Source organism: Salarias fasciatus, chromosome 11 (genome assembly GCF_902148845.1).
Source record: "Salarias fasciatus chromosome 11, fSalaFa1.1, whole genome shotgun sequence".
NCBI lineage: Eukaryota > Metazoa > Chordata > Actinopteri > Blenniiformes > Blenniidae > Salarias > Salarias fasciatus.
This window is the reverse complement of record NC_043755.1, coordinates 31,128,476-31,198,572: the sequence shown is the minus strand read 5'-3', so window position 1 is coordinate 31,198,572 and position 70,097 is coordinate 31,128,476. Positions and strand designations below refer to the sequence as shown.

The window sequence follows — 70,097 nt, the reverse complement described above, 5'->3', positions numbered from 1 at the left end:
CCTGATCCTGGCAGGATGTTCTCACCGAGTTCAGAGAGTGAACCAGGACAACGGCAGACTCCGTTCGTTGAATCACTAATGCAGTTTCATCCTGGTGGCAGGTAGCTGATACATACAAGAAAATCAAACAAGACACACACTCGCGTCTCGTACCCTCCCTGTCTTCAGCAGCTTCGCCCTCAAACATCAAACTTCTCGTACAGTGACATTGCTGCAAAGATGTGTTGCCAGCTGCCCGTTGCCAGCCCCTGCTGATACACTCTGTCATGAATGATAAAAAGACCTCCCAGAGCAGAGGGACAGCCAGAGTCAAGTTCACGTTTTTGTATCATCTGCTCTCCAGAAGGATCTTCAGAGAGACGGAGGATTATGGATCCAGGCCCGGCCCACGCTGCTGGGCCCAGCTTCTCCACCGGGGAGGGGGTCTGCAGAGAGCTCACACACACACACACACACAGACACACACAGACAAAGACACACACACACACCGCTTCAAGAGCCCTCAGACACGTTCACTGTGCAGGTTCAACCAGCAGGGGGCGTTTCTCCAGCTCCATGGCTGCCAGATGACCTGTCCTCTGCTGCAGGCTGGCAGATTAAAGAACAATTCCCACAATCCTCCAGTGCTGAATGTAAACCTGCTGTTTCAGGGATCGACTGCTGTGATTCACGCCTTTACGGACAATCAGTCTGTCTGCAAAACTTCTGCTCAGTTTTCCTTCAACTTTTACTCCCTTTGAGCCGGCGGTACAGGGAAATCCGACAAATATCCAGAAACCTCACCACATTGTGTTTTTGTGAAAACAGACTTGTGGTTGTGATGTTGTTGCAAACTATTGAAGTTATTTTGATTACAAAAACATCTTTTCTATTTGAGCACTTGGGAGTCGGGGGTGGAGGTCTGTCTGACGGCTCTGGAGCTTGGTAACTAGTCATTGTGTCACTACTGTCACTGTAACTATTGGTTTTTTAATCTGTTACTAGCGGCTCTTTAAGTAGCGACTGCTTAAGTAGTGGCTCTGTCACTAGTGGCCTCATAATTATTCGCTCTGTATTTACTGGCTCTAACCAGTGGCTCCTGAATTAGTGACTCCTTAACTAGAAGCTCTGTCACAAGCGGCTCTAACCAGCGGCTTTGTAACTATCTCCTTAACTAGTGACTGTCACTCGTGATTTCTTGACTAGTGGCTCTAACCAGTGGCTCTGACTATTGACTATGTAACTAGTATCTCTGTAACCATTGGCTTTGTAAATGTTGGCCTTGTCAGTCACAGCTATGTAACTACTGGTTCTTTGCTAACCAGTGGGCCACTAGTTAAAGAGTCAATAGTTGTGACTCTGGATCTGGTGGCTCTTTAACTAGTAGTGGCTTCTTGTCAGCACCAATTATTTAAATCACCAATTAGTTTCACTGTTTATTTCTGGTGCTGACTAGTTGAGGGCTGGACGTCTAATCCTTCGGCCAACTAACCGCACACACTCCTAATCTCAGCTAAAAATACAGCTCTTGTTCCATCAGCAAAAAGATGATAAACCATCGATGTACTTACAATAAATCTCGATGTTCAATTTCTAATCTGCCCAGAAATAACAGCGGTGAGTGAGTGAAGAGCGAGGAGAGCCCATTACCCACAAAGCATTTCATTACCATGATCATCGACCTGCTCCTCACACTCCTCCAGTTTCTGGCTGGGCTAAATGACAGTTTGTGACGAATGCGGTTAAAACTGAAAGTGAAGTTCATCCATTATTTCAGTGTAAACAATACTTCAGCCATGATCTCCGAGGCTCCGCCGCATTGTTGTGTGAATGATTTACGACACACTACGCTGACTGAACCCCTTCGCCATCGGAGGCTTGTGTGTTCGTAACAATATCCCACACAATGGCGCACACACACACACACACACACACGCAGGCCTGCAACAGCCTTGCCGCGACCCTGTTTTAAATTACCTCTTTGTGATGCAATTACCCCCCTTGCTGCGAAAGATGATGTTGGCTTTTTGTTTCACCGCCATTTGTTTTCTCGGTGTGTCCTCTGCAGAGCATCTTGACAAAGACTCCATGACCTCGTCTTCCCTCCATTTAGAAAATGCTCCCCAACGGTTCAAAAAAAAAAAAAAAAAAAAAAAAAAAAGGGGGAACCAAAAGCGCTTCTCTGGGGATCCGTGGGATTCACAATTGTCAAACAATTCCCAGCGGTGACGTGGGGAGTCAGAATAGGAAATGGGATGTTTAATGATGTGCTGAAAGGTGCGTGTTCGTGCATGCGGATTGAGTGGGTGTGTATACGGGAAATATGAGTCCCCCCCCCCCACCAGTGTGGCGAGAATAAAGAGCGAAGCCGAAGACGTTCCGCCTCCTGTGTTGTCTGCTCTTTCTTCTGCCTGGTGTTTTGCATGGTCACCGTAAAATTACTTGTTGAGAGGAGAAGCCGCTGAAGAAGTGCTCTCCTCAGCACTTCTTCAAGTTATGAAAACAAAATGTGAAACTTTGCTTCACTTCACAAAGCCTCTCCGAGCGCGCGCACTCTGCCTACCACTTCACAGACGCCCCAACGCTTTCATGACTGCAACTAGGTCTGCTGCCGCTTCTGCTGGGAAAATTCACCAAAAAAACTTTGAAAATATTTATTTGAATCATAACGTACAATATGCCAAATGAATGCCATTCATCAGATTATATGTGAAGTCGTGTCCTGATTCTAGCATGAAATCAAAACAGAAGTGCTGCCAGTGTTGCTAACAAAGTCCACAATTATCTGCTTTTTGTTTCATTGGGTCCAGCGAGGGCTGTTTGGCCCATAAAAATCAGTGCGGGCAGATGGCAGATCAGTAAATTACATATAAAAAGTCCGTTAATGTCAAAGCCCGCAGACCGAAAACAGATAAAAAGAGCAAATGAATCAGGTACTGATAGCTATTATCACCATCCATTTATCTATTATGAAACCCCTCCACCCGACCCACACCTCCGACCCGCGCTGTCCTCGCTTCACCTGCTTGATGAGTACGATGCATCTTACTTGTTAATAACGCAATCAAGGTGTGAAATCAGCACAGCGCTGCAGCGTCGGCGGTGGATATCTGAAGTGGGGTTGAATAAGGTCCTCCTGGACGAGTTGGGAGATATTTTGCGTGCAGTTGATGAGAACCAGTTGGGAGGGAGCAACATATAATCCAGGATTCTGGAAGAGAGATCAGATCTCCTTTCTGTGTGGAGTTTGCATGCTTTTGGAGGGTTCTTCGAGTTTCACTTAGGCCTCATTTATACATTTCAAGTGAAATCACATTGTTTTTGCGTTTATATTTCATAGAGTTCAATGTTCTGAAAGTGATGTCTGTTTACATGACAGTGGCAGAAACACTGAAAACAATGTAGTCAGCTTGCTGAACCAGGAGGTGGCGCTGTTTGTTTTTGTGATAAAGCCAAACAGGTATGCAGAGAATAATATGCTGGAACAGGTGACTGTCTACGATAAAAATACCAAGTCCAGGAGAATCTGGGAGTCACGTTACTCTGGAGGCTGCCGTGATTGTTTCCAATCTACGACAGCATGCGCGACAGAACTATTAATCACGGCTGCAGTGCAGAGGATGAAGCTTCAGTGTGTCCAGAAAGTGTCGTTTTCGCCCGTTCACACCACAACACAGGAGTAGTTTTCAAAAAGCCGCGTTTTCAGTGGCTCTGAGCATTTCTGTCGTGTAAATGGACAATGAAAAATGTTTGGCATTTTCATTTAAATTCACTTCTCTGTAAACCGGACTCTTCCACTCTGACTCGACTGATGTGGTCAAAAATCAGTTGAAAAGGTTACAGGTTTGATTCCCAGTCTCCCCCTGTCCATATGCCAAAGTGTCCTTGATGGATTGAGCGCCTTGCATTGCAGCTGCCTCCACTGGTGCGTATGTGTGTGTGAATGTGTGTGTCAAGTGCTATATAAGTGAAATCCATTTACCATTCCAACAATCCAAATCTGGGATTGTGACATTAATCGTGTGTGATTATCTGCCTCTCTGATGCTCCGGCGACCCGTCCGTGATGTTATCCTGCCTTTCGTCCACTGCCAGCTGGGATTAGCTCCAGTCTACTGTGACTGATCAAAGCTGTCAAATCCCTTCAACCAAAACGGGCCATTCACAAGTCGCCGGTCCGCTGCTGCCTCTACGGGTTCGGTTGTTGCTATTTACCGGGAGATTTAATCTTCGCCACACTTCGTGACACGCTTTGTTGTTGTGACACCAAAGTTACAGAGTAGCCAATCAAGTTAAGTGGTTTTTCCCGCAGCGGCAGTGTCCTGCCAGCTGTTAATGCCGATTTTTGTCAATGGCGTCTGGTGGCCTTGAACTAAAAGTTCCAACAATACAGTTTCCTTTCAGAAAGAGCTGTCAGTAGACGAGATAAAACTCTGGCAATATCCTAATTACAGTGCACGTTTGAACTGCTATTGATTTTTTTAAGTGGGCATTCTTTCAGGTGGCTAAAATAACGCTTTGTTGCAGACCCCGTCCACGGCTACTGTGTCTGCGGCGTCCTGCTTCCTCACACCGAGGACGCGGTGACCTCCATCTACGGCCTATACCGTCGATAAGTGCCTCGAACGGATCGGCCATAAATAACCCAAACTGTCTTTTTATTGTCTGAAGAAAATGCTTTCTGGCAACTTTTTAGCTTTGATACAAGTTCTGTAAAAATGTGCTCAGTTGGATCCGTCAAATATTATATGATGTTGCGTCTCGTCTTTCTGAAGAAAGAGCACAATGTTACAGCGTTCAAGTCACTGCTGACCTTCGAACTGAGCATGTGGTGTATTCCTATTTTGAGATTTTTAAAGATGTAGCTTTTTCTAACTGCATTCATATTTGATTTGTAAATCATTTATACTAAACCCCCTTGATTGAATAGTTTGATAAAATAGAAAAACTGAATGATTGGTTAGCATTTGACATATTTCAGGCCCATGGCCTCTGTACCAATGTCCCAGGACGAGAGTCCTTTAACTTGATTATATTACATTTGTTATACTTTTAAAGTCAGTTTTAAATGTTCACTCGCTTCATTCCTGGTCAGTTTTGGTTGCCGGATTAGGGTTTGTTTTTTTGTCATTCATGCCGCCACACTGCCATTTCCAAGCCATCATTGGCAGCAGTCGGGCCTTTGTGTCAGTCACTCGGAATCAGAGAGCCCAGGGCTTATTTCTAATCTCACAATTCTGCACAGAGATTCAATAATCAAACAGGGTGAAATCCATCATAGATGCCACAGAGACTAATTTCTCCACCAACAGCAGCCTCAAGAGACTGAGGCAGTGCTGCCATGTGTTGTTCTGGAAACACACAGAAATAAATAAATACTCACAAAATGGCTTTACAAAGACAAAGTCATCTAACAGGACCTGGTTGGAAGGTTTGGTTCACTGTAAGGCAGAAGTTCAGGTACAGAAACCGAGCAAAAATCAAACGTTTAGTTTAAACTGAAGCACAAAATGATAAACGCCTTTTAAACAACGTGACTCTACTTTAACACAGGTCAGAAAATATGCCTTTATTTTATGGAATTCAGTCATGAGTAGTCATAATCCAGTATAAACTGGAAAAAAATTGATTCAGGTGTGGTTTTGAACAGCGCTGGGTGCCTGCAGAGTGTCGATGTTGTGCGAGAGCCAGAAAGACGGAGTGAACATGAAGAGCGGAGATCTGCATGAGGGCAAGTAACCTGTGAGAATCATCAGGATTCTACATGTCTGTGGATAGCTGCAAACATATAAATATATTTGTGGAACAAAGAATAGATTTTTGGTTGCTCAGATCAAGTTTTTCTTTGCTGAACTAATTTTAGTATAATTTAATATTAAAGACATTCAGTGAGGGCGGCTGCCAGGCGAGGCGCGCAGCCGGTCCTTCCACTGGGAGCGGTTCAAAGTCTCGCTCAAGGACACTCTGCTGACATGTTGACGGGGGAGATGGGGAATCGAACCTGCAATCGAGCCGCAGCCACCCCAGAACCTGAATGACCTGATAAATGAATAACTCCCGACCTTGGAAGCAGATGAACTCCAGATTGACTTTAAGGATTATTCAAACTTCCAGTTGCTACTGAACCTTGAGTTTTTGTTTTATTGAAGTATAATAATGGGGTTAAAAGAGTGAGTTCTTCAATATGCCATGAGGTCTGTGGATTGCTGAGAGGAGCCGAGTCATTATTTGTGGGAAGATGTGCTTTTCCTGAGTTATGCAGTCTTTTAAAGTTCTGTCGAGAGAGATTCCAGTCAACTCCGATGTACTGAGGTTGTGCTCAGGAGTTTAAAACCATAGCAGAGGAAACCCAAAAGGGTAATTTAGACTGAATCTTGACGAAACTGCTGACCTGATGACTTCTGAATTGAAAAATTGGAGATCAAGGAGCCACTGTATTATTTAACAGCCGGCGTCTGATAAATGACAGACTGGATGGAAAAATGAGCGATCCTTCCATGTGTTTACTAAACATGCGCATGTCTCCGCACGTATTGGAATACCCAGGTCAAGGCCGTTTGCGTCGGTGCATGTGACGGGTGGGGGGTCAGCTGGGTGGGGGCAGAATCGGTACACAGAACCACGGCGGAGCTGTCACAAGCAGAGCTGAAATTGGATTAGTGTCACCCGTGATAAGGCAAAAGGGTGAAAGAGGGGAAGAGGAGAAAATTGGAAGAAAGGAAACGGCTATTTCGCCACCGCTACCTCCCTCTCTACCTCCCTCTCTACCTCCACCTCCACAATAATTTCATTTCAGATTCCAGGCACTGAATGCATAACCGCACTGCCGTGCCGTTATGGAGCCGGCTGAAGTTAATAGAATATTTATATGCAGACTGTGGAACCCTGAATTTCCTTTCTTTTCCTAACAGCATGCAAACTCCCTACTACTCCACACATCCATACCCCCCAACACACACACACACACACACACACACACCCCTTTCTGCTCCTATCTCCTCCTTTCAGATTTGGCTTTGTTAGCATTTGACACTATTTTAAGCCCTGAAAGAGCTCTGCATTTCATTTGAAAGGGCCCGTTGAGACGTGAGCAGCTTATGGTCAGCCGTTATTAGCTTCACCGCGCCGCGCCGCGCAGAAACCAGCGATAACGGCAGACATCGCCGCGTCTGACGCCTCAAAACGGAGATGGAAGATTCAATTAGGCTAATGCAGGGAAGGGAGGATCCAGGCATGTGATGAGCCGTGGCAATAATCTGGACTGATGTCGCCAGAAAACTGAATTTAAAAGCTGGAGAAAAAGAAGAAAAAAAAAAGAAATGACGGGAGGCTGGGAGTTAAATGAGATCCAAAGCAGAGGAGGATAAAGAGAGCAGGTGGAGTAAAGGATACCGGGGGAAAGATAGAGATGCTGACAGGTGAAACTGAAAAGAAGCGAGGAGAGAGGAGCACGGAGGGAGGAGAGGAGCGAGGGGGAAGATCTCACAGAGGAGCTATAAATACAGCAATCCAGAGGCCCTCGGCTGCTGCATAAAACCACAATAAGAAGCCCCGGCATTGTTAGCATTCAGCTAGCGTAGCATTATAGCCCGGCTCCTGCTGTGTCTACAGGAAAACCAATAAGAGGAAGGTACCCTGGGATTTTTTTTTTTTTTTTGTTAGAGAAATATGGCATATTCTCCTGCAGTTGGTGGGAGGGATAGCGAGCTCGGTGCTGAGAGTGTATTGAAAGATCGGATAGCTAGGATTACAGATAGACTCCCATTAGGCACACAACCAGCGAGTAAAAGCAGTTACAGCTCCTCCACAGAGAGAGAGAGATCCATTTTGTGTCATATCCCTTAGCTTTAGTGCAGTTAGAGTCCCTGCTGCAGTTATCAGGTGTGCAATTTCATTTTGAAGAGGCTGCTGGTTGTAAACAAACATGTTTATGGTGCAATAACTGCGCGGTATGACTCACTTCCGGGTCACCGAAGAGGATGCAGTGACTCACACGCCGGACGCTTCTTTCCGGAACAATCCGAGCAGGTGGAGCTTCAAGGTGTTGTTCAGTGACGACACTTCAGAGTGCTTGTTGTTCAGTCAATGGCTGTTTTCACACAGACTGCAATACCTGTGTGAGGATGTGGCAGAAGTCACAGATGCCTCATCGCAGGTTTCTTTCTTCACCTAAACCGAGCAAATGCTGGCTCTCCATATCTGGAATAACAGCGGAGACGATCTGCAACAATACAAACTGAGCCCAATACGACTCATTATAAAGTAACACCACCACTGTCTGTGGAAACGCTGGAATGCAATCCTACAACTCACATGAAAATGTATTGTTTTAATGTTTGTTTCAGAAAAGTTTCACTTTTACACAGAAAAAACTTCGAAAACAGTGTAAAGTGGCTTTCTACTTTTAATATTTCTTAGATAAAATCAAGCAGCACCAAGTGTGTTTGATTGGAAGGAGGGGGACGAGCGTGGCCATCTGAATTCAAGGCAGCGAGTTTCAAAATGTGAATATAGAAGTTTTCATTAACTGCAACAGACAGTGGAAGCGTGATGGATGGCGTCTGTGATGGCGTCTTGCAGGTGGGGCGTCGGGATGATGAGCAACAGGTCTTTTCTCTCCGTGAAACATGAAAAATGGATTTGAATCCTGGATCAGATGCAGCTGCCAGGCGCGCCGCTCCCGGAGACGCCGCGGCCGCTTCGATGTGTTAATATGAGCGCGGAAATGAAAACGGAGGCGTTTCTTGACACACGCGGCGCTGCCATCATTCAGGAAGCGTGGTCGCAAGGTGCTGACATGTCACAGGATGCTGCAGTGTCTCCGAACTCGGATGAAATCTCACGCAGATCGCTGAAAATAAGATGTTGACGCGTGCGACACACAAACATGTCAAGACTTTCATTTCCTGGTGTTTTTAATGCTCCGGCAGTATGGAGATGATGCAGAATGAGCCCGACTGTGCACGGCTTCCTCCAGTGACCCTGATTCTCCCCAGAGATCGGATCATCCCTCCGTTAGGCTGGCTGAGCCCGATAACTCCGCCGACAGATAACAAGCAAGGACAGAAAGGAAACATATATGTGTTGGAGGGGAAAAAAAAAAAAGATACCACCTGTATGTGTGGCGGGGGAAAAGGAAAGAAAGGGGCTGTGCGACCATTTGTTACAGTGTGTAGTCGGTGTGCGCGCTTGTGTTGTTCATATCAAACAATGGGAGGGAGCCTTTCCTTGGCTCCCTGTTAGCGTTTGAAAAATGACATGAATGGACACCTTTTGAGGCAGCAGCACCTCTCTCTTTGTGGCGAAGGAAGGCAGGCAGGGTGTAATACCGGCGGAGCAGGAGAAAATGAGTCATGTCATCTTTAATGAAAGCGCCCACAGCATCTGTGTGGAGTTGCGGTTGGCACCATCAGCACATTGTTATCTCCCTCTGTTCCCCGGCTAAGAGGCGGCAGCAGACCTCCCAGGCCACGGCGTGGCCAAGTCGCACTAACGGCCATTACAGCACCTGGCAAAGGGAAAGAAAGAGGGGGGACGCACGGAGGAGGGAGGAAATAGAGGGGAAGAAGAAGCAGAAAGAAGCCCCAGAAGAGCTGGAACAGAGAGTGTCTCATTATCGCCCGGGGTGGGGGGGTGGGGGGGCAGTATTACAGGTTAGCTGTCGGCTCCTCTGTGGAGGCTGAGCGGGAAGCAGCGGCTGCACCAAGAAGCCCGATTCTGTTTTCTTAATTAAACCTCCACATGATGGCCGTTATCCCTCTAACCTTCCGGGTCGGGATTTCAATGCATTAAAAAAAAAAAAAAAAAGAAAAAGTTGAGTCATTTTTCATTGTTCATGACTACATCAGGTCTTTTGTGGAGGAAAATAATGTTTTGAGTCAGGTGTGTATATTTTGAAACGGGCAGATATAAAAGGCCACAAATGTCATGAAATGACAGAATGCCTGATCTTCCCTGTCTGGCCTCAGCAAAAGGCCACAGCCACATTTTTTTCTTTTAACTTTTAATCTAATTTCCCCCTGTGGAAACAGCGTAGAGACCAGCACAGAATCAAATGGTGTTGTAACAGTGCCCCCTAGTGGACATATAGTCAGTAACACTGAGGGTGACAAGTGTATCTCATCCATCTGAGACTTCTGCTGCCACTGCTGACAGTAATTTAATGAAGCTCTATGCGAAAGTGCCTGGTTAGATTATGATCAAGGATTATTTTTTAATTCCTGCAGGTCAAATCAGTCACGAGCCAAAACAATGACGTTTGTCACAATTCAACCTTCAGTGATTGTGTGGTTGATAATAACCTCAAAGGAAGGACCAAATGTTTTTTTAATGGATTCAGTCAACTTCATTTCACAGAGCAACAATGCGAAAAACCTTCACAATGACATTTTCTGGAGAAGATTCCATTCAAACTGCACCTGACTGCAATTATGCAAATTCAAATGATTAGTCAAGAAACCTGGCAGCGTCAACGAGTGTGTGTGTGTGTGTGTTTGTTTCTGATAATAGGCCTCACACTGTGCACTCGGGTTTACATATGACAGAAGCTCTGCTCACATGGCGGCGATCTGGAGTGAAAACGCAAAACTGAAAACAAACGCAAAAACGATGCGTTTTCTCTTGAAACGCCATGAAAACGGAACCTAAAGTCGTTCTTGGAGGGAATCCCGGCCACAGCAGGGACAGACTTCTTCTCCTCACATGAGTTTCACAAGCGAGACCTTGAACATTTGCGGCTAAAAGTCGGAAAAACATTTTCCTTGCAACCTGCCACAAACACGCCCCGGTGCTTCTATTTTCGCTCGGGTCGCCTGTTGACCTGACAGGCGAGTGTCAGGGGAGAGGGACATGTCAGCTGCAGGTGGAGACTCTCAGCGGGGAGCCGCGCCGCGGCGCCGGCCGACACAGTCGGAGCCGGGACGACGCAGGTAAGGAGGCTTCTCTCTACACCTTTCTACGCCTCCGTTAACCTTTAGACAAACACTGATAAGCGCTTCGTTGAGGGGAACCGAGGGCTTCGGCACATTATGAGCTGCCGGATTTCCTCGCATTCTGATTTCTGTGCCGGTTTGAATTTTCACTTTGCAAAAAAAAAAAAAAAAAAACCCTCCCATCAAAGAAACTGAAGACCTGCAGCTGCTCATTTCCCCTGAAAAGAGCGGCTCTTTCTAAAGATGTAGCTGCTGTCTGAGGAGGTTACTTGAATTTATGAGGTTGTCTGTGATAGAGGTAAAAAGATATTTATCTATTTTCCTCACCGCACATGGACGGAATACAAATCGTATATCTAACCAGCGATTAGCTCTCTTTAATCTTATGAGCAGACATTGCCAGGAACCTGTACTCTCCTGGAAGATTGTGTTGGGGAAGATTTATGGCATGCGATATTTCAAGCTCCTGATGGGATAGGAGTCAGAGTTTTGGATGTGCGCTGGCTCCACCTGTTCTCCTTTCAGCTGAGCAGTTTACTGGAGGTTCCCCAACCCTCTGAAGATGTACGGGCTGTATCTGGAAGCCGTCAACGATTACATCAACGAGTCCTACGGAGAGGATGTGTGGAGGCTGATCGAGAACCGGGCCGAGATCCCCCACCTCAAGTTCGTCAGGCATCAGATGTACAAGTACGACCGATTTCAGAAGATATTTACGCAGTGCTGGGATCAGTGTCCTGGTTTTTGACTTTCCAGAAGGAGAAAGCTCGAGTCCACATAATCTAAAGGATTTAATGGAATATCTTCTTTTTTTTTTTTTTATTTGCACTCTGAGCTCCTATCAACCTGTGCATTAACAGTTGACCTTCCTTTGTCCTTGGCAGCGATAACCTGATCCTGCGGCTGGCGAAGGCGGCGGGCGAGGTCCTGGGGAAGACCCACGACGAGCTCATGTACGCCTTCGGGGTCTATATGGTCAAAAGAATTGGAAACTATGGATACGAACGGATCCTGAAGGTGAACCGCTTCAGTCTTTAACCTCCTGAAAGCGTCAACATGTTCTCACGTCGATGGTTATTAAATGTGCAAAGCGTCCTCTGGCACGCGGAAAGTGGCGCGCTCCGCACCGGGGAATAGAACTGATTTGGATGTTTTCATAGATAAACTGTAAATTTCATTGCCTCCAGAATGTTTGTTGGAATACCCAAAGGAGAACGAAAGTTTCAAACATCTCCTGAGTCAAAATAACGACTATAAAAAAAATATTTTTTCCTGCATACACAATATTACAGCGATGTTGAGGTGGAAGGGGAATCCTGGAGGTGCAAACACGGCTTTCAAAACTACATTATACAAGACTGTGCTCCTCTTCACTAAAAGTTGCTTTCAGATTGCTCATTTCGAGCAACGATTCCCAGCCAGGCTGCTCCGAAGATTCAGATATGAGTCAGCATTTAATTCATTTATGTCACGAAGCGACTCCTTTCAGGCATTTACATTAGAAGTGAAACATTTATTTAAAGATTTAAAAAGAAAAGATTTAAAAGTGTCTGCAAAATACTCAAAGGTAAGCTCACAAAGTCAGCAGCAGCAGAAAAACCTGGCAGAGTGTCAGGAGATAAAGAAAGATGAATTTGTCAAAAAGAAAAAGCACCAAGAGAGTTACTTATGGCTTCATTGAAGCAATGAACAAAATCAGAGCTGGAAAACTGAAAAAAAACCTGAAAAATCTAATATTATAAGTACCTGCCAAAAAAGCTTATCCTCAGAGAAAAGGAAGACATCGCTAACATGATGCAGAAAACTGTATTTCTCAGTGTTTGATGACGTTCCTCCAGCGGTTGCATTTGTACAGGGTGTGGTGGAGGTCAGGGGTCACCGAGGGTCACCATGGTAAAAACCCTACAACTTATCCTGTTGGTGTTTTTAGAGGTTGAAGACTGTTTACACAACAGCATTTCAAACACACGCATTGTTTTAGCGCTTGTTTCAGAAAAGTTACCTGTTTACACTGAATATGACGTCCGTTTAAACAGACACACTGGAAACTGCCGTTTTCATGCAGTGGGGGCCGTTTTTGCAATGAAACCACACAAGCAGAGACCAACAGGTTATAAACAACAATTTAAACTGACATTTGTACGGACAGATAATGAAGTTGAGCATTCACCTCTTAATTTGCTCAGGGTTTCCAACAATCAACAGATTTCATTTATTGTGCCACCTTTAGCTTCTTACTGTACTCTCTGGATTCTATTGTTATGCTGTTCTTAATAATTTCCCTTTATTTCTTTGTATTGAAATCTTAATATATAATTCCGACATCATGGTCGACGGCCACGTTTGCAGGTTTTGGGCCGAAATGTGCGCGACTTCATCAACGAGCTGGACAACCTGCACGAGTACTTCCGTTTCTCCTTCCCCAAAGTGCAGCCGCCGAGCTTCTGCGTGGAGGAGGAGTGCGAGACGAGCCTCACGCTGCACTACCGCAGCACCCGAAAGGGCTTCACTCAGTTCGTCAAAGGTAACGAGGCGCCCGGCGGGGGGGCCCCCGACACCTGGGGGGCCTGGCGCCTGGCGGGGGGGCCACGCCTGGCGCTCGACACCCCACTGTCAGCACAGCTCACTGTAGTGAGGGGCTTAAAGCGGTGTGCCAGCAGTCACATTAAAAAAAAAACAAAAAAAAACCCCAGCAAAATTCAAGAAAACATGTAATTTTTATATTAGGATACTTTCGAACAATTAATATATTTCATTAGTGCAAACCCATTTGGGTTCAGGGGTCACATGCAGTCCGGTTTTATCTCCAGAGGGTCGCACTGCTGAAATAGTGATAAACAGGCTTTGAATAAAGTTTCTTTGCTGTGGTCTACAGTACACGTGATGAAAATGTTCAGAAAAACAAATTACTGAAAAATGACTATACTGTCAACATCAAGCCAATATTGCTGAAACCTGCTGGTGCAAAATTCAGTGACATGTCAAAAAAAAAAAAAAAAAGAAAAAAAAAACGCTGCCACATGCATTTTTTTTTTTAAATAACTCATGAGGGTCATGCTAGTTTAACAGCAACAATGCAACACCACTGATTTCTCAGTGTTGTCCATTACACTTAAATTTGTTTTAAATGAAATAATTATTTCTTTGAAATTTTTTAAAATTTGCTTGGTGGGTTTCTGAGCCAGACTGAAGGCCGGCTTTTGGCCCGCGAGCCTTATGTTTGACACCCCTGCATTAGTGCAGTGGTTCATTTTTCTCTTCTGTATTTCCTAATAAAATCTGGAAGAGCCCGAAGGAGACTGGAGAACGCAACGTCTGCACAGTACGATAGACTGAGAAGTCATCTGTGTGTAAACAGCAACCAGAGCAGCTTCATCGTATCAGTCGCACTCAAAATAAAATAAAGTCACTGTAGCTTTATAAGTCGCTCATGAAGCTAGCTGGGCTTACACAAGCCTGTTCTGACCAAATCTCTTACAAATTGACCTTCATGACCTGTGTGTGTGTGTGTGTGTGTGTTATTGGATGCTTCAGGCCAGCTCTCTCAAGTGGGACGGCAATTTTACAACACGGATATCGAAGTGGAAATCCTGTCCAAGGAGGAAACGGAGAAGATGACGTATGTGGTGCGTACTCAGCCCCTGATCGAGAGTCACTCGGCCTCCGGAGCGGCTGACCTTGACCTTCGCTTTGGATCAATCAGCATAGAAATGATTCCATCACCTTGGCAGAGATGACAGGGAGCGATCTTGTTTACACTCAGAGCGCAAGTGTTTATTGGCCGGAGATAAGTGTTTATTGGGATGGGGCTCTGGGTGAAGTCAAATTTTCAGGAGAACAAATATGAAATATGCAGCCGTGTGTACCTGCACTCGTACGGTGGAGCAGCCGCCGCTGCCGCCGCCATCACCCCCGCTGCTCCAGAAACAAGTCGATGTATTTCATTTCAGAGCCTGTGAACTCGCTGCGTCGCTGAATCTGAAATTCGATGCATGCCTTCGGCTGTATTGAACTAGGAGCACCTAAAATGTGCTTAATAAAGAGTAAATCATCACACACACCAAAACGGATGTCAATTTTCTGGAGGAGTTAACTTTTTTCAGAAGCCTTTTGGTTTCATGATTTAGTTTTTTTTTAAGCCATAGTCAACCAATATTATTGCTATCAAACTATAGAAATTTTCAGATATTGTGTGGAATCACTGCTACACTGAAATCTTTTAAAGCCATATCGATTGCGTTTTTTTTTTTTTTTTTTCTCCAGAGAATAAATTAAATTTGTTGAGTGGTCAGAATACAAACGAACCTGTTTACACGGCATTTTCAGATGAAAACACAAAATTCTCGTTGCATTTCGTGGGTCTTTTTACACCACAGTGGTGCTCAGAGTCACACTAAACTTTTCAAAAAAATGCTCCCAAAATGGAACTTTGCAAAAACGTTCTGATTCCATCTCCGTGGAAACGGAGGCAAAACACAACTTTTGGAAAATGGAGATTGTGACGGTGTCCTCCTTTAATTTTACTATTGAAGCTGTATTGGCACTGAAATTGTGAAATTTCAAACTACATGTAGAAGACGTTCCCAAACCCGGGATTTCAGATTTTTCCTCCTCTCTCTTTCATGTTCCAGGTTTATAAGATGAACTTTGACAACGCGGCCTTCAAGCACCGCATGCCTCAGCAGAAGACGGCGCCGAGCTACGAGAAGCTGCCCATGAAGCGCGGCATCTTCTTCGACATGTTCCCCTTCAGCGTCATCTTCCGCCGCGACATGACCATGTACCGCATCGGCGACGGCCTGAAGGAGGTCTTCTCCGACCTCCAGGGGAAGAAGGTCAACGAGGAGTTCACGCTGGTCCGGCCCATGCTGGAGTTCAGCTGGGATAACGTGAGTCTGGAGGCGGCCGCGCCGGGTCGTCACACTCGGTACTGAAACCCGCCTCTGCCGGCGCCTTCGCAGATCTACACCCATCTGAACAACGTGTTTGAGCTGCTGTCCAAAGCTGTGGTGGAGAGCAAGCAGAAGGTCAACATCCCCAAGCTGAGCAAGGAGGAGCCGGACGAAAAGGAGGAGAACGAGAAGGCAAAGAGGGAAGAAGAACGAGGTACTGCGCTCCCCGTGGCGGGGATTCAGATCCATAACCGGTAAAACTGGTTCATTTCAAATGGATGGGATCATAAAGTGTCCATCACAGCGACCAGAGGCGTCCGGATGGGCCAAAATCAAGTATTTATCACTTCATCAAGCCGTGACATTACTTTCTAACAAACATCTAAAAGTCTCCCGAAACACAAAAAGCTTTATGTAAAGAAAAGGAAAACACAGCTTCCTCCTAAACTGCATTTTGGTTCATGGTCGTTGTAATCAGTGCATCTTTAGAAAAGGAAGGACACCATCCCAGCTATAGTTTCCAGAAATTTCACAGAATACAAGAGTTTCATAAGTAAAATAACTTGAAGTATGTTGCCCGAGATGTAATTACTTCAGGAGGACACGACAATCAAGCCTCTCGTCGTAATCTCTGGCCGTCCAGCGCTGCTCTGCTCCGATTGAGATTCACGGCGCCCGCTTCACATCCTCGTGCCCTTCTTAACTCGCATCCTCAGCTCGTCCCCGCCTCGTTCGGCCACCTAATCTCCTCCTCCAGTGTTAATGCGGGTCCTCTCCCAGCAGAGCAAAAGGCGGCGGAGGAGATGAAGGGCACGGACCAGGAGTACAGCAGCGCCCTCACCCAGTACAACAGCTCCGCCAACGCCGGCGGGGAGGACATCGAGCTGCTGGCCTTCCAGACGGTCACCGGTCAGAACCTCTCACTCCCAATCGCATTTGTTCAAGAATGTAACCGTTTTCTTTTTTAAAAGAACAGAAAATACCTTGTGGCTTTATTGGACACGTTATAAAACTGGCTAAAAAGGTCAAACAGCCATTGTGTTTCCGGCTATCTTTTAAAAATCATTTCATGAAATATAATTGAAGCTTGTTAAGCGGATGAGACTTCCTGTCACCTCTCCTCTGCCGTCTTCAGGAAAGTGCAGTGAGACCATCTTCGAGGACATGCGGGAGCCTCCCAAGAAGCCTCTGCACCTGAAGGGCCAGATGAAGTACGTCCCGCAGTGGGACTCGCTCATCTTCCTCGGGACGCCCATGTAAGACCGCAGGGAAAGTAGAACTTAAGAAAAACACTCCAATCTTCTAAACAAAAGTAGAGAAACAAAAAAGCGCACAAATGTGTTCAGTCTGCAGCAGCAAGACAAATGACAGGCTGTGAAAATGGTTACAATAACGTCATTGAGTATATAGATTTGCTTCAAAATGACATTTAAAGTAGTGAATATCCGGATAAAAAAGTGTGTTTGTGTTTGCTCTCTCAGTATCGAGACGGTGGAGGACATGATAAAAATGGGCGTGTACGTGAACGACCTGAACCTGCACGACTCCAGCAGAGAGCTGATCCTGGCCGGGACTCAGCAGTCGGCCGAGCTGCAGCTGGCCCTCGATCAGGTGAGCAGAACCCCCTCCATCCCCCGTCTGCCGAGGCGAGGCGGGCTGGAGCTCAGCGTCGCGCCAGCGTTCGCACGGGAGCGAGCGCGAAGGTGCTTTATATGACCTGAAACACGCCGCTCGGCTCCACTTGTTCTCAGTTCTCTTCATGAAGCAGCCTGACCAGGTGAGCCCAGGTGAAGGCTTCTGCCGGCCCTATTGATTTCACCCATTAAATCCACTCCAGTCATGCAGGAGAGGTGTGGATTAGGAGGATTAGAGAAGGCAAAGAGGGATTTTTCAGCTTTAGCGGAGGCGAGACTGTAACTGTAGACTCATGTGTCCCGTTCTCTGATCCTGCAGGAGCAACAAAAATACGCTCAGCTGCAGGAAATTATTAAGAAGCTGGATGAGGAGAAGAAGAGGGGAGACTCTCTGCTGTACGCCATGATCCCTAAAGCTGTGGCTGACCGCCTCAGGAAGGGAATCACCGCTCTGGAGACGTGCCAGGTACACAGGACGGCGTGTTGTAAACAAAAACGCAAAATACGAAAACCTCATGTAAAAACGGCGAAGCTATTCCACTGCGGTCGACCGTTGTCGTTAGGCTTGTGAAGTTCTGCCGTCTGAACAGGACACTGGAACCAGAGCACCTCTTGCATGACAAGCAGTGCTGAAGGCCAGAGGTCGCGATGCAGTGAGCGCTCGCCGCCGTTTCAGCACGTGTGTCTGTGCCCGCCAGGTCTTCCCGGACGTGACCATCCTGTTCAGCGACGTGGTCAAATTTAATGAGATCTGCATCCACATCACACCCATGCAGGTGGTGGACATGCTCAACGAGATCTACATCGTCTTCGACACACTCAGTGAAAAGCACAACGTCTACAAGGTCGGTGGGAGACGGCGCCGTTCGGGCGCTTCACGCCGCATGATGAGTTTGTGAAGGTCATTTCAGTGCAGTTAAAAACGTGTTCAGTGATGGTTCTGATCAGCACCGTTCTGTTAGATCAGGGGTGTTAAAGCCTTAAGATGAACTTGAGCTGAACTGAAATGAGTTTGACACCTCTGTATCAGAAGAATGGTGTCAAACATGCGGTCTGAGGACCAAAAGAGGCTCAAAAGGAAGCTAGTAAAGACATGAAATATAATTTATATTGCGATTCTATCAATGCTGCCTATTTTTGTGATTTTCAGTCAGCTTTAACACCAGTCTGTGTGAAAAAGAGACACAATCATGTCTACAGTCTATATCAGGCGCTACATGTCAAAAAAAAAAGTTCACATCACATCTGAGTCAGTTATTTGAACTTTGAACTTTCTTTCCAAAAGCCTGCTGCCGATAAGAGGAAAATAATAGACGTCTTTTCACATGAAACCTTTCTCCCAGAATGTGTGAGAAACGCAGACATTCTGAAGTAAATATCTGCACACGACACAAATGTGATCCTTTAAATTAACATCCTCCATCAGGAAGTAAACTTCAACCCTCTTTTCAAAGCGTTTGTGTGTCCAGCTCTGCTTTTCCCTTCCAAGTAAAAAAAAAAAAAAAAAAAACTAAAAAATATTTCCATGCTTCTCATTTAAGAAGTGATACTGCGAGTTTTATCTTCACACATTTGTGAGTTGTCGACCACACACGGGTTGAAATGTTTGTGCAGGTTGAGACGATCCGCGACGCCTACATGGTGGTGGCAGGCGTGCCCAACAAAACCACCTTCCACGCGCACCACATCTGCGACATGGCGCTGGACATGCTGAGCTCCATCGACCACCTGAAGGACCCCTCCACCGGGGACAACATCCAGATCAGAGTCGGTGAGAAGGGGCGGCGGCGGCGGCGAGATGAAACGCCCGCTCTGTTTGGACGCGTTGAGCGTTTCTCCCACTGCTGCTCGGAGGGAGGTTCGGGTTCTGCGTGCGCCGCACAGCTGGATTAAAACCCGGCGGTTTGAACCGTCGACTTCAGAGAGCCGAGGTTAAAGGCTTTGATCAAGTCAAACACTCTTCTACCTTTCGTGAAAATCCCTCATGTGATGGATGCAGGCGGCAGACAGGAGACGCCACCAGGGGTCGCTGTTCTACTCTGAAGTAAACAGTTGATGCCACTGTTATGCTTTTATTATCCTCCGGGTTTGAGAATAAAATAAAACTATTATTAGACATGCTGGAACTGAGGCTGTGAAAATTACAACCAATTCTTTTTTTTTTTTTTTTAATTGAAGCAAATTAAAAAAAAACACATGACTGATCGCACATTACTGGGAAGAGAACATCTGCTTGATGTGATTTTTACACTGTCATAAAACATAAATGTCACAGGGTGGCATTAGAGGCTATCAGCCGCACGAAGCCATGAAGGATGAGTTCTCTAAACATCCCTTCATTCAGTCGGTAAACGACCAACTCTGTTAAGAGCACGAGAGTCAAACTGTAGCAGAAGGCCGTCTGCAGATCGACCACCACAAATTCCTTCGTTATAGTTTTACTTTCTGAAGATGTTCCCATTTTACCACATTACAAAACAACCAGAAAGACAATCTGCCCTTTTCTCCGTTTTCATGTCGGTGGAAGTCTGTCACTTGTTTATCTGAATCATCTCTCCAGTCTTCAGCGTTCATATTTTAATAAACACTCGATCCAGCGATCACTGATCGCTCCAGGCATCGTGTTTAGCCGACTTTCAGGCTCGTCTAACAGACCACTGCCAGGTCAGACGACTTGAAGCTGCTGCTTCTCTCAGCAGCTTTTGTTTCCCCAGCAGCCAAAACTCAAAGTCGATGTGCATTTATTATGAAAGAGTTCTGCCGAAATATCGTTTTGAGGACAGAAGCACCAACATTTTCAAATGACTGGACATTCTGGCCTCTAAGGTGGGACTTCTCAAAAAAAAAAAAGGCTCCAATGCCGGCCTTGTGGAAACGGGAGAGAACGCAACTTTTGGAAAATGCACCATCTCCTTGGAAACCCCAAACTTGTTTTTCCACTTGTGAACGAGGCCTCACACTCAGCTGCAACATTCAACTGCATATCTGCACATTTTTGAGAAATTCCGAATATAAATTTAATTAGTTGGGAAAGCAAACCTTTTGTTGTGCTTTAATTGGAACCTCTGCGAGTCCATCGCCTCATTAGCGGTTCTCGTCTCGCAGGTATCCACTCGGGGATGGTGGTGGCCGGCGTGGTGGGGCTGAAAATGCCTCGCTACTGTCTGTTTGGCGACACAGTGAACACAGCCTCAAGGATGGAGAGCAACGGCGTGGTGACTATACGCCAACACTCTTAATGGACTCCCAGCCAGCACGCAGCGCTAAATAACCTGCAGCGACACAACAAATCACACTCATGACTTCCCTCATGTAGATTATAATAGAAAACCATTTTCTGTTTAATGTCGCCGGAGTGCATGTTGCTTTTTAGCTGATGCAACAGGCCGATCACTTCATTTGCTTTTCATTACTTACAGAAATAGAAGCTGATTCGGTGTTGTGTGCCGTGCACTCTGATGAAAACAGCATAAATTACACTGAGAGCAGGTTGTTTTGGGATTAATTTCCCTGTCATGTGTTCCCGTGCAGAGAGAAAGCTCTCTGCATTAAACTGCCATCCTGGAGTCGAGGGAGCTAAATGTTCGTAGCGGTCTGGCGTTTCAATGCTTCGCTTTAGATGAACTTTGTCTGTGTGAGCAGGGCATGCAGATCCACATCAGTCAGACCACTAAAGACCACCTGGAGCATGAGCCCTACATCATCGAGGAGAGGGGGAAGATCTTTGTTAAGGTGAGCGGACACCCAGGACATAAAAATCCCCCTTCAGCCGTCTTGTTCCCTTGGAGCAAACGTCTTCTTCCGAGGACGGGTCTGGATTAATGCTTCACATGATTCTGCTTGCTGTCACACGAAAATGTGCTGGCATCCCTCAGGGTAAAGGCTACATGAAGACCTACTGGCTGAAAGGAAAGAAAGATCTATCGTTCAAGACCCCGGCCGAGCTGCGCTACAGCAGCGAACAGAAGGATGAGGACAAGAGCTCCAATGGGTGAGTCCAGCAGGAAACTCGCTCCTCTGACGCCCCCTGTTGACTCAGACGGAGATGTGTTCCACTGCCTTTTCAACGCCGGACCGCCAGTGAGCTGAACGAACAGGTAGAGAGGTTTTCACTGTTCCCCTGAAAACAAGAACGTCCTCCTGAGACTAATGTTGAAAAATATTTACTGCTTAGTCTGGGGGGATAAAAATGTAAATTTGTATTTGAGTCCTAAATTCACAATCTTCGACATTTATATTAGATTATAAAAGTTGCTACACTCCGGAAGTTAGCAATTTAAGTCCTGATAACATATAAAACTTCTGAAGTCACTTCTTCCAACTAAAGCTCCATTTACATGATTTCATGTTTTCAAATGAAACCTCAAACACCTTCGTTGCATTGTGGGTGCCGTTCACAAAACAGTGCTCGGAATAACTGAAAATGTAACCTTTTGAAAATGGCTCCCATGGTAGAACTTCCCCAGAACGTTCAGACTTCGTTTCCAAGGCAAGAGTGAAAAACGCAACTTCTCCGAAACCTGGTGGTTTTATTGTTAACAATGAAACTTGATCGCGTTTCGATGCAAATGTCTGAGATCTCCCATTACTAATATTAACAGCACGTTGTTCTCTATATGCAACTGTGTGTGGTTTCATTACAAAAAACAAACAGCACCTACTAGTGGTCCAACATGGCAACTGCGCCGTGCATTTCTACAATTTCAATGGGAACAGACATTTTCAAAGTGTTGCCGTGTGAATACAAAACTTTTCTGAAATGAGGCGAAATGAGCGTAGTGCCGCTAGCTAGCAGCAGCCATCATTTACCACAGGTTCATGTACTGGACTTGGTGGTTCTGCACTGCTTCGCTGGACTCTTTATGTTCAGGACAGCTTGTGTTTATTTTCTAGATGAAGGTATGAAACTCGTTCAGGTTAGCGAGACGGCGTCTCTCCACTTCCCACCGGGCTGTTTTAAACTGCAGTTTACTTGAGGACTGCTGCGGGGAGGCGGACCGCTGTCTGGCAGCCGGTGGCGGGAGGGGGGAGGGGGCGGACGTTTGAACGCTTAGCCGACTGATCGTACACATCCTGAATTTAACAGCTCTTCAATCAGGCCGACGTCAAGCCGTACCACTTCGCGTCCGCCCATCCTCCGCGCCGATCTCAGCTAGCAAACGGTGAAAGGCCGTGTACGTTCTGAACGGGCTGCCAGTCCGTTAGAGAGCGCACACACACGCGTACACACACACACACGCACCCCGTCGCAGTATTTAAATGTTGCAAAAAAGCCAAATTACCTAGAAAAAAAAGTAGATAAGCAAAAGAAGAACAGACAAACCTCACAAAAGCAATGTCAAAGTCAGACATTCTGTTCATCTTAATGTTAGAAATAAACATTTTCTACAGCTGAACATGAGATCCGTTTGGTGTTTGAAAGTTTTCAACATTTAGATGTGGTTTTAAGAAAAGATTACACCATATGCCTGAAATATATGTGCACATGTGAAGGTATATGTGGTCAGTTTTGAATACTAAAATTTTCTGAAAGTACAAACAAAAGTATATATTCAGTGAAATTTTAACTCAGTTTAAATAGAGCATCACCTGATCTCTTAACGAGGCTTTTCCTAATATTTGAACATGTAAATGGAATATAAAAGTCTCATAAGTAAACATTTTAACCATGTGATGATCTGTTTGTTTACTATTTTGCCGTATTGCTCCGTCCGACCAAGAACATGAGGAATTGAACAGTCCGTTATAGCTTACATGCAAAGTATTGATTTAATTGTGAATAATTATATTTGCTTACTCGTTGAAACTAAGACTGTTCCAACTGAATAATCCGGTTATGTTTGTATCGTCCATGTAACTGTTTTTTTTTTGCTTGGCTCTGTATCAACATACACACTTGCACTAGTTCCACAAGCACCAGCGCCAAGCGCATGACCTCCAACCTCCACATCAGCGGCGGCGAGGAGCAGGCGGAGGGGAAGCCGAGCCCCAGCGACCTGCCGGTGGACGCCCTGCCCGCGCCGGAGGCCGCCGGCGAGCTCCCCACCATTTCCATCGAGTCCCCGGACAAGGACAAGGCCAAAAAGACTAAGAACAACAAGGGGAACAAGCTGGAGGTGCCTCAAGGGAACGCCAACCCCGAGTGCGTGTCGCTGGCCGACGGGCTGGAGAACCCGGGCCCGTTCCTCAACAGCAAGAGGAACAGCTTCAGGCAGCAGTACGTCAAGCTGCCCAGCAACCTGCCCATGCGCAGCGCCTCCTGCTCCATACTGTGAGGCCGATTCGTAATCGGGGTCATTTTGAACGCCATGTCATGTTGGGAGGTGTGGGAACAGCTTGTATCGGCTTGTGTGACATTCAGAACAAATAAAAAAAAAATAAATAAATTGAAAACTACTTTCAAACATTTTGTTGTAATCAGGTCAACAGTTGTCGGACGTCGTGTGCCGGAACATTATTTTCAAGTGTCTCCCCCTCTGTTCAGGTGTAATGCGTTGTTAAGTTGTTTCCACCGATTACTCTGCAACAGCCGAGCAAAGAAAAAGAAAAAAAAACACAAGGAAAGGAAGTGCAGATAAGTTATATCACCACCTGACATCCTGAAACTTCACAGGTTTCACAATCTTTATGTTAGCGGTTGAAAAAATAAGGAAGTATAACATCCTCTCCATATAAGCAGCACACCCAGAGGAAATCAACACTCCTACGGCTAAAAACATAAGAAAGAGTCTTTTTCTTTCCTCCCAGGATCGCTGCATCATTTCACACGTCTGTGTGGACTCCGTCAAGCCTCTGTTGTTTCTGTGTTTAAATGTGTAATAATGACAAAACACAAGCTGCTGTGGACTAAAACAGGGAATAAGAATCAGCCGTTTCACACAGGCGCTTTTGTTGTTGTTTGTTTGTTTTTTTAACAAGCCTCCTTACACAGAATAAAACATTCATGAGAAGTTGCTTCGTAATCCGGCTCAAACTAGTGGCAGGGTGATTTCAGTAGACATCTGGCTGCCTAGACGTTGACAGCATGGTCTTGAGGAGTTCTGTCTGCGTGTCAGGACATCTGTTGCACTGTATGATGGTGTTTATATAAAACTATGTACAGACAATCTGTCATTTAAAAAATATTTCTTTGAAAGCTGACTTGACCAATAAAAACTAAACTCGACTTGACTTTAGACAGAGATGACTGTCTTACAAGGATTTTCTGTTTTGGGAGTCACAGTAATTAGAAAAGCAGTGATACCAGTCTGGACGCTGCCGCATCAATACTTTAACGGACAGCGAGCGTTACGTGTCGCCCGGCGTCGGCAGCAGGTGGACTGGAGAGGATGAGGATGTCTGGATGACCTCTTCATCTTTCATTTGCTCCCTTCACGGTCAGCCACCATCTGCCTCCTCCTCCGGCTCTCCTCCACCAAACACCTCTAAGTCCTCCTCCGCTACATCCACGAATCCCCCCCGAGGGTTTCCTCTTTCCTCTTCTCCTCCTCATTTCATCCAATCTACCCACTATCTCCTCTCAGCGTGCTTCTAAACCGTCGTCCAGCTTTCTGACCTCGTCAGCCTGAACCAGTCTGGTCACTCCTGAGGAAACTCTCAGCGTCTTCCTCTCTGCCACATCCAGTTGAGCCTCCGTCCGTTCTGGATCGTGCCGGTGTGTTCAGAGCGCTCATCATGGCGGGCCCCACTGCCGCCTCCCCTTCACTCCGGCTCCATCCTGCCAGACAGCGGCCCTGACACTCACGTCCACCCACTCCATCCTGCTGCACTCTCCCCTCCGCACTTCACTTCTTTTCTGCACTTTATTGCTCTCAATGGTCGAGCTACGCGTTTGCCAGTACATCCCTGCCAAATATCGTAAAGATTATTATAATATTCGCAAGGAAATGAAGAAAAAGCATATTTGAAAATGTGTAAAACTAATAGTTTGTTTTCAAGCTTTGACTATTTGAAACCATCGCCTAAAGGTCAGACACTAACCAAAAGTCAATAATTCAATAAATTATTTCAAAAGAAAAACCAGGATTAGGCCATAAATACGGCCTCAGCTACAACCTGATATATTAAAAAAAGCATCTGCAGTGTAAAGGTCTTCCACCAGGAGTCCGTGTTCGCTGCAGGTTGCTGATGATCAATCTCTCAGGATGTGTTTGTCTTCATCTGCACTTTCCATCAATCTGATAACGGTGGAAGTGGAAAGAAGAGGCGAGCGCCGAGTGCAGCGAAGCTCGCTAAATCCTCCGTCCAGTTCAGGCTCCGCGGCTCCAGCTGCAATTCTGACCTCAGTCGGTTATCCCCGTCTTAGTCATCCAGTGATAACACACTGCCATTATGTGTGTGTGTGTGTGTGTGTGTGTGTGTGTATAAGGTCAATGGCTGGAAGGCCCCTGATCTCTTAATGAAAGATAAGTGACTTAATGAGAGTTTCTCATTATCTCATGACCATAAGAAGCAAGTGCGTAAGCTGTGTACAGTGTGAAGGTGAGACAGGTAAGCAAGCGCTTATTTCAGAGAGAGAGTGTGTGTGTGTGTGTGTGTGTGTGTGTGCGCACACGCCCTTTCACGCATAAATGCATACAGGCACGTGCACTGCCACCCGCGCCCGTGCACAGATCTTAAGTCGAGCTCTCCCTGCTGATGTTTCCTTGCGAGATGTCATTACATGATAAAGAGGAAGCCATCAGGAAACCGCTTAAGCACTACTTCCTGTCTGTTGCCACGGTGACCGACCTCATTCTGTAGTTGCAAAGTTTAGCGTGACTTTACTCCCGCTGCTTTCTTGCAGGAGGCGGAGGACAAAGAGGTAGGTGTGTCTGGGTCCCAGCGGCGCTGTGGTGGGCCGCATCCTGTCCAGCCGCTCCTCGCAGCCCAGCTGGGGTCTCCGCTGTGACCTTCGACCCCGACACCTGACAACCATTAGCATGTGGGAGCCGGTGGTGGACGGAGTCTGGAGTCCTCACGCACAGCTGGTTGCCATTGAGATAAATATATGGATCAACACGGAGGACACTTCCTGGTCGCAAATGAATCGCTCGATTCACCGCTTCAGACGTGTTTACCGTCGCCGCCCAGGCTGTTTAACCTGTTGTTAAAACACACGCCTCGGTACTGATTTCACAGGGTAAAACTAGTCCTAAACAATCTTCATGTGTTTACATTACTTAACCAGATAAGACTTTCATTTGGCAATCAGACAAAGCTTCATTCAGGAGACTTCGGGTTTATTCGCTCATGATGGCAACCGAACTCTGGAATAAAAGATTAGATGAAGGCTTATCTTTTTCCATCATTCCATCAAGTTTTCAAATTTCAGTGAGATTATGATCTCAATGTAAAGGTTTGACCTCGATCTTTGTATTTTTAACTGTGAAATTCTAAATCAAATAAAATAATTACTGTTATAATTGACTTTATAACATGTAAAATGGCCACATTGTTCACCTTATTGGCCTTGATGGCATTAATGGTTAGGTCTTGCGCTTTGGCTAGCAGAGCTAGCAATCGTTACCACGCAAAATTTCACAGTGGGGAAAAAATACTTGAATCATGATTTCTAAACAGACTGGGAAACTGAGAAAATGTGACGCAGAGCAGCAGCAGTTGAAAAACAGCTGCTTTTGATCCTGAGATCATTCTTATTTGGCAAAACTCAAGGCCTAATTGTAATGCTAATTTTCATGTGGGCCTTTGGGGAAATTAGTTGGCCAAACCTGACTGAGCAGGTCTGTGATTCATGCTTGAAATTTCAACTGAAAGGACAAAAATGTCATGATTGACCTGAGTTCGATTAGAACAGACACAAACCGAACTGAATAAATACAAGTGTGGTGGTTTATAAAGTTGAGATTACTTTAAGTGTGAAGTAGAGTACAGTGACTGAGTCATGACTGTGTGTGTATGTGTGTGTGTGTGTGTGTGTGTGTGTGTGTGTGTGTTGTCAGACACTCCTGGCTACTCATTGTTTTGATTCTACGGTGAACAAGAGATACGAGGGGAGGGAACGCGGCTCTCGACCGCACTGACAGAAGCCGCATTCCAGCGAAGGTGAATACACAAAAAGCAGGGGGTTAAGCCGCTCCTCTTTCAAATGGCTGCATCACTGGATTATTGTTAGATTCTTTCTGGGGTTTTCACTTGTCAGGACAAGCGGAGGCAGAGCGTCAGCATTACAGACATGAGCAGGGGGGCGAGAGGGACAGATTGAGGGTGAGTGCCAAAGTGTGACGAGCGAGGGCGAGAGAGATAAACAGCGGTTTTCAAGAGTTTGAATTTGATTTTCAGAGGGAAACAAGATAGAGTGGCGAGAGAGAGAGAGAGAGGGCGGGAGAAAGAGCAAGCGAGTGAGAGAGAGAGACACACACACATGCTGAGGGGTGTGTCATAGCAATTTAGTTCCTCAAGGAAGTACAACTCAACATTATCTCAGGACGGGGCGGCGAGCGCAAGTGCAGCAGGGGGGCCGTTTTCAGGGGGGATTCTGCTTCTGGTGAAGATGGAGGGGTCTCCTTAAATGAGCCGGCCTGGGCCGTCGACCTGACTCTCAGAGCAGAGAGAGAGAGAGAGAGAGAGAGAGAGAGAGAGAGAGGAATCTGAAAGACGAGGAGGGAGGGGGACTCGGCTCTCACACAGGTAGGACACGTTTGTTGAAATTCAGAAGAAAAAAAAACTAATGGATGTGGACGTGTGGCGATGTGTCAACGCTCAAGCTTGTGCGTTTTCATCGTTCGGTCCTCAATTAGAAACGAAGTCCGACTGGAAACTGTGCGACTCCCCTGAACTTCCCCATCTTGACTGAGAGCGACGTGCATGTGCCTTCAGTCATGCTGGAACAAGTTCAGTCACAGGCGGCGATGGAGAACGCACAGCGTTGTTTGCACAGGCGGGGGGAGTTGCTCAACGTCCGTCTCCAGGTAGTGGACTTTCCCTCCTGGACTCGGCCTGCTCTGACGTGTGGCTGAGCTCCGGGCAGGTGCTGGAGGTGCCACTCTGTGGAGCCCTGTGCGATGGGGCGCTCCGAGCCGTGGCTCTATGCTGATGACTCCGAACCGTTTCGCTTCCCCTTTGAGCAGCGCAGATGGCGGCTGGACGATTCTTGAGCAACGCCGTGAGGGAAAACTGCAATGTGTGCTCAAAGGATTTCAAAATGCTTTCTTGTCTACTTCATTCCTGTTTAGTTGGAAAAAAAAACAACTGGTCAAAAGTGGTCTTGGCCACTGACAAAGTAAATATGAAACAAAGCGAAGCCATTCAAAGAATAGCATGTGCTACTGGAGGGGGAGATAAGATTAAAAGCAAGTTACACAAGAAAGTGAAGTGAAAAGCGAGACTTCACAGCTCTGCCATCCTGCTCTCAGTTGAGAAACACGAAACGGAAGTGGCAAAACGCTCTTTCGCCCAGAGTTGCTGAGTAAGGATGCAGAAATCCTGTTTTCTAAATTTCTTTCTGTATCTCTGTTTATCACCTGTAAAAAAAAAAAAAAAAAAAAAAAGACACTACTAATCCTGCTCATTGCTAACCTTTCACAAAAATTCCCCACTTGATTTCGGTCTGATTATTTGTGCCCTACTTCAGAAATGATCTCATTTTACGACCTGCTCAGCGGCTGAGAGCGGTCTGACACTTCCTTCTGAAGTGAGCCGTTACTACATGAACACCTGGCAATGAAAGAAAAAAAGAAAAAAAAATCCCCTGTAAGAACAGCACAAAGCTCATTTGACCGTATCAGTAAACGGAGTTTCTCTGAGCTCTGCCAGAGGATTTAACTTCAAAAACACATTTGAAAAAAAAAAAAAAATCCTAAAATAACACCATTAAATAGAAATGCACACAAGACAGATGCAATCTGTACTTGCAAAAACAGCCGGAAACTACTTTTACTAGAAAACCGACGTCCACACGAGTTCATACATGTAGACAAACAGAGGGGCTGAAAGCTGGAGTCATCTGAGGAATGCTAAATATTTACCTCTCCGGCCTGCCTGGACGGCTCTGCCAATCGGCACGCTGCCTCCCAACGTCCATTAACCCAGCAGCGTTTAAAGATTCCACACTGACCGGCCGTTACAGCGACGTCGAGACCGTTCCCGCGGTTCTGATGGTATTAGATCTCACATAACTAGACGGCCGATCGTCAATTTCAGCAGCCATTTGGGAGGGAAACAAACACTTGAGAGTGTAATGCAGCTAGTCTCCGGCGGATGTCAACAACAAACACCTGATAAATGCTTAGAAGGGCCTCTTCATTCTATCTGTACCACAAAATTGTCGCTCGGCTTTGAACGTGCCCTCGGAGTGACCGATCTAATGATGTCCATTACAAAAGAAGCGGTTTGATGGCAATACGCTGCTGTGATGCCGGAACGTTTCAGCGCTCTCCAAACAGTCTCGACGCCCCTGATAGAGCCGCATAAAATAAACAATGTAGATACACAAAAAGCCAAGTAGCGAGCAGCCTCCTGCTGCGGGAGCCGCACTGTGTGGAATACATGCTGATGACTGCACGCTGTGCACGTCCCTCAAGTCCCTACAGTCTTTTTAGCAAATAAATGAGATTGAAGCATGAATCTGAAATAGCTATCACACTGCTCCACTTCCATTATCACCGTTAAGGGAAATTAATCTAATGAATGTTCTTTAATTCCCCGCAGGGAGCCCAAAGCTTTTGTAACAAAGCGCGCGATTAGAAAAGTGCCACTTGTTCAAAATGAATGGTTGTGCATGTGAAATGGGACCTGCTGGGACATCCTATAAAAGTGACTGTGAGCTTAATGTGTGTGAACTCCAGGAACGGAGAAAGTCATAGTAGAGCTGCCTATTCACTTAATATCACAGCTACTGGATGACTTTTTCATTTATTTGTTGGTACGTTCATTCACTCACAGTCCAAGAACTGCATTAAAGCAGCTATCAGTAACTCATTTAACTAAAAGCTTACATATAATATGATGGCCTTTCAACAACCGTGTGGGTGTTTTGTTGTTCTTTCAGCCAGAGAAAGACCCAAGGACAGTAATTACTCCCGGCGCACGCTCGACGTTCCTGCTGAGGCTGTGGAGGACAGCAGGCAGAGACCTGCCTCAGCTATGCAGCCTACCTGCGCTCCTCACATGCATGTTCACACAGGCCAGACGTGAGATTCAGAGCAGAGAAGTCGCACTGCGAGATGTCCTGAACAGTCAGCGTTCTGGACGGGGGAGCTAATAACACAAATCTGAGTGGAGCTGCTGTTTTAACAAAAAAGATTCGTAACGTCTCTGATGACGAGAGAAACTGGACTCAGGGCCTGTTTTCAACTGAAAATGCAGAACTTTTGTGGAGTTTTTTTTTAACTGAGTCTGTTTAGATGAAAACGGTGATCAGAGCCAACAAAAAAAATGCTAACTTTTTGCACACAGCCCCTAAGGAGGAATTTGTTGCTGCTGCTCATCGCTGTCTGTAAACAGGACCTGTTAGGAAATCAAGCATCCTGACCTGGAATTTAGCCGTTACACGTTTGAAAATGGCTTCCTACCTGGTTTACATCTCGTTACTTTGAGTATCCAACTTCATACTCTGATACTTCTTTACTATTTGGGTGACGGGGGAATAAACCCTCATTCCACTTGCCCAGTTTTCACTTGCCTCTCCTCTAATAACAGCATACAAACAAAATAGAGATGCAGCTTCCCTCTGTGACTGATCCACTTTAAATCTGCCTGCTTCTGTTGTTACAGATTAGGGAGGGAAATTAAGTGGAATTAAAAAGGAATTAATTCAAATTGTGTTGACAATCAAAGCTAAACGGCGGATTTTGTAGTTCTGTGCCGTATGCATGCTGATGACCTCCCGGGGGGGTTTCTCTGGCGGTGGATGAGAGGTGTGTTTCAAATCTCAGTGGAAAAATTAAAAGCCCCTGTGGAGTCTTTTCCATGGCTCTTTTCCCTTTTGGTATCATAAGTACATGTCAGATACAAAAACAAACACTCCAGCTATGAATACGAGTACGGCTGTGATTCTCCTGACTGCACCATCTGCGGTTTATTCATCCAGCAGCAAACACACAGGTTAGCGAAGGCTGGTGTGGAGACGGACACCGCCGCCCTGTGAGGAGGGTCAGGATGGGTCTGAAGGTCAGAAAGTCAGAGTCGGGAAGGCAGGTTCCAAACTTCAAATCCCCAGATGCTTCGTAATATTAGAATGAGGAAGGTGGCCATGTGTTCCCCTCCCCGGCCTCCTAGAAAAACAAGCGGTTTAACCTTGAACGTGGCACTTAACCCCCCCAACAAACGGAACTGCTGGTTTTCTGGCAGTAAACTGCCACCAGGTGTGGAAAAAGGTTAACCTTCTGTCGAGTGTGCTCCGAAAAACCCTCAAAAGAAGAGTCAAGACCAACTTTACCAGGGACACTATGTGAGAACAAATTGGTGCTTTAATCATTAATTCAATCCTGACTATGAATATTTTTGCTGACAAACAGGCTCCAGATATGGACAGTGATTGATTATAAAACTACAAACAGAGGAAATCGGAATTTTTTTAATTTTTTTATTTTTTTAATATGAAAAAAGTTTGTTTCCTGCCCTTGCGCCACAGCCTGATATAAATAGGGAAGATAAACAAAAAAAATAAGATTGTCTTAAACTGTCTGAATCAGGTGTGTCAAACATCTGGTCCATGGGCCAATTCCTGACCTGCAAGAGGCTCCTATCAGGCCCACAAAGCCAGCAAGCAAATTGGAAAAATTTCACAGAAACCAGTGATTTTTTTTAATACGAATTTCTGAAGGACACAACGCTGCTGAAACAGCTGCCTCCTTGCAAGCACAATAACAAGTTTGTAAAAACATGCTCAACGCAAAAGCTATGAGAAGTTAGTTGGACATTTCACATTTTTTTTCCACCAGAAGATTTCATTAAAACTGGCTTTACGTTGAGATTGTTTGGTTTTGACCTTTGGTCTGAAATCTTTGTGAATCTGCCTTCAACTAGTTTATTAATCCTGTTATTAAACGTGTGTCTTCTGAACATTCAGGCGATCATGGATGCCTTCAGCTCCAAGGACATGGCCCTGCAGGCCCAGAAGAAGATCCTGAGCTCCATGGCCACCAAGAGCTCCGTGCAGATGTTCATCGACGACACCACCAGTGAGATCCTGGACGAACTGTACCGCGTCTCCAAGGAGTACACGGGAAATAAATCCGAGGCTCAGAAAGTCATCAAGGACCTGATCAAGATCACGGTCAAGATCGGCGTGCTGTTCAGGAACAACCGCTTCAGCACGGAGGAGCTGATGGTGGCCCAGGACTTCAAGAAGAAGCTCCGCACGGGGGCCATGACGGCCATCAGCTTCTACGAGGTACGCCGCCAGACGAAAGTCACAAGTTCAGTGTTCCACTTCTTGTTTCTCACTGATTGCAAAAGAACGCAACTCATTGTGCAATAAGGAGAGAGCTTTAAGGCACAGCATGTACTTCCATACAAAGAGGTGGTGGGAGATGAAGCCACAAGCACAAGTGTTTGTTCTGATTTTAACCAAAATTGCTTAAGGCGTCAGACTTTTTGTAAACAATTAAAGTTTACTTATTGGATTAGATTCTGTTCTGAATAAACCAAGCAGGAATCGGCACCCTGAGTGTGCTTCATAGACGGTTACACAAAGTACAAAACAGTCCACCATTCAAGTCCTGTTCTTGGAATCCTGATTAGCCAATATTGTTTAGTGCAGAGAGTTTTGGGGGTTTTATAAGACTCCCAGCTCATATTAAAGACCCCGTTCACACAGCGGTTCAGTGAAAACGCAAAGCTTTGTGTTGTGTGTGTCTGCTCACTGACAATTCAACGGCTCCCGAAGTGGAACTTTTCACAACAGAACGAGTCCGTCTCCATGGAAATAGAGAAAAAAAAAAAACTTTTTGAAAACGCTCGGGCTCCGTCTCCTTGTAGACGTAGGAAACGCCGTTACGGCTCATGCACTGCTGCAGCAAATAGTTGTTCTGCACATGCACGAGTCGATGGACAGTAATAATAATGTCTAACTCCAGAGTCTCCTGGACTTGGTGGTTTTAGAGTTGACAGTCTCCGTAATAATCTAACTTCTGTCCATATGAATGTCTGTTCTCTCATTGTTAATGCTTATTGTGTATTGCTTTGTGTGGCTTTCTACACATTTCTGCATAAATTGACATCATTTTCAGTTACAGCATAAACAAAATTTTTGTGAGCACAAAAATATAAAACTGATGCATTTTTTAGTTAAATCAGTGTGTAAACGGGGCCCAATAAGTCCACCCCCCCCCCCCCCCCCCCCCATTAACTCCGATTATGCATCAAAATTTCACTTGTAAGGCGATTTGAAAAAAATGAAATGAAATTCAAACAAGAAAAAATCTTTGAAGGTTGTGCCCCCCCCACAGCTTCCGTTTTCACAATGAAGTAAATCAACATAATTACGCCTCTTCTGCTGAACGATGCAGGTGGACTTCACCTTCGACAAGGCGGTGATGGAGGACATCCTGTCCAGCTGCAGGGACCTGCTGCTCAAACTGGTCAACACCCACCTGACGACCAAGTCTCACGGCCGCATCAACCACGTCTTCAACCATTACTCCGACCCGCAGCTCCTGACCAAACTGTACGACCCCAACGGGCCCCTCCGGCCCCACCTCTCCAAGATCTGCAAAGGACTCAACAAACTGGTGGAGGACGAGACAATATGACGCGCGCGACGCGTCGGGCGGACGCTGGGAGATCGACAGGCAGACTCACCCAAGACTCTGAACTCAAACTTTGTCTCGCTGGCAAAGAGGGGGAAAAGTGGTGCGAGAACAAACCTGCTGCCCATCACATGTGGGATAAGAATAAAGTCTGGAGTCATTCCTCAAGTTTTTAATGTGTAGAGGTGTAACGTCGTACAGTCGTGTCTCTATGTCCACACAAACTTGAATATAAAGGGATTTATATAGCGTCAGCTGTCTTACTTGCATATCAAATGAATATCGAGACTTTGAAATGTGTAACTCAGAGCTACTGATACCAGAATGCATCCACTAGAAGAGGTGCGAAATCAGAAAGATGGACTGCATGAACATGTAGAAGAGGGAACAATGGCACTGTAATACGGCACTGACATCTGGTGGTCGGGACGCCGCATCTGCAACCGTGTGGTGAAACGACGGAGGCCGGAGGATCATGATGCAGGAATAAAAGCAAGTGACAGAAAGTGATGCTCACATTCCAGTGTGTTGATTCAAAATGTGTCCAGGAACAGCGTCATTTATCATGTTTATGCCACGGAAAGCTGCCGAATCACGACGGTTCTGAACTGAACTCAGTTCAAACTAGAGACAATTTAAAAAAAACTCACAAAAATTCAACTGGGAGTCTCAAGTCATGATAATCACATTATGATGTCCTCAATTTAACCAGGTGAAAAGTGTCACAGATATAAAATTGCTTTATGAACATTGAAACAAATATACAGTTAATACAGTGTGGCACAATCTCTAAAGAAAGCATTACAGTGATGTGGAGTAACGCATTTGTGGAAAAATCTTTTGAAAGTTTTAAGATCTGTTGCAGATAAAAACTGAAATGAGGCTCGATCAAAGGATCTTTGGCTTTGACCACACTGACGAAACCAGTAAAACGTAGACTGTGATCTGAGGAGGGAGAGTAGATATGAAATGAAAGCAGAGTTTGTGTCCCGTTTATCAGGGAATCCAGTCAGCAGCCGCACTGAGGGCTGAACGGAGCTGCAGTCACCAAGCAGATAGCAGCATGTTGAATAACATCTATAGATTACATCGCTGTAATCTCTGATTTCTAAGAAGTGTCATTTTAACCAGAAGCGGTTTGGCGGAAACGAGTGGAGGAGGAGGATGTGCTTCAGTCACAAAAAGCAACAGAATCGGACCTTCGTGAGCAGAACATTTATTCAAATGTGACTAAACAAAAAGTCATACAGAGTGCAATGAACTTTTTAATTAAAATGAACCATATAATACTATAATGAACCTTAAAAATGTAACAAATAGGATTCCTCTCAAAATACAAATCTATAATATTGCTTTGTGTTTCTCAAAATTTAGCTACACTTAAGTTAAAGTTTTCAGCAGTAACAAACAAACTCATTCATGAGCAACTTTCTCATCATTCCAGTGAATATGAGCGGAATTCTTTACATTCCACTGTTAGAAAACAGCGAAGCAGCATTACACACAGGCTAAAACGGGGCTCACATGACCGAAGCGACATGTGACTGCAACATTTCATACTCTGATTTTTCACAACCTACAGTGTAACTCAAGAAAAATAAATAACGAGGCTGCTAACCCGCAGAATAAATTTGCAAACTGTGGCTGGTCACCTCATAAGGTCCAGTGAGATGGCAGTGAGAAAAGCAAACAGCAGCAGTGGTCTCTTCCTTTATCTGCCAAGGGGACAGCTTCTCTAATGATCACGATAACGAGGCGGTGGAAACATCGTGTCACAGTTCAAAGATCTCGTCCTCCCTGTCTCTCAGCTTCTTGGTGAGTTTGGTCATGGTGAGGGGCGCTGCCCTCTCCTGATGTGTTCTGGGAGATGAAATAACGCTCTGCGACCTCGTGAGTGGCCGCCAATCTGATGTCCTGCTGGCGCACGCCGCTTCGAGGGCCGCGACCCTGCCGAGGAGGAGGGGATAAGAAGACACGGTCAGTCTCAAGATGGAGGAAACTCGGCCTAACTTTCTAAAAGACTGAAGAAAAAAAGAAAAATAACACTGACGACAATGTTTTCATCTCTTAAGCGTGATGCCAAGAAGGCAAGATGAGAAACAGTGAATGAAAAAAATGGAACAAATAAAATATCAACATAACAGCTGAACTTATTGATAAACAGAATTCATTGTTGGTTCCCAGGTTCTAGAAAAGTACAACGGGAGGCAGAGCGTTCAGCTACCAGCCTCCTGTCATGTGGAACCAGCTCCGAGATTCAGTCAGGGAGGCCCACACGAACCCGAACCTCTACTTTCAAGGTTAGACTGAAGACTAATGTTTAGGAAAGCGAACCGATTCAGGACAGTCTGGACCATTTTCTAGTGGAGCTGCTGGAGGTCAAGACTGCTGTAGGACCTTCACCAAGCTTCTCTCGCTTAATGCGTCTCTCTGCCTCCAAGAGAGAAACTTAATGGCCTGACCCTCATCACATCTCCAGAGTGGATTTATGTCTGTGTGTTGCTCTCTGTTGCTTTCTCTCCATTCCGCCATCTCCAGCACTTGCTCATGTGGAATTGTTTGGTTTTTCTCTGTAAAACTGCCTTGAAATGACTGCTGTATTTGGCGTTATTGAAATAAAAACTGAACTGACATAATCTATTACTACCCTGTCAACACTGTTGAACTCTGGTAGGAGGGAAAACTACAGAAACGGTAAATTCACAGCGATACCTTTTTTCTGCGTCATGGCACCCTTTGACAGCAGCCTGCTTGGACTGGCTTATCAAGTCATCCAGCCTCTTCAGAAAGTCCACAGGAGTGAGGTCTGACGAGGCTGGCCCTTCTCCCTCTTCTTGCTTTCTCACAGAGGAGCTCCCATTCTGAAGCCGGGCTTCGTCACAGTCCTCCTCAGTCAAATCCGCCCCATTACTGCAGCCATCCAAGTCTGACAGCACCGGGATTAACAGAGACTTCTTCAGGAATATTGAGTCGTTGGTGTAGAGCCTATTTGCTCTTTTGATTTCCTCCATCTGGAAGGGAGAATATACCAGTGAGCCTTTTAGAAAAAAAAAAAAATAAAACCTATGTGAAGTTTGTCTGAAGCTGGAATTTGACATTTAGACATATTCTAGTGAAATCGGAGGAGTTCAATCATGCACTAACAAATTGACTGTTTCTCAAAATGTTAACTCAAACTGTCATCAGGTTTGAAAAATAGATTAGATCCCTTTATTTGTCCCATGAGGGGGGATGAAAAGAATATAAACAATGAATAATATTTCGGTAAACAATAACTTTAATAATACATATATATATATATATATATATATATATATATACATATTCAGATGTTAATTCATTATTTCTCTAGAACAGTCACTTGGAGCAACTCAGATGTAATCTATACTATATGTGGATGACAGTCAAGTAATGTAACACAATTAGAAAAAAAATATACTACACGACATCTGCAAATGCGCACATATAACCATCAGAAGAAAGAAATTGGCGGTGTTACCAAGAAAGAAGATAAACGATAAAATTTTAAGCTAATTTCAGAGAAACCAGGCAGGATCGTACTTACAGACACTCCGTACTTGAGAGCCAGGCCTGGGAGCGTCTCTCCGGGCTGGATCGTGTGTTCGAGCCGCCACTGGCGGACCGGAGACAGCGGAGATCGGATCAAACTGCCGTAAGACTTCGAGCGGCTCCCGCGGAGGAGACCCGGATTCCCCCTGCACGGTGAAGGTGCTCGCGCTCCAGACATGGTCGTGCAAACGCCCGGATGATGTTGTGAAACACGGCCACCTGTTGTTGTCCGGGTCGCGGTGAGCACCATGAGTGGAACCGCTTCACTTCTTTAGCTTCTTAGTTAGCATGCTAGCTAACTTATCGACTTAATTAACGTTGACGTCCAAGAGTCACGTAAACGACAACTTGTTGAAAACTTAAAATTCCGCTTTGTTTTGAGGTGGAGCTGCCTGGCCTGTCATATGGAAACCGCTGAAAAGTCAAACTTGTTCAAGTTTGTCTTGTTTAATCACAGTGAGCCTCTGTCTGTCTGCTAGGCATGTTGCCATGGCAACGTGCGTGACCCGTCATGAAGCGCGCTGCATTCACGACACATCGGGAAACTAAATCAAATACAGGAAGAACTTCACTTTATAGTAAATATAAGGTCGACTTATCAATATTTGGCTCTTAATTCATTCAAATTTATGTAAAACTCTATAGTTTTACATTTACAAGTACTTGGTGGAATAGGCTTTTGAATTACTTTTTGACTTAAAATACGCTCTCGAAATGAGCGCTTCTATTTAGTGTTTCCCATTATGTCTTGTACACTTGAATGCAACACTGCTAACAGGAACTAGCTTACCTTAGTCGTGGAGTGACGAGCCTTTAATTAACGTATTTTAAGGTTTTTTAACCAATATAAAAATGTCTTTCAAACGAGAAGGTGACGATAAGAGTCAGCTGAATATCCTCAAGGTGAGTATGTTCTGGAAAAGCGGTTCGTGTTGCAGTAGACATGTTGTTGTTAGCATGGCATAAGCTAGCATTGTAGCTAGGAGCAACAGGAGTTTACCAATGTTTTTCTTATGTTTCAGAAACGCCGTGTTTCTGATCTTCTGTCTCATTTTATCCCAGATGATGAGGCTGCTCTCATGAAAAATGGAAGGTTGGGACGTCAGGACCCTAAAACCTACTCGTTGTGGTTGTTGATTTGAGGTTTAAATGAGCAGTGTGTGTTTTTGTTCTACAGATACACGTGTCTGGTTTGCGCCTACCGTCCAGTGTTTGACACAGTCGACATGCTGACAGTCCACAGAAAGGGCAAGAAGCATCTGGAAGGTGAGAGTATGGAGTCCCCTTCCTCAAAGTCATCCATGTTCATGGTCGTGAGGTGATGGAGCCAATCCCAGGTTTAGGGCAGGTTACACCCTGGACCGCTCACCAGGAGAAACACTCAGAAACTACCACCTTCACACCTGGGACCAATTTAGATCAGTTAACCTCTCGTGCTTGTGTTTGGACTGTGGGAGGGAAGGCATGGGGAGAACATGCCAACTCCACACACACTGACAGGGGCACCGAAAAAGGGAGGGGGGTTAGGGGTCCAGAAAGGCCCCTGATAAAACCATAATACTGAAAAAATGAATATGAATATCTTTTCTTTTCTTTTAATGGGGCCCAAAACTCCCTGGTGGCTCCCCTGCACACAGGCTTGGCCACTGCACCACTGCGCTGCCCCATAAGGTCATTCAGACATTAAATACTGAGATAAATGAATATGTGGTGTAGTTTTCTCAAACTGTATGCTGTTTAAATAAACAGGTAAGATTATATCCCTTCTGTCTTGAGTATTTAGAGTCACTTCTCTTTGTCACTATTGGTAAAAAAAAAAGGCCAGTTTAAGATGCAGTAGCACTGTGAAGAAGCCACGTTAACATAATCCACATTTAATTTATATTTGAGGCATGTTGAATTCAATTTAGTTCCTACACAATAATCTTTTAGCATCTTTGCTGATGAAAAACCCAACAGTCACAAGCATGGGGAACAGTGGGAAGGACAAACAGATTTACCTGGAAAAAACCATGTGTTGGCTGGGTGTTTAACAGAAAGTAATAAGAAGGGATGAGACAGAGAGCATCAAAGAGGTTAAATCCATACACCACAGACTTGACATGGGCAGGACAGAAAGATCATAGTTTTCAAACATTAGAGGTCCTCCATCAAATCACAGGAAGGAGAATGATATGCTGTTTGTGGCATATTACAGAGGAATATAAAAGTATGCAGAATGAAAAAGGAAGAAGCTGCTTTCAGTTAACTCTAATTCTATTGCAGCTTATCTGAAATGGTCCACGGTGACCTGAGGCAACCCGGACTATAAACCTAATCTCGATCCTGTAAGTAGAGATAGTGTTAGCCTCGAACTGAAACTGGAAACTGGGAGCTGGTTCCACAAGAAAGGACCCTTTATACACTTCTATAATGAAGTGCTTGATAATTGATAAATGAGATGTTGTGCACTGTGTCATCTGACTTTAAATAGAACAAAATGACTCATTAAACATGTTTTGCCTTCTGTGCAGGATTAAAAGCTTTTTATGGCAAGAAAGCACAGCTGAAGACTGAAATAACAAAACGGCAACACGAAAAGTATGTTGAGGCTGAAGACCAAACACAGGTGAGGATCTCTCAACAATTTTTTTTAATATGAAGTAGAAACACAGACATTTATGTAAATACAAAAAAGAATCCTAGATTAGGGGAGAACTGTTTTTCACTATTATAGATAATACAAGTGATGATGGTAAAATCCTGGAGGCAAAACTAAAGCTTAAAGAAAAGAGTTAATCCGGCATTATCCAGACTGTTTGTCATTCTGTGCTGAATATTTGCGATTCAGCCCAGCAGTGGGAGACGTGAGTCTGTCTGTCAGCAGGTGAGTGAATCATCAGTGGAAAACAACACGAGCCCAGCAAATGGAGCATTTCTGTGTCTGACTGACCTTCTTCCAGCGTTCAGTATGTTTTTTTCAGAGCTCCTGTGACAAACATATGACTCTGACAATTTACACCATCCATCCGAAGGTGTTTTCTCCTGATGGAAAAGTCGACCTTGAAATGAGGCCAGAGAAACATTTTGGATGCTGTATTGTTCCCAGTTTTTTTTTTTTTCTCTCTCTCTCTCTGTCCTGAAAAGGTCGTTTCAGGCCACATTCACACCGTCAGTGTAATGTGACCCTAGTCTGATCATTTTTGCTCTTATGTGTCACAGATTAGATCTGCTTTTGGTCAACATAAACAGGAAAAAGACGCATAGATTCAGATATATTGAGATTGGATACAAGCCTCATTCATATGTGTAGTTGGAAATAAATCAAATATGTGTCGATATGTGTCAATGAGATCGCTGTGTAACCAGGCTGATCAGATTTTCTTAACTTTGGGTCTCGAACATCATAAAATCTGCGACCATCCGGCTGATTTTGTCACGTAGTGAACACGCGGTAAATTAATGAGAAGCATGGAGTCTATCAGACGGGAGGAAAATCCAGCACAGGGGTCAGTTGAAGAGGTCACATGACTTCTCAGGAAATATTTGCATAAGATGCAATTATGGCCCCTTTTCCTCCTTCTCTGGACAGTTTTTGGCACGCAGGAACCGTAGCATGATCATCAACAACATCATCCACGTCATCCAACGTCATCCTCCATTTTTTTGACTTCATTAGCACAGGGTTCAAAATTAGCCTGGAGTTTAAAAAACGCTACAAGTACTCATGTGTGTTGTTTCTGATGTTGTAGTGAGGCGTCTTTGAATTGAATATGGGTCACTTGATAAAATATGAAGAACCATGTGGTGAAAAAAAACGGATTTCCACAGCAAATCCAGTCTGAGCGTTGAAGACTCTCTGTGGAAAAGCAGCTAAAAGATCTAAATGCATCCGTCTCCTTCCTGCTTGCATCGTCCAAAAGCGGATCCAATCTTTGCCACTGTAAATAAAATGTTTTCCATTATTTTAAGAAGATATTTAGTTTAAGCGGGGATATTTTCATGACACTTGTTTTGAGGGTCTATGTTCTTTTTTGCAGCTCGCTCTGGATGAAGCTGGTTTTCATGTTGATTCTCAACTGAAATGAATTCACCAGATGACCTGAGTTGTTTGGTTTGTTTGTGGTTTCAGGAGTCGTCCAGTTCTGCTCCTTTACTGACACAAACTCGGAAACTTACCCATCATGCTTTGCTGAAGACCGTCCCTTATAACAGCCGCCACAGAAAAACCAGGTTGGTGCTTATCGGACAGATTCAGCTCAGGCAACAAAAAGTAGTTTAAAATCATGTTGTGTGTTTTTTTGTTCTTTGAAGTACAAAATCTGAGAACGAGCCAACGAGCAGAAGCTGTAATCCCAGAAGCAACGTTTACAACCAGACACCATCTGCATGGCGGGAAAATGAAGTTTCCAGTGAAAATCCAACAGGTAAAACATGTCTCAAAGTTTTAATGTCGATCATAGTGTTGATAAAAAGTCACCTGACGTCACCTGACCCGTCGTCTTTAGCCGATAAAGAGGAAGTGACAGGAAGTCCGGCTGCAGCCGCTCAGGAGGAGAAACCCATGACGGCCCAGAGGAGGAGGGAGCTGGAGCACTACCTCAAACTGAAGAGGTGTGTGGTCTAATTCTCCCTCCGGCTGCTGCTGCTGCTGCTTCTTTCTTCATCCTGTGTGTCTCTGCAGTGACGGCTGGCTGCAGGACCGGAGCGGCCGCTGGGTCAAAGACGAGAACGTGGAGTTCGATTCGGATGAGGACGAGCCTGCTTCAGTTCCATCTGCATAACGACTCACCGAGAACCGTGTGGAAACACAGACAAACCTGTACCACAGTGGTACGTCCAGATTATTTCAGTGTGCAATAAAGAGATGACAGAAACAGGAGGAGTCTGTATTTTCTGTTTCAATAACAAACCCACGTGACTGTCAAACACAGACGATGATTTACAGCTTGTCAGCTGATTTACACACAGAAATACTAGAAAATGATTATCAATTCTATTCCAAACCAAATTCCTATTATGGTACACAAACCCACTTCCTCTCAGCTGTTACCACATAGACTGCAGACCTGATTCAGACAGATGCTCTACTTTTTTATATTTTTACATTCATGTGCGTTGGTTGGAACTGCAGTCGACTAAATCTACCATCCAGTCGGGATCGCTGCTCACTCAGCATGTCCTCAGAAAACAACAACACAAGTTGTTCTTTGTGTGAATCGAGTTTCCAGGACAAAGCAGGGTTCAGTCTGTGGCTTGTTTCCTGTTGCTCGGTGCAGAAATGCACTTCTCCTTTGTGAGGTTTTGGACACAACTTTATTTGTGCAGCACTTTTAAAACAAACGGCTGAAGCAAAGTGCTGGACTTAACCTGGACAGAAACGCCTCAAAAAAAAAGTGGGAAGAGTAAGAACTATTTTCATCTGTTTTCACAAACGGAGCCCAAAAATGTCTACCTTGGGAGCTTTTCTTTTCCAAAAATTGCATTTTCACTGAGTCTGACACCCAGAACACGACACAAGTTCTGCATTTTGACCTCAAATTGTCGCCATGTCAACAGAGCGTCAAGCCAAGAAGCCTGAAGCAGGAGGTGAAACAGAAGCCATGGCTGCAGGGCTGTGGTTTGAATCCCGCAGAGCATCGGGCCTGAAGCTTGTGCCAAATCAAACATGCAGATCCCAATCTGAAGGGAGCATCTGAAAGACGATCTGTCATTCATATCGAATTAACAGGAATGGGACAAACAACTTGAGGGGGGCACGAAAAACAGCACAACAATCCCAGCGATCAGTTGTCGGTACGTCCGAGGTTTAACAATGAAAGCAATGATCCGATCGGTGTTTGGTAACCATGGTAACCATGGATCCACTCATCCCCGTGTCTGATTCATGAAGACTTCAGGAACCCCGGGAGCGGCATTAAGAGCTCACCGAGCGCTTTTCAGCTGAAAGTCTCCTGTCAGCATGTGATTGAGAGAGACTCCCGGCCTCCATCGGCGCTCCGTCGCCGCCGGTCTGGAGAAGCAGGCCTCCGGCCTCAGAACGCTTCTTTAGAAATCAGCAGCGCGTCGGCTGTTATTGGTGCTAATCTGGGCGGCGGAGGGCGTGCATCGACAGCACCTCTCAGCGCAGCGGGCATGAATCGGGCCGCGCCGCCGGGGTCACCGGGATTTAACGTGGGTTAGTTTCTGATGACACCACTAATATGGCTCCAAAGCATGAGGGACACATTTAACGTCTTAGCGACGATCGCTCTCCTGCACCGCGCCGTCCTGGCAGGGTCTCTTCAGATTGTTTTCATAGCTGATTATTAAATTATCGTGACCTTTGAATTCACTCCTGCTTCTTCTGGATAGTGTTACAAAGCCCTCTGACACCAATGTGAAAACAACAGGGGGGTGGAAAAGGAACTGAATACAAGAAATATATCTGCGGCGGCCTTCACGGCACCCAGTGTTACCATCCAAAAATACACCTGCGAGCGATCAAAGGGAAGAGGAACTTCAAATTGTTTCAAGACTCCAAATGTCAGCCTCGAAATCCTGACCTTTGGGAGATCTAAAAATCACGCACTCCCGTCAGACTCGACATTAAGTGAGAGAAAGACCTTGAAGAAATGAAGAAATGGGTTAAAGACGCGGAGGGCGGGAACCCGAGCAATGCTGCCGAAAGCCTCCGAGGTTCGCAGCTGCTTCTGCTCGTAAATCTGCGCACATGGGTGCACATGGGTGCAGCGCTCTCCCGGCTCTATATCGGGAAGGAGGTAACTCAAGCCGGGCTCGGTTCGGTTCTGCGTCAGCGGCCGGGGAGGGGGCGCCGGGTAAAAATAACCGGGGTCTTTAGGGGGAAGTCAACGGATCAGAGGAGACTTCAAGGGATTAAAGAGCTGAAACTTCTCACATGGAGGCTTCTTCTCCCACAAACGCTGCAGTATCTACACATTCCACTGGAGCGTTATCATTTAAGTCTCTCCAAGTAAAATGTCAAGAAAACAGTTTTTGCACTGCATTTTTGTGAGTTTTCAGGTGTGATATATGAAACATCTGTATCATTCTGGATATAAATCCTGTAAGCCCCGCTATCACTGCCTCTAAAAATAGATGCTAATCACACGAGCCATTCGACTCCCTGCAGATTTCAGCAGCAGATTTAATGAAGCACAACGGGGATGCAGGCAAACCACGTTTTTAAAGGACGAGTACAAGAACGAGAAAGAACCTTTCGCTACTTCCTACCAACAGCAGTACTTATTGAAAGCCATCAAATCTTAATTAATACTCCAAACACCAACAATGTGTGGAGGCCAGGCGTTGCCATTTCATATGGAGTGTGATGTGAAGCTGTGTCACAAAATTGCATCATATGACTGTTTAATCTCCTCTATTTCAAATATTTACTGAAGTACTGTAGAAGGGAAGTGATTCAAAGTGTGTTTTTTTAAGCAAATGAGCAACAAAATTGAACTTGTCAAACATTTACAAATAATAATTGAATATATATTTTTATTTAAAGTATTTACAGATTTTTGTCCTTCGCACATGTCACGTAGCACCACATTGAAAAACAGAAATGGATGGCTAGAGTTAAAACGTTTTGGTTTGGGATGATGATGATGGTGATGCACAAACTAAACAAGCACAACAAAAACGACAGCTCACGTTTTGCTGGTGACCTCGACATGCCTTTATGATGAATCCAGCGGTCTGCGCACAGCTCGCCGCCGCAGGTGAAATGAAATGAAATGAAATGGCTGGAGGAGCGGACGCTAGCTGTGGTTTGCACAATGAGCCAGGTTAATCTGAGGAGCGGCGGCGTGTCGTGGAGGCGACGATGGCGGTCCGCCAAGTCGGGCTGAAGGTTTTCTCCTTCTCCTCACGCCTCTTTAGCTTCATCTTAATCTTTGCTGACGAACTGCAAGAAACATAAAAGAGCAAAGTTGATCCTTTATCGTGGGATTAAAGACCCGTTTCCAGTGAAAATGCATCATTTTTGCTCTTACATGTGTAAACATGTTCAGCAGATGATACAGCTGTGTACTGTGAATGATTACAGCGTGTTGTTCTCTGACCCGATATGTTTCATTTCATGACAGAAACAAACATCTCATGGTCTGACATGTGAACTACATGACTGCAAGACATGTTCGCTCCCTCTTCAGAGGTAGTTTTCTCTTACTTTCTGTCCACTGTTGTGGATCAATACACAGATAATCAAAATATAACATTAATGATCTTTTTAATGTTAAAGGGGCTGTATCATGCAAAATTCACTTTTTGTATGTTTTAGCCTTGTTATATAGTTATGTACTCACCAAAAACACCCACAAAGCATTTTTTTCCTTCGTGCCTGCATGTTTGAGCTTTCCTCGAGTTTGTGCTGCTCAGAGAGGCAGCCCCTCCCGCACCCGTGAAAACGCTCTGTTTTCCCACGTTCACGTCACACGGAGAAGACGGCTCCCCTGAGCCCCCCTCCCGCAGGCCCTCGGCAATCAGCGTTGCTGCTTTTTTCTAACTCTGATTACGGAGATAAACTTTAACCATCGTCTGAAAGCAACAGTCAAGCAAGAGCAAGAGTCTGAAGGGTCTAAAGGGTCTGCGCTTGGTGAGTTTCTAACAGGAAAAGACGTTTTCTCGTGTATTTCCGTGTAGAGAAGCTCGAGCTAAAGAGCTAAAGCTAACCCTTAGAGACGCTAACGAAGCGCTGATTGGCTGAAGTTCTCTGTCAGTCAAAGTCCACAGGGGGAGAGGCGGGATTTTCAGTGAAACGGAGCGTTTTCTCTTCTGGGTTTCAGAATTAGCCCCAGAAAATCTTTTATTTCACACAAAATGATTTTTCCTTTGCGCCAAAAATAAACTATTACCATGTTAATGCCATTTCTAGGGTTTGGACTAGCTAAAAAAGCATGATACAGCCCCTTTAAAACTGCGGCTGGGTAATGTCACAGCTGTTCGTCTGTGCTTTTGAACTGGTGGTGTGTGTTATGGGAGGTTTCTTACGCATGTCGTTGTTCCGTGTGATGGCCATGGCGGCTCTGGCGCGGGGGCCCTGCTGGGTGAAGTGGTAGCCGAACTTGAGGATGTTGGAGTTGTTCTCCAGCATGGAGGCGATTTCCATCTCGACTGAATCTCCCAGCTTCTGCCTCTGTTCCAGAGGAAAGACAAACACGCCATTCAGAGAGAATTCATAATTTGGGACAAAACTATTTTTTCATACCAAAAATGTGAACTGTACAAATGTAAAAAATTAAACTTCAAGAGGCAGAACAGGAAGTGTCACAAGATCTCAAAGAGAAGGTATGGTGGCGTTTTACTTGACATCATATGTGTGACCCGTTATGGACCAACCGAACTTTCTGACAGATCTATGAATGTGTAACAATTGCAGTGAGTGAGTTGTATGCCCGGAACACGGTTCCAGATAATAACGTTGTTTGTTTGTAACCTGGTTGTCGATCTTGAGCTCCACCAGCGTGGCGTTGTTCGCCATAGCTTTCACGATGGCCATCATGCCGTCTGAAGTGATGAAGTTGGATTCGATATTAAGACTCTGCAAGCTGGTGTTCTCCTGCAGCATCTCTGCACATGCCTGACGACACAAACATGGAAACACACGTCAAATCACGTCTTTACACCCTCACACAGCTACTGGGACATCGAAACTACTGCCAGTTCCAATACATCTATCTCTTTAGAATCAGGATTATGGGCATAAATGGGCTATTTGTGAGCTATTCTCAGCATGATAGTGGATTTTGAACCAGTTTACACCACATTTCAAGTTAAAATCCATCTTTTTTGTGTGTTTCAGAAAAGTTTCACATTTACATGGCAACACTCGAAACATTTGAAACACTGGACACAAAAGAGTTTTAAGTTGAGCCACTAGGGGGCGCTGTTGGTTGTGTCTGGAATGAAACCACACACACGTGCACAGTATTTAGAGAACAACAGGATATAAACATCAACAATGGGAGAACATGTTGGATTGTTATTACGGTGACTGTCAACTCAAAGACTAGCGAGTCACGTGCAGAAGAACTGTTTTGCGCGCGCGCACACACACACACACACACACACACACACACACAAGCGTTTTCACAGAAAGTTGCATATTTGGAATGTTTTCATAAAGTTTTCTTATATAAAGCTGCAGATGTTGAGTGATTTTGGCATTGCAGATGACACTTCGGATACTCACGTAGGCCACGGGGTCATTGCTACGAGTGGCAGCAATGCTCAGAGATTCCACGTGAGAGTTTCCCTTCATGGCTTCAAAGATGTCTTTCAGCGTTGGGATGGGAATGTCCTGCAGCAGAGATGGAGCAGAGAAACCTTGAGAGAGCTCAGTGATGTGCAGGTTCTACATTCTGGCACACGGATGGAAAAAAGTAGAAATTTTAAGGATTACGGTTGACGTTTCTAGAGATCAGATTTCTGTTTTCAAAAGCCTGATTAATCTAGAGTTCTGCATTTGGGCTCCTTCGTGTCAGATCGAGATTCAGATTTTAGGAAAAAGTCAAAATGTCTCTTTCATAAGCTGAGACAGGCTCTGTGATGAACGGAGCTTTGCCTTGATGTTGTTGAGGTTGACTTCAGTCAGGCCGCTGTCGTTGTTGTGGATCCGCTCCAGAGTTTCCTCCACGTTGGTGGAGTTTGGAGGTTCTTCTGGGAACATCTTGAACGGATCCCCCTTCACGACACCTGGAGACGACAGAACATCCCGGCTGAGGATCCGAACGGCGTCGCACAGCGAAGGCAGGAATGAAACGTACTGTTGATGCCCTCTGTGTTGGCGATCTTCCCGTGGGAGCCCAGAGCGTCGTAGTACTGCTTGTTGCTCATCAGAGTGTACATCCCGAGGATAGCTGCAAGCGCAAGAAATCCACGTTACCAAGGCCAGGAATCCATCTCAACATGGAAATGAGAACCGATCCTGTCATCTTGTCGTGTTTGTTTTTATTTCCTCACCAACACGTTTCCTGACCTACATTCATTTCTGAGTTTGAACCCAAAAGCGAGGTGTGAACTCACTGTGTGTGTTTGTGTATGTGTGTGTGTTTGTTGAGATAAGGATGCAGTTGTTTGACCTCAGTCGCTGACTCCTAATCTCGCAGCTTTCAGAGCCCAGACATGAGTGATGATACTAAAGTTTCAGGGTCGGACTGCAGACCTCCAACTTTTCCACTGTTATTCTGGCTGATGCTGCGTTCAAAGACCACACAGATGAGGAGTGTTTATGAACTTTCACTGTGTTTTGGATCAAATTCTTTGTCTTTGACCCTGAAGAGAAAAAAAAAAAAAACACGCACACACAGCCAGTCCTGAAAATAATCCAGAATTTAACTATTGCAGGGGAAACGTACAACTTCATTAACAATATTGATTTTGCTTAAAAATCTTTTAATAGCAATGAGTGATGGATGGATGGAGTGTTTAATATGTGACTTCATACATATATACATTATATATATATATATATATATATATATATATATATACACACACACATATACACACATATATACATACATATATATATTCTATGACATGTTTGTGCAAATAACTAAGAGTGTCGACTTTTAAAGCTCTGTAATATTTAACTTTAACAATGGATTTGACCTTATCTTGTGCATTTTTCATATTCATTTATGGGAATGCAGGGGAAAAACAGTTTCAAACTTCTATAGAATAATATATATAGCATGCAAACACCAAGTGTGTTTCTAATAAGTCTGATTATTGGATTGTTTTTCCACCAAAACCCTCAAAACTGCACATCAGTGATCATTTGACACCAGACCTGAGCATCATTCAGCCACATGTGACCCTTAATCTGAGTCCAGCTGGTATTTCTTGGTTTAAATATGAAATTATGATTCACATGAAAGTGACTGTACATGGTACATGCAACACTACTGCTTTACTTTTCACCAAACATGAAAAAAAAATCACGATTGCTAAAGAAAAGGCACAAAGAAAGACTGATTCAGAGTAAATTATAGATTATCAATACCACTGAACAAACTAGTGGCTGCCCAGAGAGCCTTCTGTTGAGCAACAGTGTAATCCTCAGCCTGCTACAGTCGTCTATTTTTTCATGTGGCCTCTTCAGAAAAATAACTCAACATCAAAGTTTCACACCCTAATTATCACCCTTCAACAATCATTAACAATCTGTTAATCAAAATAAAAAAAACCCAAATATAAACAATAGTTTATATAGACACAATAGATAGAGTTTTCTTCTTTCAACCCCTTTTCAGACAAGTTGAATTAAATATACTGTGTGTGTTATGCATGCATGTATATATAGGTGTGTTTGTGTACTTGGATATAGCATTTTCAGAAACTATAGATTAAGTCATTTATATTTATTGTTCTATATTGTGTGTGTGTGTGAATGTGTAGATATACAGTATATTTGCAAAGTAATTCAGCAGTGTCTTCTCCTGCCATTCCACTTTTTACCCACAGGGGGGCAGACTGGCTGGATTTCTGCTGCTGTAATTTGCCAACACCAAACTGTGTCACAAGCCAACTGCTGTGACAGCAGCCCCCCTCCCGCCCCGGCAGCCCCCTGACCCGCTGCCGGGAACCATGGGAAGGGCCTTGTGAGGAGCGGGAGGCTCCAGAGACAGCTGCCGGCCACCGGGGGGGCGGAGTGGGTGGTGAAGCTGTGGAGGAATATCGTGAGGACGGAGACCTTCCTTTAACGTCCAGTCTGTACATGAGAGGAACCTGCAGGAGTTTCGACGTGGACCAACTCGAAGGCAGCTAAATTTAGCGGCGTTGTGATGTCCTTAATAAATCACCGCCGTCCAAACTGTGACTTGTTGGCTCGGGTCACTCAGGCTATTCATCCCACTTTTAAGTGTCTTTGCCAAAAAGCTCAAACAAAAGAGTGACAGGGGCTAACTGAGGTTTAATCCCCCTCTGGACTCCATCCAGGGTCAAACCGGCGCTCTGATGGGGGCGGACAAACAGACCCCCCCCACCGCTCTGCCTTTCCGGATGCCTGCCTGCCCGCCTGTTCGGCTGGTCAGGGGAGTTCAGAGGATCACGCTCAATAAAATAAACCCGTTCTATGGTTCAGTTTAGAGCCTCATCCAGCTCTTAGCCTGCTCCCGTATGGATGGTTCTGAATGAACTACACACTTTCCGATGAGGAGAAGATGTGGGGAGTGGCATAAAATGTAAAAATGTGTTGAAAACCATCCAACACAGGAGTTTCAGGTTAGGAGCCGTCTCTAGTTGAAGTCAAACCTGTGAGTTCAGAGGAGGATCGAGAACGTTTGCATGCTGAGGATTCAAGGTTCAACCAAATGTTCGCTAGTAAAGAAGATAAATTAAACCATTATATGAACACGTGGTTCCCAACCTTTGGTCCAGGATCGCCTTCAGGGGGCGCCAGAGCCGCTGGGAGAGGCTCCGAGCTCTGTCGGCCTGTGAAGGCCCCGCAGGCGGGATGTTTACCGTGAAAACGCATCGTTTCTGCTTTTAAGTTTAAAATATGTTTCAAAACGTTTCATTTTGAAAACGATGTCCGTTTCCGTAGGACCGTGAGTGGCTGATGCTTTTAGCTTGTTTGGAGCTTTAGTGAAATAACCGAGTCGAGTGAAAACATGGAAACCTGAGCGGCTTTATCTCCAAACAGCAGCTCGGCGCTGGCCTGTTTTAACAGATACACTGTATCTGTTTTCGCCCACTCCCACTCCACCCTCCCTCCCCTCCCTCCGGCGGCCCGCGGCCAGGCTGATTTATTCCTGTGCTGCTGAGCACGGGGAATTGGACTCCGTCATATGTCCGGCCTGGGACCGCGGAGCTGCCGCGGCGTTGAGAGAGGCAGCTTGAGTCTGACGGCGGCGACACGACGGGTCGCCGTACAGCGGGAGGAGTATGTGGGCCGGAGCCACTGCGATGAAAAGCCTGAGGCCGCGCCGCGCTAACAATGCTGCTAATAAACATCTGCTGGGCAGAGGCAGCATGAAGACACACCGCGAGAGGGGAAAGACGCATTTTTGAAATAGAGACACTCTCCATAAACACCAACATACACATGAAAAATAACTCAATATCAATGATCCCCCGTTTTTTCCTCCATCACACTGTTTCTTTGCTCCCCATTCTATATTTGTGCACAAATTTTGATAAAGCTCATGTTAAAACACTTTTTTCATAAAAAACATTTCATTATAAACAACTGCTGCATCCAATCTGATAAAAAGTGCTTGTGAAATAACTCTAAAAAGTATGTTTTTATCAGGGTATACAAGTCTATAATAAGTATTGATGTGGATCAAGAAGGTGTTACTCTATTAAATTTCAAATTTAAAGGTTGTTATGGCACTATTTTGACCTGACCACTCCTGCTCTACAGCATTATGTCATGATCAGCTCATAAGTTTGTCTAAAAGTTTTATCATTCATTCATTCGTTCATGATGTCTCTGAAAACATGAATTTTAATGCTGTTCGGACCTGCGATATCGCACATCTCTGCGTCGGTGGCGTTCTTCAGAGCCTCCTCCAGCTCCGGCTCCAGCATCACCTGCTCGTGTCCCGGGAGGTCTTCTGGTTTCTTGGGCACAAAAGCCTTTCCTGTTGGGAAAAATGCACAAAGCACAGAGCAGTAATTAAAAACGAGACGAGAAGACGTGCAGGAATCGATGGAAAAGGTGATTGTGAGACAACGTGAAAGGTCTAGCAGAAGCTTTTTATAACATTAGTCTGAAAAAAATAACTTCTTCAGGTTTTTAATGAGGCTCTGCAGTCAAAATGTCCCAAACGATACATCAGAGGAGGCTGGTTTGGGATCATGTTTCCCCCAAACAGGGTTTATCACAGAACGACGGAGCAGCGCGAACGCACTCACTTTTCCACTGAGCCCTCCCTCACTCTGCTTTTTTTGGGGCTTTGCTTGTTCCCATTTGCTATTTCATTCCAGAAAAGTAATTCCTGACAGAGCATGGATGTTTCCGCCGCTCTATTAGTTTCTGTGGATTGAATCTGGAGCTACGGTCCGAGTCTCCTCAGCCGAGTCATTTCCCAGCGGAGGTCGAAGCGCGTCGGGAACAGGATGGAAACGGCCGAGAAAGTCAGCCAGCTGCAGAAAAGCCCACACAGACCCGGGAGAGGACCCTGTGTGGCTGTGCAGTGAGGCGTAGCACAGAGCACAGGACTGCACAGCTTCAGCAGGACGGAGGACGGAGTCTGGAGGTTTGAGACGAGCAGGAACCACAGCTGAACGGCTGCTGTCTCAATTCCATGTTCCTGCTCGACACAGGGTCGACATTTATCATTAAACAGCACAAAACGGAGGGAATGCAGCAGCAATAAAATATAGCATTGAAAAAATGTATGTATTGTTGATGATGATGAGTAATTATAACAAATGCATAATCATGTGAATCTGTTTTTGTGAATATTGAGGTTAAAAAAGTTTGTTTGATCACATTTCTTCCCAAGTATTTATGAACATTAAAAACCACATGAGGTCCTAAAACTAGTCATGTCACTTCCTGGTATGACAACAACCACATTACAATTCATTAATAAAATTTTGATTTTCATTTTAATATAAGTTTCACCCCAGACAACAAGACTGAAAATCATCTACTATACAGAACACTGCAGGAGCATTTCCTCTTTTATTACTCGCCTTTTACTAACTGTCAGGCCTTCACATGTATGAATTTTCTTTTTAATACTGTATTCTATTTATTGTAAATTACTACTCTGTGTGAGGAAACACTGTTTGAAAGTTCCTCCTGGATTATTTCTAGTCTTGCATTGCATTATAATAATATAATTATAACATAATGCATCATATAGCATCACTTCTTATTGTGACAGATTGTATTGTATCATATCATATTGTACAGCATCATATTCTAATACATTATGTTATATCATATTGTAATTTATGATCCAAAAAATCTTCACAGACAGTTATCTGCTTTACCACTTCCCAGTGCTTCATGCAGGACATGTGTCCATAACGCTGCATGTAAAAGTTTCTTTCCAGATGACTCCTGAGCCTTGATGAGTTTCTCCAGGCTGTGGTAGCATCTGTTTCATCTGTTTCAGTGCCTTAAGCCATTTTGCATGCAGAACAAACATTATTCAGTTAAGTTTATTCAATTCTTGCACATAAGCTAAAAGAGTTCATCAAAAGTCTTCAAAATATTTGCTGAGGTTTGTTGAACTTTAGTGAATCGTTGGAGAGACGGTGCAAGGGGAGCAGATTATGAGACAACCTGGGTTAAATCTTTTAGATTTAGGAGATTCCTGCTTGTCTTTCCTTGAGTTTTGCAGATTTATGTTTGGTGAAACCTCATTCTTCACATCAGGGTGAGAAGACTCCCCCGGGAGAACCCGAAGACGCTGGTATTCAGCCCAAACCTGCAGCCCTGCTCACCTTTCTTCTCCCCGGTGAAGGGCACCAGGTCGTCCCTGTCGGGGAACTCCAGGGCCTGCTTCTCCAGGTGCTGCATCAGGGCGTCGCGGTCGTACGGCCCCGTCGGGCTCTTCTTCGTCTGGTCGCGCTGCCGGAAGCCAGCTGGCAGCATGGCATTCTGGGGGAGCGGGATTCGGCACGTCAACACTGACGCAGCTGTTAAAGGCCAGCTGACGTGCCTTTTACAGCTTCACCCACAGTTTTAACGATCCCTCCACAATACCTAACATTTGTCATGTTAGGAATGTTCTACATGTCATCCTGTGGGCTTGTTGTATTAATAGGATGCAGGATCTTTAATGTTATTTTAATAATTATCAGGTCGTAAAGTGCATAAACTGCTATCACCATTCTATTAGGTCACATCTTTCAATAGAAACTGGAAAAGTTTTGTACAATTTGCAAGCTTTTAGTGAATCTTATAAAGTGAGATAGTTTAAAGTGCATCCAAATCAATATGTAAACGTAAAATCCTCTCCTGACAGAGGAGCCAGAGCCTCAGTGTTTGGTTTTACAGACAGACCAGCGAGACTCTGTACCTCGGGGTCCATCTCCTGCAGCTCGTACTCCAGCTGATCCAGCTCCTCGGGGCTCAGGCCCTTGAGGATGGCGTCCTCGTCGATGTTCCTGGGGTCCGACATGGCTCCTGAGGCTCTGACTCACATGCACACACACTCACTCACACACACCACGGCGCAGCACAGCCCCGGGCAAGAAGGCACTGCAGGGAGAGAAAGGATGGGAGAGGCACTCTGAGTCTGTTTTACGGCAGCTTTTTTAAATTCACATTCCAAATTTAACCTCGTGTATGAACCAAAGAGTAAAGAAATACATGAGTCTAGTTGTTAGGGTGGTGACAAAAAAAAGAAAATGTACAAATTTAAAAGATGACAATGGCAGGCTCTCTCTTCATTTCATTCATTTCTCTCATTTCAGTGAGTGACCTTGTGTTTTTCCTACAACGTGATGCCCCACCTCTCCTCTCATTTAAATATAACCACACTGTCAAACATGACGTTAGTGCCTCTGGCTTCTGGCCCTTTGAAACTGGGCCTAATCTGACCTAATCTATAATCCATAAACAAACAACAGCGCCAACTCATGGCCTTGCATGCTAGCTACATTGTTTTCAAAATGTCAACGTGAAACGCTAAAATCATCATCTTCACTGGAAACGCAAGCAGAGCCCTAATCTGACTTAAGAGGAACTCGGATGTATGTTGTCGTTGTCTTTTCTGTGCTTGTTACCAGTTATTTTTACTGGTTTATCATCTTTTTTTTTGTTGCAGCATACTTTAAACATCTGGTTCAGTTAACGCAGGAGATAAATGAGGAAATCCAGTCTGATCAAAGCGTCCGTCCAGCCATCGTTTCCATTGTGTACTGAAGTGAATGATAAACCGCCGTGACCTGACTTCACCTGGGAACCTCCCGGAGCCCCGTCAGGGACCACCGGGGGTCCCCCGCCACACGTTTCAACCTCCGTCCTTGGCAAACATCTGAGCGATCTGCGTGGAGCTTATCAGCTGCCTCGCCCCGAGCGCTCCAATAACGCAGCCATGGTAATAATAGACACGTTTCCAAGAGGGCCCAGGCCCCATAAATGCACTACAACACTTTAATCTTCAATTTCACCTTAAATCAGACGCCAACAACGACCCGCTGATGCAATGTGGTTCGGAAAGGAGGAGAGGCGGGAGGGAGGGAGAGCAGGAGTGGGGGGGCTGTTGTAACTTTAAACCCTGAGCTCACCACACTGCTACTAAGAATAGCAGAACGAGAGGAGGAAAGAGTGGAAAGTGCAATCCCTTATTTATCATTGACAAACACGTACAGTAGTGAGCCGTCCGAGCGCGGCGATGAGGAGCCGCAGGCTCGCTAACATCATAACACACGGTAGGAGGACAAAAGGCCCCGAATGTTGGACTGTCAAACGTACACAGTCGTTCTGTCAGAGTATGAGTAACGCAGTAATGCAGCGCTCTCATTCGACAGCCCGTGTTTTCATTTTCAGGCCAAATTTTCCCCCAACTTGGACAAAGAAGAAAAGTCGTCAGAGCTCAGGTCGAACAACGTGCTTTCAACCAGATACCACCAATTCAGGGTCAGTCGACGCTGATCAGCCACAGCATTAGCACCACTGATGAATAACTGAGAAGCTGCAGTTATCTCTGCATCCTGGAACCTACACCAAAATAGTTTCTTGATTTGAAGGAGGAAAAACTGAGCAAATTTCATAAGGATCAATGACTGTGGCTCAGCCGGATCAGAACATCTCGAAAACTACAGGTTGCATGAGGCATTCAGTCCATGGACGGATAAAAAGAGAAAGAATATGGATCCAACGGATCCAGACTGCTGCAGAGGGTAATGCTCGCTCTGAGGGAAAGGTGGGACAGTTCATGATTTTATAGGTCACAAAGCACAGATGCAACAGTAAGTAGGAGTGTGTAATCACGTTTGTGCAGAGAACCATTTAAGATATAGATACGAACTCGAAACAACGGTACCCTGTCGGGTTAATCCTGACACTGACCCATATATGTGGATTCTGAATATTTTTCAAACTGCAGCACTGAAAAGACTTGGTGATATTTGTGGTTCTGTCCTCACAATCAAAAGGTGATGCAGACCTTACACTGCCCAAAATCAACCACATACATGTAAAAAAAAATCCCTCTGCTTTGAGCTTGTGATACACAGACACAGGAAGAACATGCAGACCTCCAGAAAGACCCTGCACTATGAAGCAGCATCGACCTGAGGTTCAGGAGCGACTCTAAGCTTTTGCATGGCGTGAAATCCTTTCACCATTTAACTCTGAAGATTTCCCAGACATTTTCATTTTCTCCTCTCAGTATTTTCCTTTCCTTTCATGCACATTGAGCCTACCGCTATATATCAACTCACTAGGAATTCACTCCCACTTGTCAATTCGATGGATTTCCTCCAAATTCCCAACCTGAGACGTGATCACCTTTCCAACTACACGAGCAGAGAACAACAGCTTCTATCCTCATGATTTCTATCACATGTATTCCATCTAATGCTTATGGACTGGCGGTGAACAAACACTCATCAACTTTGTCCTCACAGATCATAAAAATAATTCAGCACAGGCGGGAACATATCCTCCGCAGGGGGTAAATCCCCCCCATAGCCCACCGATGAGTCCCATTCAACTCTCACACCATGAAGCCCTCTTCTCTCACATCAAAGTTCTTTAAACTGCCACGCTTTAGAGGCCGACGGGGGAATCCTCCGTTACTGATGAGGCTCTTTGCTGAAATGAATCGTCCTCCATAAAGAAGGGAATTCGAAGAGAGAGCTTTGATGAGAAAGTTCAGGCGTAGAGAACTGCGGGCAACAGAAACCCTCTGGAAAATCCTTCAGTGAGAAAATATGTGACGATGTTCACAATGACACTCTTCAGATATTTTTCCAACAAGTGTATTGCAATTCTAAAAAGACTAATTGATTTACTGAAGCAAAACGTGCTGCACATGTGCACGTATCTGGACTGGTCTGATGATAGTTTTGCAGATTTCACTTTAGGACGTGTGCAAACAGCATCAATGAGCTGCTGCTCTACCAGTAAACAGGAGCTTAGTGAAAATGTAAGACTGTGCAATTGGGAGCAGAAGAAAGACAACAGCAGCCCTGCAGCTCCACAACTTCAACTTCCAAATATTATAGAGCATTTTACAAGAACTGTGTTGCAATTTCACTCATGTGGAAAGTTAAAAAACAGCCTCATGCACTGGATTAAGAGACACGATGTATCGTCTGTCTTCTACATGCATGCATACATGTCAGTAGGGCGTCCTGTGGGTCGATCACATGAACATGACGGAGAAGGTGAGTCAGCTGTCCTCCGTCTTCCTGTTCGATCTCGTATTCATTTAGCACAAGTGTTTTTTTTTTTCTCTGCCAGCTTGTAATAGCTCCTGAGAGTCGTGTTACTACATTCTGCTTCACACTCAGACACCGCTTTCTGCCGTTCGCATGTTGATTAATGAGTGCTGCAGTTCAGACGTCCATAGCTTCAGAGGAGAGGGTTGCTGAATGGATCTAACTGGGAAAACAAGTAATTCTGTTTTCCCACAAAGTCTTGCAGCAGCAAGTGTGTTTGATTACTGGCAACCTCCTCCGTGCAACACAACACTGGCATGCCTGTCTCTGTTTTTAGTGTCTTTACCTTGACAATGCGGGAGGAGAGGATTATTTTAAGGGCCACTGCAAGGGTGTAAGTTCAAATAGCAACTTCTCTTCTGAATCGCAGCCTCCACCTTTAACCTGAGCTAATCTTAAACTCATTGAAGCCCGGCCTTGAATTCGCTCACTACAAACTTTGTTGATTCATTTACGTTGTGGATGATTTCATATTATTTACTATTAATTTAAAAATTTACCTGAAATCCTTTAGCTGATTAGTTTAATGAGTCTGCAGAGGACTTGATGATTTTCATTAGTAATCACTTGGGTTTGTCAAAATATTGAAATTTTCATGGTTTAAATTTAAAGGTTATTACAGCACTGTTTTTCCAGTCTGGTCCAGTCAAGATGCTACTGGGCTGTATACATGGCCCCTGAACGAAAATCTGTTTGACATTCTGTTTAGTAACTATTCCTCTTGTTGCTTCCGTGCATGACTCATTACACCCTCCTGTGCTGTAAACTTGTACTGCAAGACTGAAGAAGCAGCGGCAAGATGGAAAACTGTGTTCTTTTAAGACAGACGAACAAAACATCACGTAATAACTGATAGTACACTGTGATCTGTTTTGTCTCACTCTTCTAATCTTACATTAATTCCAAATTCAGTGAAAATACTCGTCTTGCACAGTAACAGCTGAACATCTCAGGTCTTGTTAGCTAAAATAATTCACCACCTGTATCAGGCCAACTCACGTGAAGCATTTCAATGTGGAGCCTGGCAGTGAACATTACACGCGAGTTCTGCCAGACATCTTTAGACGACCAAAGACACCTGTTAAAACAAGTTCCTGAGAGTCTGGTCTGCACTTTCTCGTCAATGCTGCGTGGCTCTAATGTGTAAATCCAATGACACAAACACTGGATACACGGCCGAGCGTCGAGAAAGATGGTGGACCTTTAAAGGACGAAAGGGAGGAAGGTGCAGCTCCACAGGTGAAAGGTTTTCTAAAAATAAAAAAGGCCTATCTTGACACAACTGTTTGCATCATATGTATTTGCTGTAAAATTACCCTTTTCTAACGGTTTTGAGCATTTTAATGACCGTATTTTCCTGAATATGAGTTATTTTGTTTGGCTGATCAAAAAAACTGAGATGAAAAAGCAAATGAATATCAAAATATACCAGTACATACCATCTGGGACCACGAGATGTCACTGTATGACAACAAAACGCTGCTACAATACCACCAAAAACCTCTATTATTACTGTATTTGACCGACAATGCATGTTATCAAATAGAAAAAGCTGCAAGGCAGAACTTAAACTGAAACGTGCTGAAGACTGCAGAAATAATTCAGAGTGTGTGAGAAAAGCAAAGAAATTGTTATTGGAGAAAACAAAGAATCATGGCTAATCATGGACTAAAACCACGACAGCCTGAGCGGAAGAACAAATTAACTGAACAAAAGCTACTGGACCAGAATGATCAACACTGCAGAAACAAAAAAATAAAAAAAGTAATTGCATCATATTCAAGTTTTTACGTTTCATGATGCATTTTTTGACAGATGCATCCTATATACAGGTGGATTTAATCCAGAAATCAATGCAACCAAAGAAAACGGTGATGAAGCAACCATCAACATGTCTTGTCAAACATGTTGTCATGTGCTGCCAATAACAGCTCGCTGGGTTTGCGACTTGTTCAGTCTGAAGCTGGAGGACTGGAACATGAGCAGGAGCTCTCAGCTGCTACACAGTCATGCAGTTTGTGTGACGGGAACAAGTAGTTTTTATTCACTGAACCCAGTGTGGAGTACTGCAGCTGCCAACTAAGACCCTGTTTACGCCACGTTTCATGTGAAAATGCATCGTTGTTGCGTTTTTATTTCAGAAAAGTTTAATTTTTTGTCGTCAGCCATGTTTGGAAAACGATGTTCATTTACACAGAAACGGTGTGGTGAGCATACCAGACCACAAGATGCCACTGTTATTGATCTGTTTCACAAGCTGACGTGTCCTTGAGCAAAACACTGCATCTGAGCAGAATTCGGCCTCACAGTGATGATCTTTACATGTTATCTTATACGGAAAAAGAAAAACTCTAAACTTAGTTTACACTGGTTCCCTGATGGTCCTCAGGTCTATAGAGGTGACTAACATAAAGCATTATATCGTCAATAGTTATTTGAGGAATGGCCTGGTACTTTTAAAATGTAAAGTCAACACTGCTCGATGTCTTTAAAAAAGACCAGTACTTGCACTTCACCCATCCTGATGATTAATATTTCATGTGTGTGACTCAAGGAGCCGTTGCGACCCGCTGCCCTGTCCAAACACGGCTCATGTGATTTGCCTGCAGTCGAGCCTTTGAGCCCCGCTTATTGTTGAGCTAAATGCACGGCTGTTTTCTGACACTTGAGCTAAGAGTGAGGGCTCAGACAATTGCATTCCAGCAGCAGCATGCCAATTAGAAGAAATGAAGAACATGTCTCCCTTCAGTCGGACTTTGCTTCATGCTGTATTCTCTCATTTTAGGAGAAAACTCCGATGCAGATTAACATTTTCAGGACAAACGGTGGAGTTCTGACCCTGAATCAGGCCCATTCCTCTGATCCTCCCACCACAGTGGAGCAGGCTGTGTTTGTTGGTGCAGTCCCTGCAGGGTTTCCATACAAAACAGAAGAATCCCGGATCGGGGCGGGATGTTGGCTGTCATCTGCCTCTGCCAGCTGGCTCTAGATGCTTCTTTTTCCAGTCAAAATCTCAAACGTCTCCTCCACCTGCAGCTGCTGCGGCTGTCGGAGGAGCCGTGGCCTTTTCAGGCTGGCGATAAATATCTACTTTTAACTGGCATTCGATCGCTGATAGGTGCGGCTCCATTTTTTCCAAACACCAAAACAAGCTCATGAGCTCAGTTGTTTTTCCTCCTTGGAACAAACTGAGACGTCGGATGAGTTTCTTGACAGGTTCTTAATTACTGGGACAACCTGGAGGGGCAGTTTGGACGGCGACCACTGGATCCACTTCTAACATTAACCAGCTGCATCTTCTCCACACAGTCGACCGTCTATTTTAAAGCACGTAACATAAAGAAGAAGCAGCAGTTTCAAGTAGCAGACCGCGTAATCTCCCTTTAGTTTTGAATAAAAATCTATTTGTCTAAATTAAAAATGGCCCTGCAATAACTTAATTCCAAATTAATCTACATTCAAAGTTGGCTTGTTTATTCTGACTTTAAATCACAATTGAATAATTCCTCGATCATGTAAACCTTCATTCCACTTTAAATTAATCCCAACTGTTTAGCTCGTTCGCTTGTTCTGTCACAATGACGCACTTATTCCAAGATGGCCTCCCAAAGCAAGCACTGGACTCCAGCTGAGATATTTAATACAAAGCTTTAAATAATAGATATAATGAAAAGACTGGATGGACGGAGCATACAAAGGTGGAACTTTTTAAATTTGCAGCGTTAACCAAGAAGGAAAGACAGAAATGAAACAGGAAGTGGAGTTTTTTTCTTCTGGGAGGCGTAAATACGTCACGTCCGTCTCTCGCCCATTCAGAACCCTTCACCAGCCCCAGATCTTAAGCAGAATTGAATAAAGCCGATTAAACGTGTTTTCCACGTAAACATCAATTCGTAATTATGATTCCCATGAAAACGTGAAGGGGAATACTTTAATTACAAATTATTTAATTTTGAATTAAAACTTTACAATTTAAAAGTTCTCATGTCACTGTTCCACCTTTACGTGGAATGTGGATGATAAACTAAAAATGTGTCGGACATTGCTTTTCTAAGCAGATCGACTCTAAATTTCGGATGTTTTTGCTCAATGCTGAAGTTCCTGTGTTTTAAATTCAAACCTGATGCCACGTCTTGTTTATAACCATTTTGTTTGTACAGCAGCTCTTCAAGTCTACTATCATTACATATTTAAGCTCCATTTAAAAAGTATTTACAGTCATTTCTTCACAAAAACTACAGAGAAAGAAGGGATGAGTGCTGGTCTGTGTCCTCGATCAACTTTTCCCATCTTCCTAGTTTTGAATAATAAAATCTAGACAAATCAGATGGCTATTTCATTCACAAAGTGAATAATAAACCGTGTGTGTGTGTGTGTGTGTGTGTGTGTGTGTGTGTAGCAAATTCATAACCCTGCAGCAACCTGTGTCCTACATGTTTTATAAAATCCTGAGTTCCCCCTCCAGGGTGGTCTTGAACGTTATTTTGGAATCCACTGGATTAAATCTGTGGTTTCAGTTCACAGGTTGAAGGTTCAACCCAACATTTTTAATCCAGACCTTTTGTCAAAGCGTCCTTGTGCGAGACACTGAACCGCAGCTTGCCCCCTATGGAGGTCGATGGAAACACTGTGTGTGTGTGTGTGTGTGTGTGTGTGTGTGTGTGTGTGTGTGTGTGTGTGTGTGCGTGTGTGTGTGCTGCATAGATGAAAAACTCCTGATGATTATTAGTATAGGATGATTATATTCCATTACAGTATTCGATAAATTATACATTTCCATTTTGCATATTTTATCATTATTTTAATATATTTTAAAGCGACACTAAGGAACTTTTCAACCTTAATAAAACATGTTAATATCTTTTGTGATGATACTTCGACTTACAACTAGTTGAATGATCCCTCTGTCATGGCCTGAGGGCGTCAGCATTGCTTTCACTCGGACTAAGCAGCTGTGAGGAGGGTGGTAGGAACCCTGCACACTAAAAAAACTCCAAATGTGCGAACTGCTTTACGGCATGCGTCACTTCATGATATAACATTGTTTAGCCACCATTAAATTCATTACCTCGTCGCTATCCGTCCTTCACACAGCCACTGGAAACAAATGTAGGCGAGTTCAGTCCGACAACACGCCATCGGGAGCAGCATTTTACGGCGCCACGCGCTAAGCCTCATGGGAACTGTAGTATTCCTTCAGGCAAACACTACTGCTTTTGTCCACTGGCGCGGCCAAAATCAACAAAAACTGAAAGTTCCTTAATGTTGCTTTAAGTTTGGGGCTTCAAGTGATTTTAGGCCATAGAATGAATATTTAGACTTTGAGTCATGATTGTTCTCTCTCAATAGTAATTTATCTCATTTTAAAATAAAAGAAACCCTGCTATTGCAGAAAACAGTGTAAATACTGTGAATGAGCATTATGACTGTATAGTTATTATGGTGTTATTCTTTAATATTCTTATTTTCACATCTTAAGTGCATGAAGCTGTTGTGTTAATTGCAAAATCATAGTCTCATTATGTCTTACATTAAAGTAAGAATGAACTATTCGCTTGAATTGAATGGGAATGGATCAAAGACTCAGTTTTTTTATTGATCAGTACATCAGTACGAGAGCTCCGTTACTCTTGAGAGGTTTCAGCTGTAGATCCTACAGTCCAATCAGGCAGAATTACTGAAAACGTTTGTATGATTGTCCTTAAAAGGAGTCAACATGAAGCATGTAACTGTTTCATTTCTGTCTCTGAGCTCCGTTACCCAGAACTTTCCTCAAACATGGCAGGGATCACACGCTGTGAACCCTCTCTCCGGCCATCTGTCGGCCCTCTGCTCACATGAGCAACAGCAGATACTCCAACAGTCTGCTCCGTTTTAATAAAAACTCTGGTGGAGCAACTTGGAGAAGTTTCTGAGTAGAGAGAAGAGGCTGAAGGAGCTCCAGCAGCTCAGAAGCACTGCGAGGAGGAGTCACTGGATCTCGTCTAAGTAAAAGAAGATTACTGGGGTTTAGATTTCATAGTGACAAAGGTTACGCGCTCGTAAATGTCCCAAAATGATTTGCACTGGGCTTCTGTGTCAGGGCGTTTGTCTCCACCAGAGGCAGAAATAAACTGTGGACTCACATCTTCTGGTGGGAGGATAATATTCTGAAACAGAAGTAGGATAAGAGGCTTGTTTTTTTTGTTTTTCCTGTCTTTGAAAAGAGCCGGCCAAGTCGTCCTCCTGCCAGCAGCAGCGGCTCGCAGGGCTTGTCACCAAGCAGCAGGTCATCTTCTCCACGTCTTACCGCCCAAGTGAAACATTCCAAATCAGCCCTCAGATTAATTTTAGCTTCACAAGTCAGCTACTTCCAGCCGTGTGAATCCTCCCCGGCTTGGGTTGCGCCTTGAGACCATTTTGAGGCCCCAGAGAAGAAGAGCGGAAAACTTTGTCAAGAAACCAGACATACGAACACAATCTGATCAAGAACCAACCGGTCCTGACAGGAGGGAGGTCCAGCTTTACTGCCAAAAACATCTCCCAGCCCTCCTGCCCTACAGAGCGGTGGACGCCTCCACTGTCCAGTCACACTCACTCAGCCTCATTTCACCTCCAAACACCAGCTTTTCCATCAAACCGGCTCCTTCTGTCCTCCTGCAACTTCGTCCCACAAACTGACACTCACACAGGGGTGAGAGGGTGACAGGGTGAGAGGTGGGGGGGTCTGGATAAAGGTAACACCCCCCCCCCCCCCCCCCCCCCCCCCCCACTGTCCCCAAAAAAGACACATATGAAAGGTGGAAATGAAGAAAACAGCAGAAAGCAGCCTCACACTCACCTTCACAGGAGCGCAGTGCTGCTGAAGCCCCTCGACAAGGCTGCCGTCAGAGAAACTGCCCCCCTCCTCCCCCTCCTATCACTCTCTTACTGCCCCCTCTCCTCCCCCTGCGCGCGCGCGCGTGTGTGTGTGCGTGCTGAGACAGGCATACTGACAGCACTTTGAGAAGTCAGCGTTTTATTATTCTGGCTGTGTGACAGATTTTGGGGGGGGGGGGGGGGTAGGGGTAAGGTAGGGGGGTTTGTGGTGGGAGTCATGCAGGAAAAGGGGGGGGGGGGGGGCATTAACTCGTCACAAATTCAATTAAAACTCAAGGTGAGACCGGAGGAGGCAGCCTGACATCTAGTGGTTTCAAGTCTCACGTGCAGGATTCAGCTCAAGTGAGAAAGAAACTTTTTTCCCTCAACAGGCCAGAAAAGCGTTTCCAAACACATAGCCCTGATAAATACAATTAAGTAACTATATTTAAAGGTGCTGTAGGCAGGATTACCTTCGCAAGATGGCGATTTGACCCATCCAAGATGGCGATTTGAAACCCGTAGTCGGGACCGGCAGTGTCACGGCCGCCTGCGCCGGCGGGTTGATTCACCTGTGACCTTTTCACGGCGGCCTGGGGTCAAAGCCTTTTTTTAAGAATTCCAGTAGAAACAGACGGTGTCCTCCGTGGAGTTTTGATGATGTTATGTCCGATGAAGCAGGTAAATATGCGGGCCTGGACTTCCTCGTGTGCGTTCACGAGAAACAGAGCTTTAAAGCGGCGCCCCCTCGGCCAATCAGGATAGAGCCTCAGGGGCTCTTCTGATTGGTCAAACATACCGGGAGCGGTCTTGAATCCTTTTCAGCTCAGAACAGAGACAGATGGAAACGCTGTGCCCTCGCGGTAGTGCAATTATACTACACTCCTAAGGGATTATCAATGGATACTCTAACATTTATTACAAAGAAATCCTGCCTACAGCACCTTTAATTTGTAATACACCAATACTATATTCTTAGCATATATTATTGGGGACGTAAGTAATTTGGCTGTTATGGATCAGTGGTTTGGTCCAGATTAGACCATGAAATTATTCTAATCTGGATTAACTCACGTTTACTTTTCCATTGTGTTTTGAATTTGAAATTGTTTTATTCCATAGTGAAACTAGACAATTCAGAATTACAATCATGAGCTTCGTGTTTACATGGGAAAAAAAAGAGATTAAATCCTCTCTAACATCTGCAAAGCGTTCTGATTGGACAGGGGACGGCCATGGCGTATTTACGTCTCCCGGAAGTAAACAAAGCGTTTTGGCGGCGATTTTTTTCTCTCTTTCTTCCTCGATTAATTTTGATGCTTTGATACAACTTTGAAAATGTCTTCAATGTCCGTTATGCGCCGTCCATCCATTCTTTTCGTTATATCCATTTCCTCTAAAGATCCCGTTAAATAAATCGTCTCCGTACCAGTCGAACCCATAGGTCGAACCGCGGGCCGCCATCTTGGAATATTGCGTCATCGCGATGGAGAGCATGCGCAGAACGATACAAATCACGCCTAATTTACATATAATTCCACAGAAATTCCCTCCTCCCCGAGGGAGAATAAACCAGCCGGTGTATTCAGATTCAAACTAAATTTCGGAACTACGTTTTTAAGCGTTTACATGGCTATTTTATAGCAGAATTAGGCTTTATTCTGATTTAAACAGGAATAAAAATACCATGTAAACGCACTTAGAGCACAATGGCAATATTCAATTTTTAAAGGTGGAAATAAAGAACAAATAAATTTTAACAGAAAGAAACCTGAAGAACCAGAATCATATATGAAGAGTGTCTTAATTGGATTACTCCTTGGTGCTAAATGAAATTTATTTTGGCATTTTTAACTGAATATAATTAGGAATTTCCAAACAGACCACTTATTTTGGGTGAAATAATGAAATCCTGAAAAAGTCCACATCTTTTAAAGCGTGTTAAGAACTAGACTTCACATTTCCCAAATGTCTCTTCTTTCATGATACTGCCTCGTCTGTAATTGTTCTACCACTAGGTGGCAGCAGACAAACACATCAATGTAAACAGCTTTGCAGTTCTTATGAAATCATTGCCATGAAGAAGGCAACTCTTCCTCTTCCTCAGTGTATTATTTAACCCCCCACTATATGTCCCCCTTGGGTTATAAATGAAGCAAAATATATAAATAGATAAAAATCTGGATGACAAAACTGAAACAAGCAATTAACAAATTGGATTTTTTCCACATGAATGATTGATTTTCAAAGAGATACTGATGAAATTATGAAACTCTCATCTGCATATTTAGTTTCTTATCAGACATTAATGTTTGATGCCTCACACTCATCTCAGATGAATGTTGCATGACTGCATTCAGCTGACAGAGCAGGGCTCAGCGTCCGTCCATCCACCCATTCAGCATTTTAAACCTGACACCAGTGTGAAGAGAAAACCAGCAGCGTTCCCACACTGTTCTACCTTTTCTGGCACGTAAACACATTTCTGCGTTCACCCTGTCCTGATATGATCTGTGGCACCTGCAGCCTGTGTGTGTGAACGGCAGGTATTTTCTCAACGGGTCACTTCACAGAGGAAATGCTCTTTGGATTTCTCATAATATGAAACTTCCCACTTCCCGCAGGATGATTCTTTATCTCTGAGATATTACTGATGCAGTTTATGTTGCAAAACCCCCTAAAATCTAATATCCAGCGTTTGTTTTTCCCATAAGTAAAATTTCGCCAACAGTAAGTTGAGGGGATTGCCCACAGTAGCTACATCTGTCTTCAATCTGGTTTTGGTGGATTGAAACATATACCGCAGCCAACATGGGGGGCGGAAGTGTGTCCAGAGCAAGCTTAGAGCCAGTTTTGGAAGCCAAACTGCCCATGTGAGAGAAGAGGGAGACTGCAGCAGACGAGGAGAGGTCGCTCGTCAGATGTTTCATATTTAAGACCCCGTTTACACGATGACGTTTTCAAGAGGAAACACAAAACACAAAACCTTCGTAGAGTTTTGGGTGTCTGTTTACACAACAGTGTTCAAAGCCACTGAAAACAACTTTTTGGAAGCGGCTCCAAAAGTGGTACTGTTTGGAAAAAGCTCTGTCTCTGTGTCCCCGAGGGAGCGGGGGGGGGGGGGGGGGGGGGGGGGGGGGTTCTGAAAACGGCTCCCAAAGCGGAACTTTGAAAAAGGGGGAAAAAAATTCTCATTCTTGATATGGCTGCTATTCCACAGTCACACTGCAGCTGCAGCAAAAACAAAGCAAACACACAAAGCGCCAACTTGTGTTCCAACATGATAACTACATGTTTTTCAAAATGTTGCTACTCGAATGCGAATTCTTTCTGAAAAAAAACTGAAATCAATGCATTTTCACTTGAAATGTTGAGGTGAGAGCCCGGTGTAAAAGACTCTGGATTATCTTGAATTATCTCCCTGTGAATCAAAGCTGCTAATAACACTTCACACAAGTGTCCTTATTGAGTGTTTCCTGACTAAACTCCGGTTCTGCAGCTGGAGCTGAGCTGTCAGTTTTCAAACTGCTGCAGATGTTCACTCTGTGTCAGACCTTTGAACTTTAGATATTATGCAAAATTTTTCATAGAACTTTCTCTATAAAAGTGACATTGTTTTAACTTGATGATATTGTGACGAAACTGTGTAGTTTCCCTCTCAAGGTCAACTTCCTCATGTTTGACGCCATCTTTTTTTCAAGTTTGATCAAAGCATTGTGTGTGTGCGTGTGCGTGCTGTGCATGCTGCGCGTGCTGTGTGTGCTCTGTGTGCTGTGCGTGGGTGTTTCCAGTTAAAGCTGCAGTCAGCAGGCCTCGGGGGAGGGGGGGAGGGGAGGGCAGATCAGTTTGGAGATCTGAGACAGAAACCACACTTCAACTCTCAGATAAAACCTCTTGATTGAATTACCAGGTGAACATTTAGGAAAGAATACACACACACACACACACACACACACACACACACACACACACACACACACACACAAGCAAGCGCTGCACTGACTGCATCAGAGGAAGGATGCATGAATCAAATGATCACAATCTGTTCTGGATAATCACAACAGTTGGACACAACCTTCTGCTGTTTTCCTCATTTCTACTTCAACAATGTTCCTTAAACTCCAGATTTCCATTCCATCCATGCACGTCTTCAAACTACACTGAAATAATTCAACTCTTCATCAGAAAAGTCAGCTGCTTGTTTCTCCCAAACCAACAATGAACAAGTTCATGCTTTTTTAGAATATTCCCTAAATCAGGGGTGTCAAACACTGTTATCATGGCAGCATTTCACAGGTTTGACCCACTCAGGATGAAACTGGACTGAATGCGGCTCCAGAACTCAACTGTTCTTCACATCCCTGAGCTACAAAATCACAAATCGTGATACTTTTGCTGCAAAATGTTCAAGATACCTCCATAAACATTGATGTGTTTTACCACTTACTGTCAGTTAGACACACTGAAAGTCCCCAAAAACATGAACAACCTGGAAAACACTGAATCGTCGTGGCAAAAGAAACACTGATTTAGTAACTTTTGCTCCAAACTAACACTTCATAATGTTGAGCTGGATCATTTCAGCAAGAATTTAAAACATCTTACAATGAGAAATATGTCATATTAGACCATTTTGAAACTATAAATCATGAAATATCTGCAGCAATGGATATATTAAATGTCACTTTTTTTTTTTTTTTAATAGCTTTTGCAGCCATTAAAATGTCTGCGGTAATCACTAATGGAAGCTGCCCATTTCCCTCCGATCTCCCCTGAACTAATTCTTGGTATTCTATCAGTATCGGTGATACTTTGTATCAGACCAGAAAAGGAATATTAACAAGAAACGGGAAATATTTCACCTCACTGAGCTTAACTCACGTTAACCATCAAAATTCCAGACATCTATCCTTCTGCATGTGAGAGATACCACAGAAACGTCCTGTTTCCTCATTCAGCAGAAAGGGGAAACACTGAGAGCACTTCTTGTAAAATATTTAAATAAAGCAGTGGGAGGGGGCTTCCTGCCACTAGATGGCGCACATCTCCCGGTTGTTCGCAGCAGACAAAAAGTCTTTGTGCTGTGTGCAGCTTATCTCCCTCCCTCCCCTGTGTGTGTGTGTGTGTGAGTGAGAGAGAGAGAGAGAGAGAGTGTGTGCTACGTGCGCACCGTGTGCTCTGCCAGAGGACAGAAAATACAAGCTGCTGTCCTGCATGTGCC

General features: G+C 44.6%; 5 protein-coding genes across 7 annotated transcripts; 3 read left to right on the top strand and 2 right to left on the bottom strand.

Moving 5' to 3' along the window:
- The first annotated feature begins 11,441 nt into the window (after window positions 1-11,441).
- LOC115397485 (soluble guanylate cyclase 88E-like) lies at window positions 11,442-23,710 on the top strand. Its single transcript, XM_030103842.1, has 16 exons — window positions 11,442-11,599; window positions 11,794-11,926; window positions 13,259-13,433; window positions 14,444-14,535; window positions 15,541-15,798; window positions 15,871-16,015; window positions 16,585-16,710; window positions 16,937-17,057; window positions 17,283-17,412; window positions 17,755-17,901; window positions 18,134-18,280; window positions 19,050-19,206; window positions 20,541-20,650; window positions 21,078-21,167; window positions 21,311-21,426; window positions 23,341-23,710. The coding sequence occupies exons 1-16, from the start codon at window positions 11,472-11,474 to the stop codon at window positions 23,708-23,710; spliced, it is 2,445 nt and encodes an 814-aa protein (XP_029959702.1). The 5' UTR covers window positions 11,442-11,471.
- A 3,977-nt stretch (window positions 23,711-27,687) lies between these two features.
- tnfaip8l2b (tumor necrosis factor, alpha-induced protein 8-like 2b) lies at window positions 27,688-35,862 on the top strand. The gene is made up of 3 exons (XM_030103857.1): window positions 27,688-28,064; window positions 32,446-32,769; window positions 33,887-35,862. The coding sequence occupies exons 2-3, from the start codon at window positions 32,452-32,454 to the stop codon at window positions 34,127-34,129; spliced, it is 561 nt and encodes a 186-aa protein (XP_029959717.1). The 5' UTR covers window positions 27,688-28,064; window positions 32,446-32,451; the 3' UTR covers window positions 34,130-35,862.
- On the bottom strand, window positions 35,338-38,174 carry lysmd1 (LysM, putative peptidoglycan-binding, domain containing 1). Its single transcript, XM_030103855.1, has 3 exons — window positions 37,692-38,174; window positions 36,839-37,137; window positions 35,338-36,073 (listed from the first exon to the last, which is right to left on the bottom strand). The coding sequence occupies exons 1-3, from the start codon at window positions 37,944-37,946 to the stop codon at window positions 35,899-35,901; spliced, it is 729 nt and encodes a 242-aa protein (XP_029959715.1). The 5' UTR covers window positions 37,947-38,174; the 3' UTR covers window positions 35,338-35,898.
- A 75-nt stretch (window positions 38,175-38,249) lies between these two features.
- On the top strand, window positions 38,250-42,549 carry scnm1 (sodium channel modifier 1). The gene is made up of 8 exons (XM_030103856.1): window positions 38,250-38,599; window positions 38,719-38,789; window positions 38,874-38,962; window positions 40,210-40,304; window positions 41,808-41,908; window positions 41,990-42,102; window positions 42,184-42,289; window positions 42,360-42,549. Exons 1-8 carry the CDS (start codon window positions 38,549-38,551, stop codon window positions 42,457-42,459), a joined length of 726 nt encoding a protein of 241 aa, XP_029959716.1. The 5' UTR covers window positions 38,250-38,548; the 3' UTR covers window positions 42,460-42,549.
- Window positions 42,550-44,865: 2,316 nt separating this feature from the next.
- Window positions 44,866-65,470, bottom strand: tmod4 (tropomodulin 4 (muscle)). Of its 3 annotated transcripts, none has more exons than XM_030103848.1 (10): window positions 65,449-65,470; window positions 54,667-54,848; window positions 54,089-54,245; window positions 52,150-52,269; window positions 48,445-48,537; window positions 48,243-48,373; window positions 47,871-47,978; window positions 47,115-47,258; window positions 46,670-46,814; window positions 45,562-45,584 (listed from the first exon to the last, which is right to left on the bottom strand). In XM_030103848.1, the coding sequence occupies exons 2-10, from the start codon at window positions 54,766-54,768 to the stop codon at window positions 45,562-45,564; spliced, it is 1,023 nt and encodes a 340-aa protein (XP_029959708.1). In that variant the 5' UTR covers window positions 54,769-54,848; window positions 65,449-65,470. The 3 variants fall into 3 exon arrangements, with proteins under 3 accessions (XP_029959706.1, XP_029959708.1, XP_029959707.1); XM_030103847.1 differs by lacking the exon at window positions 65,449-65,470 and adding an exon at window positions 64,860-64,917; XM_030103846.1 differs by lacking the exon at window positions 65,449-65,470 and having other exon boundaries at window positions 44,866-45,584; window positions 54,667-54,768.
- Window positions 65,471-70,097: the final 4,627 nt, after the last annotated feature.

Coding starts and splice junctions, on each gene's coding strand:
- lysmd1 (XM_030103855.1), bottom strand. CDS start 37,946: ATGGTGCTCACCGCGACCCGGACAACAACAGGTGGCCGTGTTTCACAA. Junction 37,138..37,691: donor CTCTCAAGTACGGAGTGTCT/GTAAGTACGATC, acceptor TCTCCCTTCCAG/ATGGAGGAAATCAAAAGAGC. Junction 36,074..36,838: donor TGCCATGACGCAGAAAAAAG/GTATCGCTGTGA, acceptor CCTCCTCGGCAG/GGTCGCGGCCCTCGAAGCGG.
- LOC115397485 (XM_030103842.1), top strand. CDS start 11,472: ATGTACGGGCTGTATCTGGAAGCCGTCAACGATTACATCAACGAGTCC. Junction 14,536..15,540: donor CGGAGAAGATGACGTATGTG/GTGCGTACTCAG, acceptor TTCATGTTCCAG/GTTTATAAGATGAACTTTGA. Junction 21,427..23,340: donor GAGGACAAGAGCTCCAATGG/GTGAGTCCAGCA, acceptor CACTTGCACTAG/TTCCACAAGCACCAGCGCCA.
- scnm1 (XM_030103856.1), top strand. CDS start 38,549: ATGTCTTTCAAACGAGAAGGTGACGATAAGAGTCAGCTGAATATCCTC. Junction 38,790..38,873: donor GCTCTCATGAAAAATGGAAG/GTTGGGACGTCA, acceptor TTTGTTCTACAG/ATACACGTGTCTGGTTTGCG. Junction 41,909..41,989: donor AGCCGCCACAGAAAAACCAG/GTTGGTGCTTAT, acceptor TGTTCTTTGAAG/TACAAAATCTGAGAACGAGC.
- tnfaip8l2b (XM_030103857.1), top strand. CDS start 32,452: ATGGATGCCTTCAGCTCCAAGGACATGGCCCTGCAGGCCCAGAAGAAG. Junction 32,770..33,886: donor CGGCCATCAGCTTCTACGAG/GTACGCCGCCAG, acceptor TGAACGATGCAG/GTGGACTTCACCTTCGACAA.
- tmod4 (XM_030103848.1), bottom strand. CDS start 54,768: ATGTCGGACCCCAGGAACATCGACGAGGACGCCATCCTCAAGGGCCTG. Junction 48,538..52,149: donor AGAGATGTGCGATATCGCAG/GTCCGAACAGCA, acceptor TTGCGCTTGCAG/CTATCCTCGGGATGTACACT. Junction 47,979..48,242: donor TCAACCTCAACAACATCAAG/GCAAAGCTCCGT, acceptor TCTCTGCTGCAG/GACATTCCCATCCCAACGCT.